This window comes from Mustela putorius, unplaced genomic scaffold, assembly GCF_011764305.1.
Source record: "Mustela putorius furo isolate JIRA1106 unplaced genomic scaffold, ASM1176430v1.1 tig00000743_pilon_pilon_pilon, whole genome shotgun sequence".
Taxonomy (NCBI): Eukaryota; Metazoa; Chordata; class Mammalia; order Carnivora; family Mustelidae; genus Mustela; species Mustela putorius.
In genome coordinates this window covers 8,916,507-8,988,595 of record NW_025421464.1, presented here as the reverse complement: position 1 = coordinate 8,988,595, position 72,089 = coordinate 8,916,507, and the positions used below count along the sequence as shown (strand labels likewise).

The window sequence follows — 72,089 nt, the reverse complement described above, 5'->3', positions numbered from 1 at the left end:
CCTTGTTCCCTCTCTCTTTTCATTCCTCCTTTTCTTTCTTCATCACTTAAGAAAGAATAGCTGCCATTTTAGTCCATAGCCACATAGCCAACCACACCAAAGTTAGTGGCTTACAACCATAGCAATCCTTTATTTTTCTCCTATATCAGCAGCTGGGACAAGGTTGGTGGGTCAGCTCCACTCTGCCCCACACTGTCAGCTGATCCATCTCGACTGGGGCTGGAGGGTTTAGTTTCCAAGATGCCTCACTCACAGGGCTTAAGTGTTGGTGTCAGAACTCGACCAGGCATTGTCAGCTGGAGGACTCCGTTGTCTTCAAGTGGGTCTTCCCAAAGGGATTCTCAGGCTTTTGCAGAACAGGGTGGTAGAGTTCCCAGAGTATTCTAAGAAGTCCTTAAGACTTAAGAAGCGCAGAATCTCATTCCTAAAGCATTCTCTCAATCAAGCAAATTTGTCGATTCCTTTAATCTACTCACCCCACTATGGGGTGAGTAACTTAACAATAACAGAACAATGATAGACATTCAGGACCCCACAGAATTAAAAATAAAGGGTTAAGTACATAAGGTTAGCAGCAGAATTCTGGTTGGACCAATGAACTGGAAAGTTTCCTGATATTAATCAAGGATGGTGAATTCATGTCAGACTGATTTGTGCTTGAATCTCAGCTCTCAACATTTATGTATGTTACTTGACAAGAAGCTACATATAAACATGGCTGGTTGTCTTCTGCCAGTCCCTCCTCATACCTCTTCTAGTCTTAGATCATCATCACCCAGAATCTCTTTCTATTTAGTTTAATTAAATAAAAGTGGAGTTAGAGTATTAAAAGACAGATTTAAAAATGTTTGCAGTTTGTAATATCATTAAAGGATACCTAATCTTTTTTTTAGGACAATTACTATTGATTATAATATTCATATGATAAAGTATATAAAGGATTAAATATACAGTTCAATAAATTTGGAGGGAAGAAAAATTTTTTACTTATGTAAATACCCATATATCTACCTCCCATTTCAAGTTAAATAACTTTTTCAGGAACCTAAAGTACTTGTTTGTAATTTTTTAGTACTTTACAAATTTAATTCAATTTTGCTAAAAATTTTCCACATGGTTGCATGTCATGTTATTATAAGGTTATTCATTTTGACTACTCTGTGATAGTCCATTGCAAAAATACACTATTTTTGCCATTGATCAATCCGAATGTCATGACTAATTCATCTCTCATTAGTGGGTATTTAAGTGGTTTCCAGGTTTTCACTATTGTGAACAACGTAGCTCCAAATTTTCTTGTTTGTGTGTCCTGGTATACATGGTTAATTACACCTATGAATGAAACTACTGAACCCATAGAATATATAAATACTATTAGAAGACCCTGCTCAGTTATTTTCCCAAGTAGTAATATCATGTTTCACTCTACAAGAGTAAGTAAGAAAGTCTATAGATCTAAACCCACTTCAAACTTAGTATTGTAAACTTTGGGTCTTTGCCAATTGAATGTGTATAAAATTATAGGTCCTAGTTACCTTGATTTGTATTTTTCTGATTATCAATTCTCTTTAACATCTTGCCAAAGGTTTATTGACTATGATTCTTCTGTGAAATGTCTGTTCATGTCTCTTGCCCATTTTTAATTGGTTTATTCTCTATCTTATTTTTGACTTGCAGGATAATCTTGTATTTTCCATAAAATAAATTCTATCAATATTTTCCTTTATGCTTTCTGCCTTTGCTTTCCAATTCAGTAAATAATGTTTCCAGTGCCACAATTATTTAAATATTCATCTGTATAATTTCTTTCAGGGGCCTCCTGGTTTTCTCTGCTGTTTCCATCACTAGCAGGTCCCACCCATGTTACATTCCTGAGCTGAATGTTTGCAGCTGGGGACGTGGGACTCTGCACTGCATGATCACCTTTGATCACTGCCTGATCCCGCAGGCCTTTCTGGGTCTCCACCCTGGCCCCTTTCAGGCTCCACCCAAGCTTGGCTGTGGCCCGGCCCAGGGAACTGCCTGGAGCTACCTGGTCTATTTCCAGCAGATATGAGTCATTTTCCTTTCCAAGAACCCAAGGAGAGTTATATTTACTGGATACTCTGGAAGATTCAGCTAAACTGCTTCTACAAATGTAGACACTTGGGTTCTGAGAGGTGATGTAATTTGTCCAAGATTACACAGCTACCAGTATGAGAGAGGCGTGGAGATACCAAATGTTTCCTTTGGGCAAACGGGTCCCCGTTGAAAACTTTCTGTTGGATTTAGTGAACATGCATTAAATTCTGCTGCCTAATTGGGATTAAGAGATGTCTTTTCAGTCTGATGAAAGGAAGTCCACACGGCACACCATCTGATCTCTCTGCTTTCATCCCTGTGTCCCTCATCTGCTCTGCATATAGCGCTCAGAGGAAAACTATTGCAGCTGGCTCATGTCTCTGAGTAGCTTCATATGCCTCAATTGCTCCATGTTGCATTTACATTAAAATCTCTCTGTATACTTTTTTTTTTTTTTTTTAACCATGCCTTGCATGCCTAGGGCCTATCTCTGCCTTCCCTCTTCATCTCCCACCTACAGTCATGCTCACTCTTGTAGCCGCACAGACCTCCTATATGTTCTTTGAATGTGCTGAATTCTGTTCCATCTGCAGGCTCTCTGCTTCTGTGGTCTCCTTTGCTGAGAATCCTTTCTCCTGGCCCTCCTGAATACATTGCTCTCTTTTGCGAGGTACCACCAGGGCTTCATTTCATTCCTTATTAGAGATTATTACAATCTGTATTAGGTTATTTGTTGTTGTTGTTGTTGTTGGTTTTTTGTTTGTTTGTTTGTTTTGTTTTTTTGCTTCTCTGGGGCCCCTTCCTCTGATGGATTGCACATGCCAAAAGTTTGTCTCATTCATCTGTATTCTAAGGGCCCGGATCTGTGCCTGGCATACTGTTTAATTGGTATTTGTTGAACCAATGAACAAATCCAGTGGCTACTCAATAATTAGTGGTTTTCCTTTCCTTCTGAAACAGCAGTGGCCATGCACACACGGTACACACAACCTGAAGGAACTTGAAGAAGAGGTTGGAAATCACAGCTTGGTTGAATGTGTCTAGTATGTGTCTGAATAACTGGCCAAACCAGTTGAGCTAGCTACTGTTTTCTCTTCTGTTTTGTTTAACTTCCACAAGTTTCTTGGCCTTGGAGCTTCTTCTGGCCTGGGTCTGCATATTCCTGGAGAAGGGAGTTTACACTAATAGTCATATTTTACGGTCTATTGACACAATAAGGACATTACTCATATTGATCACTCCCCAAAAGATACCTGATAGGCTTTGACTGCAGAATGATTCTTGAAGAGTTTCCAGGACATTTTGAAAGGGGGTAAGAGCCAAATAGATAAATGTCTCAAGTACTCTTGTGTTTGTGAGGTCTTTTCTCAATAGTTGGGCCTCGGTGAAATGGTAGAAGGTGAGTGGAAGGGAAGTTCTCAAGACTCCCAGGTGCTGAATAAGGAAACAAACTCAGAATTGTTACATATTGGGAAGTGTGCTAAACTGGGATTTGTCATCTTAAGTGGGATTAAGAGATATCTTTTCAATGATAGCCATATCCCACCTTCCTGACCCAGTCTGGCTAGAAGATCCAGAGGTTAATGGCTGCTTTTCAAAGCATTTTTTTCTTCCACAGAAATGAGGAATCCCAGGTCTTCTTGGTGATAGTTAGCTAGAGAACTTCATGCTCCAAGGAGTGGCTATGGTTGTTATTTTTGGGGCCAATTAGGGAATGCGATTACATTCGAAGAAAGAAGGCAATCATCCTTCCTTTTCTTCCCTCTCTCCTTTCGTGCCTTCCATGTTTCCTCCTTCCTTCCCTTCCTTATTCCTCTGCTCCCCCCTTCCACCAATGATGTGCAAAGTCCTGTGGCATGGGTGAGAGATTAATGATGAAATGTTTTACCTCTGCTTATAAGCTAGTGGTGGAGAAAAACAGGTGGAACATTACAGAACAAGATGACAAAAACTATACAGAGGATCACACACAGGTATCTGGGAATGCAAAGTGGTGTGTGATGGTTAATAACCAGCTATCTGTTGGGGAGAGACCTTGATTTGTGACATTTGTTGATTTTTATGGTGTAAATTACAGCCCTCCATCTTGGCAGGTTTCAAGCTACCAGCCTAGTGCTGGGAAGAGGTAGTATTGGTGTTACCAACACAGAGTCAGAAGAGATGCGCACACCATGCTGTTCAGCTGGAGCAGGCTTGGGACACCCCCGAGAAGGCACCAAATTTGGTCCAAAGAGCAGTGGGATTTGTGAAGTTCAGGGCAGACTTCCCAGAAGACGAGACATTTGAACTATGTTAGCTTCCTTGAGAATGGGGACAGTAATAAGGGAAGGAGTTGCAAACCCATTCCCTCTTTCTGTACATTAAAGGAAACAGACCAAGATGCCCTTCAATGGTTGAATGGATAAAGAAGATATGGTCCATATATACTATGGAGTATTATGCCTCCATCAGAAAGAATGAATACCCAACTTTTGTATCAACATGGACGGGACTGGAAGAGATTATGCTGAGTGAAATAAGTCAAGCAGAGAGAGTAACTTATCATGGTTTTGCTTATTTGTGGAGCATAAGGAATAGCACAGAGGACATGGGGAGATGGAGAGAAGTGAGTTGGGGGAAACTGGAGGGGGAGATGAACCATTAGAGACTGGACTCTGAGAAACAACTGAGGGTTTTGGAGGGAGGGGTAGGGGGTTGATGAGCCTGGTGGCGGGTATTAAGGATGGCACATATTGTATGGAGCACTGGGTGTGGTGCATGAACAATGAACTCTGGAACACTGAAAAGAAATAAAAAAAGAAAAAAAAATAAACTGACATGAGTAGCAAATAAGAAAAAAGGAAACAGAGAAACTGCAGATAAATCAAAATAACAAAAGAAAACTCACATGTAATTTAAAAACTAGGAGATGAATGCTGTTAATTTTTTGATGGTTATTCCTTGTGTCTTCTTTCTTTCTCTTTGTTGTGGAACTTATGTCATCAGAAAGCAGGTTTCTCTTTCCTAGTTAACCTTTTGTCCGGCAGGAACATTTTTAACTATTGTTTCCTTTTAAAATTTTATTTAAACCTAATAATCCATTAAAAAAAAAAACAAAACTCATGCTTCTTTGTTTAAATTTGGATTCTGATTAAATTAAAGGATCTTTGTTTTAATATATTTTATTTTATTTATTTTCTTTCACTGACTCTTAAGGAAATATTTTATGTTACTTTTTAATTTTTTAAAATTTTTAAATTTTTTAAAAAAGAATTTTTATTTATTTATTTGACAGAGAGATAGAGAGAGAGCACAATTAGGCAGAGCGGCAGGCAGATAGAGAGGGAGAAGCAGGCTCCTGGCTAAACAGAGAGTCTGATGCAGGGCTTGATCCCAGGACCCTGGGATCAGGATCTGAGCCAAAGGTGCCCCTAAATTTTTAATTTTAATTCTAGTATAGCAGACATACAGCATTATATTAGTTTCAAGTGTACAATATAGTGATTCCACAATTCCAGATATCACTGTTTTTACGCATTTTAAACTCACATTTATACATACAGTTATAATTGTTGAGCTCATTTTTCTATCTTCTTGATTTAGAGTTTATTTTTACATGTCCTTATTTTTGCCTTGGTCTCTTGCTTTTTGTTGAGTGTTTTAATGTCATTATACCCCTTATTTTTTTTTAAATGTATAGGTCCTGTTTTAAATTTAGGTCTTCCCATTTGAATGAGAATTTCTAGTGCCCTTTTACTTTCTCTACTAGCATCCTCCCATTTTTCTCTTCTACTCTGCAATTTTGTTCACGGGCTCTGGAACTGTAAGTATAAAGTATTGGTATAGAATTCTGATCATGGTTGTTATTTACATTAAGTATCAACTTTTCCGAAATTAATTTTGACTTTGGTATATGATCTCAGGTTCAAAATAAAGGTCTAGTTTTACCTGTACTTTAAATTGCTCTCAGGGCTCACTAACCACCTGTTGGCACCATTTTTGAGCTCTGGTTTGAGCTTTGTCTTTTCAGTCATGCAGAGCGTATAACCCACACCACTGTTCCAAGAAGCACACCCCAGTGACCTGGTATAGAATCCCTCGAATATTTGAGATGAAATGTGGTTCTGTTCACAGACCCCACATTTGGAAATGTCATTGGCTAAAAGTAAGAAATCCACTCTGGGGGGAGGGGGGTTGGGAGAAGGGGAGTGGGGTTATGGACATTGGGGAGGGTATGTACTATGGTGAGTGCTGTGAAGTGTGTAAACCTGGCGATTCACAGACCTGTACCCCAGGGGATAAAAATATATTATATGATTATAAAAAATAAAAAATTAAAAAAAAAAAGAAATCCACTTTTTTGGAAGGAGCATAAAAAAAATGACTGGCAAACAGGAGCTCTGACTCTTCACTTGGGGCGTTAAAACTCAGCCCTAGGTCTCAGCTTCTCTTTCTGCAGCCAGGTTCTTAGAACCCATGTGCATCTTTACAGCCCTCTTCGCTGAAGGGAAGCATATGCTGTTTGGCCTGCCACTGGGCTACAACTTGTCCTCCATCCCTCCGAGGCCTGAGCCCGTGCCCTGTGGACTCTGGTCACAGTGCTCACTGGGTAACATTATGGCCACCTGTGTTGGGAGCCTCCACAGTGACAGGGGTGCCCCTTGGAGGTCAACTGCTGCTGGCCTGTCTTATCACCACTGATGTCTGCCAATATCTTTGGGGGCTTCCTCTGGGCTCTTCGAGAAGACGGCAGGCCCACCACCAAGACATACCCACGGGGGACGATCTCTGTGACACTCTTATTAACCACATATGGCTTCATGCTCCAAATCCTTTGGATTCCATGTTCAACCCGCATTTTATGTAATGATTTGTCATCGTTTCTTCAGTGTTTAGTATATTCTCAACACAATGTTACTTGTGTGTGTTGATATCTCCTGCATGCACTGGAGAGCTCATTATCTTCATGACACAGGAGGAACCAGGCCAAGAGAGGTGGCATCATGGGCTCAGGGCCCCCTGCCGAGGGAGTAGCAGAATGTGCAACAGGACTCAGCATTCTGACTCATGGCCCACTGTCCTGTCCCCGATGCTCTAGCACCTTCTTGCTGCTAAAGGCTTCTGGCTGCTGAGCCTCCGAAGCCTCCTCCTGGCTCCCCATGCTGCCCCAGGCTCCCTGAAATTGCCCCTTATCTAGGTTTTTACATATCCATGGGGGCACTGAGGCTCTTAGACTCCTAGCACTTTTGGGCCCCGAGGCTCCCCCTTGCTAGGCCTCCCATGGAGGCTGAAACAGGGCGGAGGCTGCCATGGCTTCCTCTGGGTTTCAGCCTCGGACTGGGAGCAGAGCCACTCTAACCCACCCCACCAACACACCCCCCCGGGCCCAGGGCTTTTCTCCCTTCAGGTTTTATTGTCTTGGAAAGAGGGATCGAGGGCAACTGTTTATAGGCCCAGGAGGAGCCATAGACGTTTGCAAGCATTTCTGCCTCTTACTTAATAAACCTTAATGTGCCCTCATGCACCCATTTCCCTAAAAAGAAACACCTAGAAAAATTGGGGAGCGAGGGGGGGGGTTTCAGACCCCATCATCAAGCTAAGAGTGCCATGAATTCCATGTGACTCTTGACTGGCCTGCAGGGTTCTGGGCAAGGGAGCGGAATGTGTTGCTGGAGCCACTCCAGAGGAGGCTGGGTGGGGGCTGTTGTGTTCCTGAGGCCCAGGATTCTGCAGAAGGGATCTGGGGGCCTAGTTCCGGTGCCACTGTACTTCCAGCCCTCAGGGCCTGCTCCGAAAGTCCCTAGGCTCTCTGAAGTCTGGGCAGATGGGGTACTGGGCAGTCGGGGCAGGGAGAGCAAACAGCAGGTGAGTCAGCAGCAGGTGGGAGAATGCCTAGGGGGTCAGGTAGGAGAGAGAACACTGTAGGCTTGAGCGCCCTGGACAGAAAGAGACTTTGCTTCCGGCTGGAGGAGTTTAAATGTCAAGTAGAGGTTTATACACATGACATAATAGTTACACTAACTAAACAGTTTAAGCCCAGACATTATTCGAAACTCTAAACAAAATCCTTCCAAGGTAAGCACAGCTCTCCCCAACTTTCAGATGTGGAAACATATGTTCAGAGGGGTCATGTGACTTACCCAAGGTCACACAGCTACAAGGGATTGGGCTGGTATTCAAATGGAAACAGCTGGCTCTCAGAGGCTGTGATCTTGAGGGCTCTACCTCACAGAGCTTCAGAAACCAGCACAGGACGGCACACTTACCGATCTTGGCTCTTTGTTATCAAGCAACAGGGCCTCAGGAATTCAGGTTACACAGGAGGAGAACACAAAAAGGAAAAGGAAACTAGCATCTGCTGAGCCCCTCTGTGTGTCAGGTAATGTTTATGAATTAAGTCTTCCAGTATTGATGATGTGCTTCGAGATGGAGATTATAATCCTCTCTGCTCAGACGACGGGAAAAGTCCAGCAAGAGTAAAGTTGCTTGCTAACAACCTACCAAAACTTGGACTCACAGAGCTGCCTGGTCTCATGGTACACCTGCTGATCTCTAAGGAAGAGATTTGTGTTCCTCGAGGATCAGAACCAGCAGAATTCATTTATTCATCCATTCAGCCAATCAGTTAATCAATACTTCTTGAGAAACTTTTACACCATGTGTCCGGGGAAACGAAGATGTTCAAATTCCTAGAACTGCAGGGGTGAAGTTGGGTCTTTGCAGTTCCAATATGTGAAATTCAGTCTTTGGCGACACGCAAATTTGATTTCCCAACCCCGCAGAGCCCCAGCGCATGGCCCCTTGAGGACTCCTGAATACGCTGTTGTCCCCACACCTCTGAGGCCTCAACATGTCCTTCATGCTCCTTCTCACCTTTAGTTACAAAACTGTGCTCATCTCCTTCACAAACCATGAGGTCAGTCCTGTGCTTGTGTACAAGTGTAGGTGGGAGAATTGTCTTGTGTGTGAAAGATTTCATCTCAGTGACCTTCTTTAAGAGGTCAAATGTATTGAGGGTCTGAACAGGAACTCATACCATTTACTCAGAGAAGACAGGGGGCCATCTGTGAAGGATCAAGAGGCCTAGCGAGGGTTAGAGTTGTCAAGAGGGAAGGAGCGACATGTTTCTGTGGCAAGGTGGCTGGTGGGAAGTCCATCCCTGTTTCGTATTTCCTTGACTCCTTGAACTTGGCAGTTTTGCTACTGCTAAGTTGTCTGCTCCAGATTTTGGGGGGATATGCACTAACATCTGCTTCCAATAATCAAGGAGCTTTGGTAGAATTTAGGACAAAGAATCAGATTAAGTCGGAATTTTGGCTCTTCGTCAGTTACATGGCACTGGGCAAATGTGTTAAGCTTTCTGAGCCTGTTTTGTCACATGTAAAATGGAAGAATGCTAGAAACTGCATGGAACAATTTCCCAATGCAGAGTGGTAACCTAACCTGAGTAATTCATCATGGACAACACAAGAGTTGTCTGCTTCGTGGCAACTCTTGGTCAAGGTTCTGTTGCAGGTTAGAATCTGGACTCCAGAATCTCAGATTCAGAAGTGACTATGGGGTTACCAGGTTTTTCCCTTTTATTTTGAAGACAAAGTCTCAGGCCTAGTATGTGTTCTTGAAAACACTGAAGTCTGTTGCCTTCCACCTGGGAGGGGCAGACCCTGGACAATAAGAATGTGAAAAGAGGGAAGTTAAGAAAAAACCCTGTGGGGGGGGGCGCCTGGGTGGCTCAGTGGTTTAAGCCTCTGCCTTTGACTCGGGTCATGGTCTCAGGGTTCTGGGATCGAGCCCCACGTCGGACTTTCTGCTCAGCGGGGAGCCTGCTTCCCCCTCTCTCTTTGCCTGCCTTCTGCCTACTTGTGATCTCTATCAAATAAATAAATAAAAATCTTAAAAAAAAAAAAAAAAGAAAGAACCCTGTGAAACAATGAGAAGTGAGGTGTTACTAGGCTGGTTACTCCTTCATGTTGGGCAAGGCTACTCTGTAGGAAGGACTTCTGGGATTGGTTAGGAGAGAAATGGAGTCATTCCTGGGAGGCAGGGAGGAGGGAATTTATCCACTAGGATCCCTTCCATTTTCTTTTCTTTGGGGAAAAGAAAATGGAAGGGATCCTAGTGGATAAATTCATTCCATGGATAAATTCATTCAATGGATATTTAATTCACTGACTTCTGCATCATGTCCTCTGGCCTCTTTGGTGGTTGTTCAGTTTGCCAGATACCACCATGTGGGATGGTATTCCTTCTAACTTTAGAAGTGGAGGAGGAACCAGAAAGCCTGGGCCTGTGGCTGATTGACTGTGCAGGCAAAGCCAAGCCTGAGGATTCAGCATTCCAAGGACAATGACTGATCAGGGCATCAGAGGGAGTCCAGGAGACAGAAACCTCCATGAGGGACTGAGGAGGCATTTAAGATTTGTCATGGGTGTTCTCAGAGATGGGAAAGGACTTGTCTTAGTGCTAAGTGAGTCAGAACATAGAGTAGAATCCAGATTTCCAGGGCGCCTGGGTGGCTCAGTGGGTTAAAGCCTCTGCCTTCGGTTCAGGTCATGATCTCAGGGTCCTGGGATCGAGCCCCGCATCGGGCTCTCTGCTCAAGTGGGGAGCCTGCTTCCTCCTCTCTCTCTCTATGCCTGCCTCTCTGCCTACTTGTGATCTCTGTCTGTCAAATAAATAAATAAAAAATCTTAAAAAAAAAAAAAAGAATCCAGATTTCCCCATTCCAACAGTAGATTTCCCCTCTACCCCCAGCACCCATGCTCTTTTCAGGTATTGCTGCTTACTCTGATCCTATCAGTTGTCTACACTTCCAACAGAACCTGTATAAGAAGACAGGCTTGGTGTGAGTTGGGGACAGAGAAGTGGGGAGAGCAGAGGCTTGAGCCAAGGTTGGGGTAGTTCAACCAGAAAGGCATCAGAAACTTCCCTTAGCAATGGCTCCTTCTGAGATCTTCCATGTTACCACCTTACCTCTCGTCCTGACTTGGTTTCTCTTGACCATTCTGTGGGGCTGTTTGAATGCTCATCTCCAGTCCCTTTCCTGTTTTAATTCCTGGTTTTATTAGACTCTTAATGGCACACAAAGCCCTATGAGGAGATTGTTCTTATTCCTCCCACCACTTAGGGGCACTAGACTTCAGACTCATTCATCTTCTCGAGAGTGCCCAGTGTGCAAGGCTATGACAGGACCAATTGTTTGCTAAACATATGGTTCATCATACACTAATGAATTCTAGTCATATAATGACTACCTTTAATAAAGTTCCCTTTAAAAGCTGAATTTCTTTTTGTGGTAGGCTCCCAGTTATGTCTTAGGAAAATCACATGGCCATTGTGAACTTTGTAGATCCTTGCAATAATAGCTCAACTGAAAATCAATGCCTAGAATTTGTGACTTCTGATCCACAGATTTAGGGTTGATGTTTGAAGGCATTGTTTGTTTTCCTTTCCACAACACCTTAAATAAAACGCAGCATGTCTCCATTGGTTGTCAGTCCCTAGGACCACTCATTGGACCTCAGGTTCAGCTGGTCCTGAGCAGATCAGCAGATCTGATTGAGATGTTCATTATCCCTTGCTCCCTATGTAACAGAACCAATATTTTAAGTCAAACTATTCCAGACTTATCACCTACCTGTCAGATTTTATGAGATCAGATTAGCCACTATTATCTGAACCTATAACAAATAGGCAGAAGATTAATTTTATTAAAATAGATGACCGATTATTTTTTAATGGAAAAATAAAAAAATTCTTCTAACTCCACCCCGAGATGAACTTCTTCAACTTTTTAGTCACAATAATTCATAACTTTTTGATTGCAAATGTATGAACTAGTCCACATGGGGATATATATGGGCTGATGCCACTCTTAAAAAATGAAGTTGTATTATTACAATCTGTAAAAACACTAAGTAAAATTATTCATTTATTTAGACCATTTCTGCTTGTCGATGTCAGTGAGAGAGGCTCCTAAGAGTTGGCCAGGAGACCAGGTTCAGTGATTAGAAGATTCCTAGATCTCTAATCTTGGATAGATACAGTTTATCTTTAAAGAATCCTATTTCTTTGCCTAAAGAATGGTGCTCAAATCTTTAAGTAATATAAAAATTTAAATGTTTAGTTTATTATGATTCCTAAACTTCAGTTCTTTCTCTCTCTTCCTTCCCTCTTTCTCTCTCTCTTTCTCTCCCTCCCTCCCTTCTTCCTTCCTTCCTTCTTTTCTTTCTTTCTTTCTTTCTTTCTTTCTTTCTTTCTTTCTTTCTTTCTTTCTTTCTTTCCTTCTTTCTTCTTTCTCTTTCTTATTTTCTTCCTCTCTCCCTTTCTCTCTTCCTCCCTCCCTCTCTTTCATCCATCCTTCCTTCCTTTCTCTCTCTTTCTTCCCTTGAGGGTATGTTGCATTTTCTTTTCCTCTGTGTGGAGAAAAACAGCACTAATTAAATTATCAGGTTATAGCCTTAAACATACATTCCTGCCTTTTAATGTATTGTTGTGCATGTAACTTGTGTCCATCAGCATACATTCCAGGAAGATCCAAGTGGCTAATTAAGAGGTTTATTCACATATTTATGATAAAAACATATGGGAAGCAGTGTCTAAATTGTATATAATCCAGGATTACATGCTTAAAAGTTAATTCAATCTATATGTCTATAAACATGAGAAAAAAAAATTCTATAAAAAACGGAAAATTATTTCAGAATAGTAAGATGGGGAGTTATTTCTTTATTTAATTTCTTCTTTAAAAATATTTCTAAAGTTCATTTATATGACAAGTATTTATTGAGCAACTACTCTGAAACAAATTGGAAATAAAACAATGGAAAATAGGTCTGTTTTTCATGGACCTTATGGTTTAATTATTAATATGTTGGCTTTTGGCAAAGGAAGCAAGGGAGAATATAATTCAAAATGATAAAAGATTTTAGTAGGGATTACTCATCAATGAGTTTGACCTTTAATGAGGCTAAAATTCAGTATTTTAATCCCTCTCTGCAGAGAGGAAGATGCTGGAACCCAAGGTGGTGATTTTCTTGTCCTCCAGGCAGAGAAAAGCTGGATATGCTGAAAGCTCCTTGGCACCAGAAGCCAAGATAAGGAAGGTGACGAAATCATGGTGTGCTCAAGTCATCACCAACAGGGCAGAAGAGATTAGAGACATCCAATTATAGGGAGCCCCTGACTCATGCTGCCTCCTGGTTCCCTGTCTCAGAGCCAGCTGAGAGGTTGGTCTTGGAAGTACATCTATGAAGATGGTTGATGTCCAATTAGCAGAAAACCCAATAACATCTTCCTGAAAGTGCAAATTTTATCATATCATCTTCCAACCACTGACATCACTGCAGTGACTACTCATTGCTTTTGGGCAGAAGACCAAAATCCTTGAGAGGTCCTACAAAGTCTTACATAACACGGACATTGCCCGCTTGTCTCATGAGTCGCATCCTCATTTCCCAGGGGATTCAACTGGACACACCATATAACCTCTTGCCTCAGGCCTTCAAATATGTATTTATTTTATCTGGAATAAACTCTCACCTCCACCCTGGCCTTCACATCCTCTAGTTAACGTTCCTCATCATTCAGGTTGAAGCTAGGATCACTGTCTTAGACAAGCCTTCCTTGATGTCTTGGACCAAGTCAATTTCCCTTATTATTTCCTTTAATAGTACCGGATGATACTGCACAGCATGGACAATTGTAATGTTTATTTGACGAATGTTAAATGACTCTTAAATGTTAAATGATCCTTTCTTGTAGGGGTAGAGATGATATCTTTCATTTCTTTCTCATTGATTCCTTTAGAGCTTACTACTGTGCCTCAGTAAGGGTTGTTGAATCAATGCATAGATAAGAATGGAGACTTTAAGGCTCTCACTTAGGAGAGCATACCATATTATGACAGACTGTCCAGAGTTCCATCTGGGGAGGGAAACTGGAGGACTTTGACATGAGCAACTGATCTTCTAGACATAGGAATCAGGACTAAAGAACAGATAGGATAAAGACTACTTCTGTGTGAATATGTAGAGTACCCCCCATCCATTATAAAGCTTAGGACTGAGCTCCCTGGCTTCTGTTCCAAGTGGTGAGAAGGGACGTATTTAGTACATAGTTGCATCTCCTAAACATTTTCCAGTACTATCCTAGGTGATGAAATGGTGCACTCAAGTTGTCACCAACAGAGCTGGAGGTGTGAGAACTATAAGCTATTTGAGTGAATGAAGCCATGTTTTTAAAAACTAGTAAGAGAGAGGTAAGACCAGTGAGGAGAGAACATTTCCACTGCGGTGTTGCTAGAGTAATGGTCACGTGGGTCTCTTCCAGGCTGCCGTGGGCAGGGAAGCTGCGCTGACAGGTTGAGGTGTAAAAGCTTGGATTTCATGAAGTAGGTTGAGAGGAATGACCCTTATGGATCTTACATGGGGAGAGGAGAACCCCCAGGCATACATAATAATAGTGATAATAAATATCTCTTAATGAATATCTGTTATGTGATAGGAACTTTAAAATCTTACTTTTAATCTCCATAAAAGCTCCAGAAACTTAGCTTTATTATATCTATCTTATAAATAAGGAAACTGAGGTGGAGACAGGTTTGGTGACTTGCCCAGGATTCCACAGAGTCAATGCTGATTGATAGAGCTGGGCTCAAAGTGGCCTGTGATTGGAGCCATGCTTCTTCTGCACTACAGAACTGGCTCTGAGGGCTGTCCATAAAGGTAGATGAACTTTTCCATCAGGACCTTTTGTAGAAATAAGCTACATGGACATTACAACCTTCTCACCAGGTAGCAAAAGCCTGGGGTACGTTCCCAAGGCACTGTACTTTCTTCCTCCTAAATTCCCTTTGAAGTTAGCAGGAAGTCCACACCTGGGGCTGTAGAGAATCACAATGGGGTTTTGTGATCATCTGGGTTTCATAGCATCCACACTTTTCATTAAAAAATCTAGATTCATTCTTTCTTTCTTTCTTTCTGTCATTTATCTGTTATCTTCTATCTAACAAGGCGCCTTTAGATAATATTTTAATTCAATAATGGAATTTAAACTTCCTGTATGTAAAGTAGGTCAAAAATAGCTGCTTTAATTATTTAAGTAATATCCAAAGAGGGAAACATCAAAAGAAGCTCAAGTTGTAACACAAAGAGGAAAAAAAATCTTTAGGATCAGCAACTTTTCTCAGGCATGTGAGATGGTCTCAGACACATTCATGAGCTAAGCTTAAGGCTTTATTTTTTTTAAATTGCAATTTTATTGATGACAGGATCATTAATAATGCCACTGCATGTCCATGGCATACTCTTATCCACCTGGCATACGTGTCAAATTTATATACAAGCTACTTATTACTATGGGATTTCAATGATGAAAAATCAATTAATTGAAAGTCTGGAAATTAATAAGGGAAATTGAGAGATGGTGGTTCATCAGCTCACTCTCCAGTTATTTTTTTTACTCTGAGAGAGAGAGAGAGAGAGAAGGTAGGAGAGAGGAATTTTATCTAGCAGGTGCTTAATGGGAATACTACTCAATGAACACTTTTCTTTTTCTAATTGGTATGCAATAAGGTAAATACAGAAATTTAGAGTAAGAATTTAAACACTGCTTCAACATCCAACTGTTCAATGGACTTGTCTTCTTGAAGCAAATATAATCATTGCAGATATTGTCAAGCACATGTGGTGAATGGTACACAGTATAGGCTGCACTCTAGTCATGCAGAGTAAGACTGTGCAAATGGGAAATTAAAAACAAACCTTAACTTGTTCTATGTCACAAATGGTTAAAGAAGCCCTAGTCTACAAAACAGTAATTAAGTAAACTGGTAATCCTTCCAAAAAAAATCAGTTGGTTACTAATTTGGGGAAAAAATTGAATCCTCTGTCCCTATCTCACAGATTCATGTCTCACAGTGTATTCAGCTTATAAGAAATTCCCCATTAAAGAAGCTTCTTTGTTTCTGTTTAAGCTACTGTTTCTCCAATTGATTTTGGCACGAAATGCTTTTTTCCTCTGAATGCTTCATGCTGTGGGAAAGATAGAGAGAAAGAACTCGCTCGCAGTGGGGCGCCCTACCTGCACTCCACACCTCCAGGGGTAGAAGATCTGGTTTTCCCAGTTGAATTTTGATGTTGCACCATCCCCTTCAGGCTTCTTCTGCCAGCCACTCCCTTGACCTCCCAGAATCTGGGGCTGGAAAAGGCAGGCAGAGACAATACCTCATCACCATCAAAGTTTGCAGGATTAGAAAAGAGAAAGCACCAAGTTCAAGTCAAGAAGCCTCTGTGATGAGGCTGGTGGAACTGAAAAGAGGTTCAACAGGATGACATTCCTCTGGGTGTCTGTCTACCTTTTCCTTTCCCTTCTTCTTTTCCTTTCCCTCCGTGATAATTATTGAACCCCTAATGTGTGCCAGACACGATAGTGGATAAAGTTAAGGTTATAGAGGTTAAGGGTATCATTGAAAATAGACTCTATTCCTACTCTGGAAGCACCCATAATCTAGTGGGGGGCAGAGACAAGTCATCAAGCCATTTGGCTAACATGGATGAAGGTAGGAAAGAGGGTGATGAGTGTGGCAAGGGTCAAAAGGGGGAACCTATTCAGTCTGTGAAGTTGAGGGAAGAGACAACTTCCCTAAGAACAGATAAGTAAGGTGAGAACTGAGGGGTGAAGAGGAGTCAGCCAAGGGAAGAGAGGCAGTGATGAGGGGAATTTCTGGGAAGATGCTTGTTTCTTTACAGATTCCTGGAAAACTTGAGTTTTCCTAGGACAAGGACAATTTGAACCAGGGAGGCCACTCTGGCTCAGGTGGGATCTGATTTCCATTTCTTTCCCAGGTGCCTCAGAAAACCCAACGTCCTTGCCTTCAGTCCTAAGTTAAAGAGTGTTCCTAACCAATTTCCAGTTAGGTCCCTGCTGAGGGAGGCAATGACATTCTTAATGGGAACATCTTCAACAGCAGGGGTCAGAGGCACCCCAAATTTTTCTTGCAAAAACTTAGTTGACCTCCAAGGTCAGGACGTGATGAGTGGGGCTCATCAGAGCAAATGATTTCTGTTTGAGTAAAACGACCTTTGGGGTCCTCTCAAGGTCTGGTCTAAATTTAGTAATTATGTCTGCCTCAGGCTTTAAGTAAACAAAGCAGTGAAATAAGGGGGCTCGGAGATAGAGAAAGGGGTGAGAGAGTTTCAACGGAGCCTGGCTGCATTTTTGCTTCAGAAGGGTTAGGCTCAAGCTTCTCTGGTTGGATTTCTTGGAGACATGCTGTGAGCAGGGATGAATCCATTCCAGAGTTCATCAGCTTACTTAGTAAGGCCCCATTAAGAGAAGCACTCAGTGAATGTTTCTTGCCATCATCATAATCACCATAGAGGAAATTGTGTTTGTATCTCCAGTATTTATTTATATTTTTATATTTTTAAAGATTTTATTTATTTATTTGACAGAAAGAGACACAATGAGAGAGGGAACACAGGCAGGGGGAGTGGGAGAGGGAGAAGCAGGCTTCCCTCTGAGTGGGTAGTCTGATGCAGGGGCTCGATCCCAGGGCCCTGGGATCATGACCTGAGCTGAAGGCAGACACATAACGACAGAGCCACATGGGTGCCCCCAGTATTTATTTTTAGGAAAAAAAAAAATCCGGATATAAATACTCCTCCTAGTCAAATTCATGTGCTTTCTGGGAAGAAGACTGAACCCTCCTACATGGTTCAGGACTATTTTAATAAGTAAAAACCACATTTCCTGGCCATACTGATTGGTTCAGGACTGTGCTTATGGTCCCCCTGAGACCAAGGAGATGAGAATTGTTTTCTAGGAGTTTCTGGAATTGTACTTCCTCATTTTTTTCAGAGACCTTCTAGTAGTAATTCCCTCCCCACCTCTCTTGATATGATTCAAGAGAGCATGGTAGCTGTTGGCAGCCATCTTGTAGCCATGAAACCCAACCCATGTGAGGATAAAGCTGGTACCATGGCAAACAGAAGAGAGATGGACATGATGACATTGTCCAGCTGCCGAATCAGACCAATACTTCCCTACATCAAGAACCTCGTTATTCACCCACATATCTTCTTTATAATGAAAACCACTCTGAGTTAAATTTTTTATTATTCACAGCTCACAGCATCTCAAATTACAGAGACCTTGGTAGCAGAAAGTGGGGCATTGTTAATAACACTCTCAAGTATGGAGTTAGTTGAGATGGGATGGAGGGCACTGTAGAAGATTCCACTTGGTTAATCAGCTGCCTCTTATACCTTAGAAAAGAGACTATCAAGATGGTGGCATTAGTGGACTTGGTAGAAAAAAATAGAGCTGTTGGTGCAGATATATGGAAGTCCCTCAAAGATAAATGTTTAGGTTACAGACACTCTTTCTGAACACAGAAAAAGAGGGAAATACAACTTTGTTATAAAAGCATTTATGGGAAGTAATAACTATCCTATTTAAGCCATTTCCAGGTGGGTTTTATGTTCCTTGCAACAGGCACATACAAACCATAGCAATCATCTAAGTGCCTTGTGCATCCTGCTATTAGAGCACTTAGAAAAATAATATTTGCTCAGATTTTTTATTATTATTCATCTCTTGCAAGCAGGAACCATGAATACTAGCATCCCCAGGACCCAGTGTCATGTCTGGTAGGTAGTAGATGCATGTATCTATTTGCTGAATGAATGGCCTCATATGGGAGACCTTAGAGCACAGGTTAGTAGCTTAAATATGGAGATGGTTCATTCATTCTATCAGTTTAAGTGAGTATCTCTTATACGGAGAACTTTTTGGCAGATGATGATTCTCCACAGACCTATCCTTTTGGTGGATTGTCTTCCTTTCTTCCCTCCCTTCCTTCTCTCCCTTCCTCCCTTCCCTTCTCCCTTCTCCCCTTCCTTTCTCCCTTCCTTCTTTCCTCCCTTCCTTCCCACCTCCCTCTCTTTCTCCCGTTCTCCCTCCTTTCCTTACTTTTCTTCATTGGTGTCAGATCTGCATTACAGTCTGAAGATTGTTCCAATCTACTCCCATTCTCTCTTCCTTTTTTCTTCACAGGTGCTTTACCCAACCTATCTCTTGGTGTCTGATTCCATCTTGGTGCCTACTTCTCAGAGGTCATAAACCAATGCACACTGCTTTGGCTCTTGAGTGGCTGGTGTAAAAACAGTGGAATGTTAAGCGTGGTGTTCAGCATACCTTATCCTATGCTTGAAGGAGCCAGGAGCTGCTCTTCTTGTGTTTATATCCCCCAAAAGCATGTTCCGGAGCAAATTTGAAAGGAGGAAGAGGACAAAAACCAGTTATGGAGAGGAAATGAGAGCAAGCAAGGTAGTAGCAAGCAGACAAGGAAAGGGAATAACACGGGTTCTCTTCTTTTTAGATAAGTTAAACATTCACAGGGTTTACATGCTGTGTTTTTAAGAGAGAATGAATATGTTGTGAAAGCTTTGATGTAATGTAATCTTTCAGTTTTCTGGCATTGTCTTCTGAACATATCCCTTATTATTGAATCCTATCTTATTTTGCCTCCTTTATTCTACTACATACTGTCAAAGCCAGCTATGTACAGAGCAGAAGGGACATTAAATGTAGAATAATATTCTCAACTGGCTTTTGTTGTGTGACCTTAGGCAAATAACATCTCTGAGTCTGTTTTCTCATCCATGAAAGTAGGATGATAGTCTGTCTTCACAGTGGATAAGGAGGGTCTAGTACAATTCTGGACACAAGGTAGTGCTCAGTGATATTAAGTATTGTTCATCAACAGGGCAAGTTTCAGAGTATGAGGGCAACATGGAGCCATCTGAGTATTGGTGCTCAAGAAGAATGATGGGTCAAGGATGAAAGACTCTATATCCCTATGGGTTCGGCGACCACTGGCCATTGATCTCTAGGTTCTTTTGCCAAAAGTTAAAATAACTGCATCTAGTTTGAATTGTATTCTTTCTCCTTATTTTTGGAGAACTATTATGAATATTTTATCACGTATTTGGAACCTAATATAGTAAGGGCTCAGGTTTTGGAGCTAAAGATAGTCTACTTAGTTCACCCTACTCCATGGAGCACCTGCAGAGGAGGATACCCAGTCACAGACTTGGGGAATGGCTTACCTAAGGCTTCCGTAGAGCTGAGTGCACTCCCTTGTCTCCTTGTCCTGGGGCAGCTGGTGCTCCTGCCTCAAAAGCACCAAGCTCATTCAGAATTTGACTGTTTATTTTGAAATGAATTCAACCTGACTGGTTTGAATAGAAACCCTACTTTCTGGGATGCTGGTGTCCTCCTCTGGGGTCTTCTGTGATTTTTTAAAAAAGATTTTAATTATTTATTTGAGAGAGAGAGAGAGAGAGCGAGAGGGCTAGAAAGCACAAACAGAGAGAGATGCAGAGGGAGAGGGAGAAGCAGGCTCCCCACTGAGCAGGGATCCCAATGTGGGACTCAATCCCAGGACCCTGGGATCATGACCTGAGACGAAGGCAGACACCCAACTGACTAAGCCACCCAAATGCTCTTTTTGTGATTTTTCTTAACAACATGAGATGTTAAATCCTATTCCATACTCCTATGCCACCTTGTCTTTTTTTTGCTTTTGGTCTGTGATGCTTGTGTTTTCTCTTTTCAGCCATGCTAGAAGCCATGCTCTAACCCATGGTCTGGTACAGATTAAGGCACTACATATTTGTTTGCTAAATTTATTGAATTCATAGATTTGATAATGATGGATGGGTGTCTGAGGAAGTAGTGGGCAGTAGGGGTGAAGTTGGGGGGCAAAATACAAGCAGTTCACTTCACTTATATTGGGGGAAGACTTCATTGTTGTATACGTACTCCTATGAAAGAGTTCATCCAGGAGGAATAAGAGACAGAAGAGCATATCGGTTAAGAACATGGAGCTAACTCACTTGGGTTTAAACTCTAATTCTGCCATGTACTAGCTGTGTGACCTTGAGTGAGTAATCTAATCTCTCTGTGTTCCACCCAGAATGAGGATCCAGAACCAATACTCAGGAAGCCGTGTTATAGGTGGATGTTTAAGTACAATGCATATGTAATTTTAAGTGCAAATGTATACATAGACTTGCACCTGTGTGTGTGGACTTGCGCACGCGCACACACACACACACACACACACACACATTTTGGGCTGTACATTTATATGCAGGCTGGCACCTAGAGTTCTCATACAGAGTCACCTAAAGGTTTCTTGGTAAGATTGTTAACATCGATCATTCATTCAGTGAATAAACATGTATTAAGCAATTACAAGTTGGCAGACCCCATTAGGAGCCAAGGAGGGAGCCATGAATTAAAGATATTTCCTCACTTGAATGTAAGCAGTCCATCACCAGTGAATAACTGATACTGTGTCAAGGGCATGGACAGAGTCTTCTGGAAGCATGGAGGAAAGTGAGCAATTCTCACGGCAGAGTGGGGGGAGGGCGTGACAGGTGGGTAGGGTAATCCTTGAGTGTGTCATGAAGACAGAAATTGCGTGGGGAGAGAACTGGGAGGGGGATTCTTCGGGAAGCGAGGAATAACAGAACAAAGATGGGGTGACTGAGGGTGCAGACAGTGGAGGTGATTGGAAAGGTCCTTTCATTTATGTGCATTATTTATTTTTTTTCAAATGGCTCCTAAGCTGTTAGAACATAACTACTTAATAAAGGGTACAGGTTTTTCTTTTGGCCTAGGGTTGCCATGAAGATAAAATGTCATGAGCTGAGAAAATGTATGAAATTCCATCCTGGACACAAGCATGAATACAGTTCCCAGTTGTTGTTCTTTCCTGTACCAGTGGGTTGTTCTCAGCTGTCATCACACCTGTAGTATCAAGACTGTGACAATTATCTTGGACCGAGAAGGACAATCACAGATGACTGTAAATGGATATACATGCTTATCCCCATAAACCACAGGCCCACACACACCCATCACACACGTACACAGATGCAGGCAGAGCGCTTTGGCCTTGATGATAATTTTGGAGGGTAATTAACTTTGAGAAATGAAAATAATTAAAAATCAATTAAGATATCATTTCTAGGGAAATGGAGGGAATCAGGACCAGGAATTTTCAGGGAGCAATGGCTTCCTCGGCAATATGGCTTCCCCTTGAAGCAAATAGGACTGGAAGTCTCCGGGTCAGCAGGTGACTTGTACCTTTTGGGTGGGTGACAAGGACAAACAGGAATGCCATGGACCCTGATATTTTCCCATGGTTCTTCACCTTTGCCATCTTACCAGCTTCTCTGACAGGTTCACAGCATTTTTCCAGAAGGAGGCTTATCATCCCAGATCTGCGCCGAGTGATGTCCACTCTGATGGTGGCCAATATAGCCAACACTCTTCCATCTTCCAAACTGCCCTGCAGCTCTTGAGAACTCTGAGCAATTGTCTGTCTTGCTACTTGTGTTTTCTGTGAAATGCCTTTAAAGTTGCTGCCAAGATTGGTATCAGAGCCAGATCTGGATCCCTCCTTAACTGGCCTTCAAAAATTCCACCCAGGGAAACCATGGTTACAGACAACACTCACAAAATCACCTGTTGGAGTAGAGTTTTCCTTTGCTTTTGGAGTAATGCACACTCTATCTTGTTCACCTTGTCTACTCATGCTGGATTTGTGATCCTGGGGCTCAACTGTTTAGTGGAAGACTTGATAAAAAAAAGAAAAAATAATCTACCTCTTATTCTAGAGTGTTTCTGACCGCAATCTAGTTGCTGTTCTGACAACAGTTTCTCTTTGCTTCTGCCTTCATTTTTTGGAAGTAATTACCTATCTCTCCTCGAAACATCAATGTATTAGCCAGGGTTTTCTTGAGAAAGAGAACAGATAGGATATATATATATATATATATATATATATATATATATATAGAGAGAGAGAGAGAGAGAGAGAGAGAGATTTGTTTTGAGGAATTGGTTCACATGATTATGGAGGCTGAGACTTCCCATGATCTGTTATCAGCAAGTTGACGATCCAGGAAAGCCAGCGGTGTTATTCAGTCCAAGCTGACGGCCTGAAAATGGTTTCTGCTTGTCCAGACTGAACTACATTTCCCAGAAGCCCCTTCTCTTCTGTGTCCAGGTAACGTGGACACACGTGAGTCCTGGAGGGCAGAAGGGAAGTGGCTACCATTTTGTAGTGCAAACATCGCTAATGATCTGCTGGCTCACCCTGTTGGCATGAAGCAGCATCTGGGCCTGAATTCCTTTACCTTCTCCTGGATCCTCCTTCTTTCTCTACCTCCTAAGCCTGGCAGACAAGGGTTACTCTATGACAAAGATACCCAGCTTCTGCAGGATTCCCTTGTTTTGAAGGTCAGAAATAAGAATAGAAAACGGTTTTAGTCCATTCTTATAGGATTCCAACTCTTGCGTGGTGTTTTTTTTTTTAACACCTCTATTGAGATATAATTCAAATACATACATTTCACACATTTAAACCTACACTTAATTGGTTTTTAGTATATTCACAGAGGTGTACAACCATCACTACAATAGCTGTCTAATATTCATCATCCCAAAAAGAAACTCCATACCCAACACAGTCACCCCTTTGTTGCCATACCCCTGCCTTTCTCCTCTAGCCTTACTTTCAGTTTCTGGAGATTGGCTTATTCTGGACATTTCATATATATAGAAACATACACTCCGTGTCCTGCTTCTTTCCCTTTAGCATATGTTTCCAAGGTTCATCCATGTTGTAGCACGTTTTAGCACTTCATTCTTTTTTACTGGTGAATAATATTCCGGTGTATAGACGTACCACATTCTGTTATTTTTTTCCTTGACACTGGCACCACCTTTTGGTTATCATGAACAATGTTGCTATGAACATGTGTGTACACGTTTTTTTTTCGTAGACGTATGTTTTCATTTCTCTTTGGCATACACTTAAGAGTGTAATTGCTGGGTCATATGGTAACTCATTTGGAGGGAGGGACTTGAACTATCCAGTTTACAATCCCAGCAGCAATTCATGAGGATTCTAAATTCTCTACCTCATTGCCACCATTTATTATTATCTTTTTGATTGTAGTTATCATAGTGTTTGTGAAGGGGTCTCTCACTGTGGTCTTGATTTGTGTCTCCTAATGGCTACTGCTGTTGAACATCATTTCATGTACTTATTGACTATTTATATATATTACATTGAAAAAATATATATATATATTTTAGATAAAAATATCTTATTTGGAGAAATGTCTATGCAGATACTTTACCCATTTTTAAACTGGCCTAGCTATCTTGTATTATTGAGCTATGAAAGTTCCAACCTGCTCTTGACCTTCTCTTCCTGACTGTCTTGTGGATTTTAAGCACCAGTATCAGATGCAAAGACAACAACCTTAAGGAGACTATTTAACTGGCTTCCACAATTGTGTGAATTTTCCTGTAGTGAATCCATAAATATCCTATTGGCTCTGCTCTTCTGATTGAACCCTTGTTGACAGAGAGTCTCAGTCCCATGTTCAAATCTCATTTTCCTATGCTAGCTATATACAGCTATGCATCCGTCAAGCTATACCTCCAGGAGAATCCTCTTTTCTCATGTTAAACTTCATGCCTGTTTCTTCTCTTGCACAGTTTGCTCAACTGTTTTTTTAACTTAAAATTTTATTTGTTCTTCAAAACTATCCCACATTCTCTGTCATCTGTAGGAACTTTTCTAATCTTATCATCTTCCTCCTTTGTACCATATAACAGTGCTTATCTCCTTGAGAGTCAGTTTCCTTTTCTGTAATCTGATGGGATGACTGAAAGAAATAATAAGGAGTACACATAGAAACTATCCTCACAGAGAACCTGGCCCATGGCAGATGATGAGTGATGGCTAATTCTCTTTGTTTTCTACCCCTAGAACGTGTCAAGAGCTCAGCAAATAGTGCTCTACGTTTTCCAGTTTAGTAGATCTGGAAATGAGGCTAGGAGGCTGAGATGATTCATGTTACTCTGCATTTTTCTCTTTTTCTGTGGCTTAGGGATCCTTCGGGGACACTTTGGTCTTTGTGCTCTGGGTTTCAATGCTGGACACACCTTTTTGTAAAAGCATGTATTTGTGAGATGATGGTAGTAATGACTTCCAGCCATAAAAATGTTTCCTTTTATCTCGTCAAATAATCTGAGGGGGCTGTGGATTCAATAAATGGCAATGGATCTAATTAATAGCATTGAATCCCATTTATAGAAATGTCTCATGTTTGCGTCATGCTTCAGTTTCCAGAGTGGTTTTCTCTTTGGATCCTCCCAGCATCCTTTGCTGTGAAATAGGCAGGGCGGTTGAGGACATTCTGCTGGTGATGACACTGAGGCACAGGTGGCTTACGTGCTACATCTAAAGGTCACAGTGAGTAATTAGAACCCACAGGCCCTGACACCCAGGCTTGTGTCCCTCTCTTTGCCCTTGTCAACAAGTAAAGTGAAAGGGAAGCTTGAGCTTGTTCCAGTGCAAAACCCAGGGGATCAGCATCAGTTGGGTTAGTCCTCAATCTGTCCCTGCTCAGTGTCCTAGATGGTGGTTGCTGCTTTGCTTTATCCTCTCCCATGTATCTTCCTAGCTCTGCTGGGGCTATTACCCTCCAGAATCCAAGATTATTTTTTTTTTTTAAGATTTTATTTATTTATTTGAGAGAGAGAGACAGTGAGAGAGAGCATGAGCGCGGAGAAGGTTAGAGGGAGAAGCAGACTCCCCATGCAGCTGGGAGCCCGATACGGGACTCGATCCCGGACCTGATCATGACCTGAGCCGAAGGCAGTCGTCCAACCAACTGAGCCACCCAGGCGTCCCCAGAATCCAAGATTCTGATGGCACCAGTCCGGCAGGAGAAATAGACCATGTTGGCTATGTGTTTTATTTATCTATTCCTACCCAACAAAACACCTTAAAATTTAGTGACTTAAAACAAGAACAACTTATTTTTTCCTCATAGTTCTGTGTATGGGAAGTTCCTCTGCTGGCTTCAACTGGGCTCACACAAGTGACTGCCTTCAGTTGAGGGCTCAGTGGGGCTGGGGTCTACAAGAGGATCTCATTCTTTTTTTTTTTTTTTAAAGATTTTTAAATTTATTTATTTGACAGAGAGAAATCACAAGTAGATGGAGAGGCAGGCAGAGAGAGAGAGAGGGAAGCAGGCTCCCTGCTGAGCAGAGAGCCCGATGCGGGACTCGATCCCAGGACCCTGAGATCATGACCTGAGCCGAAGGCAGCGGCTTAACCCACTGAGCCACCCAGGCACCCCGAGGATCTCATTCTTAAGTCTGGAGTTTGGTGTTCACTATTTACTATGGTATGACCTGGTTTACCTGTATGTGGACTTTCACCTTTAGTAGGTTAGACTGATGGTCTACATGGTGGTTCCAGGAGCATAAAGACAGAAAGTGTGAGGTTTATTGAGGCTTGGGCTGGGCTCATGCACAGTTTCTGTCTCGCTGACATTCTATGTGTCAAGTTTATCTTAAGATCAGCCTGACTCAGGGGTAGGGGAAATGAACTCCACCTCTTGATGGGGGAAATACACATTCAGTTAGCAGAAGAGCAGGGGATATCTTTGGAAACAATGGTGTATGGAGTCATGGTGCATTAGATGAGTTCTAAGGAGGGGGCTTGGCTTTCTTACCCTTCCATGAAGCAGGAGCTTCCATTATGGCCCTATTGTCTGCTTTGTCACATGTGTTCTCACTGTGACAGCCTTCTCCTTCCCTGCCTCATACGTGACAGCCAGAGAGGGTCACTGCCTCTGTTGACCCTGGACTAATTCAGCACTGGGCACTGGGAACTGATGCACACTCTCTTGGGAATTTCCAAGTGTTTTGGTCACCTTTTGTTGTATCCCAGTGATGTGGTTAAATGTGAAACCAATCAGAACTAATTATCTCCTTAAAGTGTTCTCCACCTGACCCAGCACCGGTTAATGTGATTCTGGTTTGTGATTTAAGGCCGAGAAATGGGTTTCCCACCTACTCTTATGATCCTGGGTACATCTGTTCTGGAATATAAAGGAAGGGATGTTCTGATAGGTCAAGTATCCAAATACCTTAAGGGTCCCTTGCCATAATAATATCAAAGAGCTCCGCTATTTCACCAAAACTTCCAACATCCAACTTTGGCTTTTAAACTCATCATTTCTTACCTTTAAGTGAACATAACTACCTTTACAACTATCTCTACAACTGCACTCTCTTGCTTTCAAATTGCCAGGACTTCTTTTGATGAAAAGCCCTTGGTCTTGCCCATCAAAGATATATCGTCCGTTTAAAACCTGGTCTCTCTGTGTTTAGGTCAATGACTCAGTTGTGCTCTTAACCCCTTGCAGCCAGGGTTCTATTATCCACCTCCTTCCCCCAACCCCGCCCCAGCCTGTTGCCTCCTTCCTAAGATAGTATAAGGACATAGTGGAGACACTATGCATCCTTGTAGGGTTGGGAGAATGACATCAGACATTCTCATCTTTGTGTTTCAGCTCCTGACCACTGCGGTTTACCCCTCCTCCAGGGTGTGGGGAGGGAGGTGTTAGTCTTTCATTTTGTGCTCTTTACTTTCTTGTGCCCTCATCCAGCACACGGATGACTTAACCCTTCCTGTGTGGAGACATTTCCCTTCACCATTTTTATGCCTGTGTTTGCCCAAGATTTACCGCATGCTTATTCCTTCTAAGCTTTACTTCCTGATATGTAAACATCTAGTTTGGGGAAGTCTGAGAAAAATCCTTTTCTCTTTTTGGAAATCTACCTCTCAAGACTATCCAGTGTGGGCTTTAAAGTCTAGATTGAAACTCGGAACCGAGCTGTGAAACTGCCTTCCCTTTTCTTTTTTCCAGAAATTCGCTGCATTCCTCAGTGCTCATCATGGTAAGTGTCCTTTTTAATTGCTGTCACCTATTTCACCCATTCCCTCACCCACTTCCCTTCTGGTAACCATCAGTTTGTTTTCTATAGTTAAGAGTCAGTTTCTTGATTTGTTTCCCTCTCCCTCTTTCTTTTTTCCCCCTTTGCTCATTTGTTTTTTTCCTTAAATTCCACATATGAGTGAAACATAGTATTTGTCTTTCTCTGCCTTAGTTCACTTAGCATTATACTCTCTAGCTCCATCCGTGTTGTTGCAAATGGCAAAAGTTTATTATTTATATGGCTGCATAATATTCCATTGTATATACATACATATGCACTACGTCTTTTCAAATTTTTCATTTATTATTAGACACTTGGGCTGCTTCCGTAATTTGGCTATAATGCTGCAATAAACATAGGGGTGCATATATCCTTTCAAATGAACGTTTTTTATTTTTTGGGTAAATACCCAGTAAGGTGATTACCGGATCGCAGGGTAGTTCTGTTTTGAATTTTTTGAGGAAACTCCGTATCATTTCCCATAGTGGCTGTACCAGTTTACATTCCCACCAACTGTGCATGAGGATTCCCTTTTCTCCACATTGTCACCAACACCTGTGGTTTCTTGAGGTTTTGATTTTAGCTGTTCTGACAGTGTGAAGTGGTATCTCTTTGTAGTTTTGATTTGCATATCCCTGATGACAAGTGATGTTGAGCATCTTTTCATGTGTCTGTTGGCCATCTGGATGTCTTCTTTGGGGAAATGTCTGTTCATGTCTTCTGTCCATTTTTAATTGGGTTATTTGTTTTTTTAGGTGTCGAATTGTGTAAGTTCTTTATGTATTTTGGATACTAGCCCTTTATCAGATATACCATTTGCAAATATCTTCTCCTATTCAGGAGGTTGTCTTTTAGTTTTATTGACTGTTCTGCCTTCCTTTTCTTGGGGGTAATAAACCCGCCATGTGGATGAAAGACTGCAGAGAAGCAAAATCCCCCAATCAGCTGGTATTTTCCCACTTTTCATAATTGTTGAGAATTATCTCATTTAGCATCCCCCTATTTGTAAGTCATCATATTTACTCTGACAGAGCTATTTTTTCCTGTTCTTCTTGTACAATTTATTAGTGATACTTTAATTAATTAGTTGGTTATTTTAAAGATTTATTTACTTGAGAGAGAGAGAGAGAGCACAACCATGAGAGCCAGAGGGAGAAGAGACAGTCTCAAGCAGATTCTGCATTGAGCATGGAGCCCAAAGCAGAGCTTGATCTTCTAACCCTATAATCAAGACCTGAGCGGAAACCAACAGTCAGACCCTTAATTGACTGTTATTACCGAGGCACCCCAGTGACACTTCTGTCTAGTTGTAATTTTTATTTTACATGTGCACCCTTATGACATCTCAACACTGATAGGAGAAGCACACCCACCACTGCCTCAAACACACTGATGTCATTCTGTTAATGTTCAAAGAAACGACTGTGTGCTGCTCAAAACTATAGAGCAGTTACGTTTTCTCGTGTTCAGTGCATAACAGGTGCCCCACACTTAAAAGGTGCTATTCTGTTGGCATTTAGTGAGAAATGTATGCACAGTGTACAAGTCCCACTTGCGATCAGTGCAATACATCAGGGTGAGCTTGTTTTGTAGGAGCACGGACTTTTAAGGGAGTTGATCGGATAGCCTGATGGTGGTGTGATCAACTCTATCCTTATTCTATTTTGGGCTCTCTCTTCCAGGAGACAGCCTGCCTGCCTGCATATTTGCCTGATGGAGTTAGCCTGTCTCAGGGCTTCACTCGGGAGCCCGGGGGATTGCTTCCCACTACAGCAGGCTCTCCTTAGGAGGCTTCAATTGCTTTTGAATTAGTTATAGGCTCAAAAGTGAGCGACTCCCATTATTAGAATGCAGGTTTTAAAATTACTTCATTTCAAGTTGCTAGCTTGGCAGCATTAACCTGTCATCAGAGAATTCAGCATGGTCACGAAGAAGATAGACTTTTGAAAAAATAGAGCAGAAATGAGCCGATATGGTCAAGGAGTGAGGGAAATGGACTCTGAAATGCCTTTCACTTACGCCGTGTCTTCTTTACCATTTATAAAATGGTGGCAAACTTTGGATCCTCCTATTTAGAATAAGTTGAAGGGTAATCAATGACATGCTATGTAAAACAATTCAGTGAGTGCAATACCCCACTGGACTCTCCACGTTTGTGTAGCTGTGTTGAAATAGTTCTAGGAAAGCTTATGTTCTCATGCACACACAAAATAGCTTTAGGCCAGATATCCAAAGGATATATGTCTTGTATAGATGGCATGAGTTTCCAGCTTTATTGAGGCATGATTGACAAATAAAAATTGTGTATATTTAAGGTGTACAATGTGATGATTTGATATATGTAGACATTGTGAAATGATTACCATAATCAAGCCAATTAACACATCCATCACCTCACAAAGTCATTTGGGTGGTTTTTGTTTGTTTTGTGTTGCTTTTTGGTGCTGAGAACACTTAAGATTTACACTCTTTGCAAATTTGGAGCATACAATACATTATCATATTATCATTATTATTGTTAATGGTAGAGTCACCGTGTTGTATATTAAATCCCCAGAACTTATCCATCTTATCATTGAAAGTTTGTACCATTTCACTAACATCTCCCCATTTCTCCCTGCCTCTGGAAACCACCATTTTATTTTCTGTTTCTAAGAGTTTTCTAACTGTATTTAGGTTCCATGTATATGTGAGCTCATACATGCTTGTCTTTCCTATCTGGCTTATTTCACTTAGCATAATGTCCTCCAGGTTCATCCATGTTGTTGCAAGTGGCAGGATTTTCTTCTTTTATGTGCTTGAATAATATTCACTATGAAACTATAAATTCTAAGTGTATGATGACCCAATTATGAAAGCAAACCTGAAAAGATTTAGAAGCCATGTAGGAGAATACCTTTATGACTTTGAGGGAAGGAAAACTTTTTAACGGGATACCAAATGTACAATGTATAAAGAAAAATAGAGATGTATTTGACCTTAAAATTCTGTGTGTGTGTGTGTGTGTGTGTGGCCATAAGCAAACTTGAAAGATCATTTATAAAGTAGGAGAATTTTATGTCAATTCATTGTTTACAAAAGATAAACATCTAGAATACAAAGTAGCTTCCTATAAACCAATAAGATAAATGAAAACTTATCAATAGAAAAATAAGCAAAGAACATGAATAGGTCATCCCAAACCATCAATTAACATATGAAAAGCTTAGCCTCACTGTAATTAATGATATGGAACAAAAAGCAGTCATTTCACAAGATTACATTAGTAAGAATGACAGTCTGATCATACCAAGTGTTGGTGAAGATGTAGAGAATCAGGAACTCTCCTGTGCCAAAATTACACAACCAATTTTGAGAGCAAATTGACAATACATAATAATGTCAAAGATGTACATATATTTTGACCCAGCGATTTTATTCTGAGATACACTTTTCTAGAGAAGCTGTTGTGTGTGTACTGAGAAAGTATAAAGATATTCTCTATAGCACTTGTTTTTTTAATGTCTAAGAAGTGAAGATACATCTTTTTTTAATGGTGGAATGAGAAGTCATGGTTTTGTATATGTTAAAATTCTATAAAGCAGTACAATATATTAATATATATACAATATATATTGTATATACAATTATATACAGTATATACAATATAATATTATATATATATACTGTATATATCAATATATATATAGTACAATATATCAAATCTTAAAAACAATGTTGAGTGAAAAAAGATGAGTTGCAATATATTATGGTATTCATTCTACCACAAACTCAGGGCTTGAAGTAATACACAGTTTTTGTCACACAGGATCTGGAGGCCAGAAGTTGGCATGGCTTACCTGGGTTCAGTATGTCACCAAGGTACATTCCTAGTCTCAGTGAGTGCTGTGGTCTCATCAGAAGCTCTACCAGTGAAGGATTTACTTCCAAACTCCCTTAGCATTTTGTAGAATCCATTTCCTTGTGGCTGTAGAATGGAAGGTTTCAATTTTGTCAGGTCATCCTTAACTCTGAGAGGCCATCTAATATGGCTTGCCACATGGACTTCCAAATACAGCCACCTGCTCTGTGGCAGATTGCTTCTTTAAAGCAAGGGATAGGCCATCTGGGGGGCTCAGTTGGTTAAATATCAGATTCTTGGTTTCAGCTCAGGTCATGATCTCAGGGTCCTGGGATCAAACCCTGTGTGGGGCTCTGTGCTCAGCACGGATTCTGGTTCTCCTTCTCCCTCTGCCCTTCCCCCTGCTCATGATCTCTGTCTCTGTCTCTGTCTCTCTCTCTCATTCTCAAATAAATAAATAAAATCTTAAAAAAAAAAAGCAAGAGATAAAGAGACTCTAACAAGATGGTGTCACAATCTTACATAATCCCATAAACATGACCACAGATATTGCATCATTTTTCACCTCATTTCATGGGTTAGAAGCAAGGTGCAGGTCTCATGTACAAGAAAAATGACACGAATGTGTGAATGCCAGGCATTGATGATTATGGGAACCACAGGAAGGTGTGTTCACCAAAATTTTGTGTCATTTATGTAAATGTCTCAAAATGTAAAAACACAAAACTATTTGGTTGACTGTCCAGGAAATCATGTTGTGTGAAAAAACGAACCTCCGAAAGTTGTATAACACATTGTCTCATTTATATAACATTCTTATAATGATAGAATTATAGAAATGCAGAACAGATTAATGGCTGAAGGGTCAGGGACAAAGGGAAGCAAAGAGAGGGTGACCATGATAAGTATGAGTATAAGCAGCAAGAAGGGTACAGAACAGTTCTGTATCTTGACTGTATCAATGTCAGTATCCTGGTTGTAATACTGGACTATAGTTTTACAAGATGTTACCATTGAGGGAACCTGGAAATGGCATATGGGATCTCTGCGTTATTTCTTAAAACTACATATGAACTACAATGATCAAAAATTTTAAAAGTTCAATTAAGAAACAACAAGAATAAGTAAACTGGAGAAAATATCATAAAAAACTCCAAAGTTCTCATATAAATCCTGAATGATGAGCAGAAAACCATGAGAGAGAAATGGAAAAAAAAAAATAAAAACGTGAAATAGAAATGGAAAAAAAATGGTGATGAGCTGGTTTACATAGGAAGAGAATTTGCAAAAAGATAATTAAAATCATCATTGGAGAGAGTAGAGGGTAGAACTTCTCTGCAGAAAATCAAGTCAGTAACGTGGAGGTCAAAGTTGAGAACTTTAAAAATACAGATGAAAACAACAAACCTCAAAGGACTTGATTAGTTTATACTAATTATTAAGCTTACAATCTTATGTAGAAAACCTATGAATCTTGTCTTAAATGTATCACATATAAATATACATGATTTATATGTATATTCTTTTGTTACTTTCAAAGAACACATGTGAATATTATTCTATAAGGTAATATGCAAAGTTATTAATGATGATTCTCTTGAATGGCACCATTATTCATAATTTTAATTTTCTATTTTATGCATTTGGATACACAGTTTTCTACCATGAGTATGTATTAATTTTAGATGAAAAAACAAAATCAGGGCAATTTTGTGCATAGTGCACATCTGCAATTGTGTAAAAATATATACAACAAACTAGAAGGAGATGTTGTATACTAAATGTTAACAGTGGTTCTGCCTGGGGGATCAGATTTACTTGTTTTCATTTTCTCCAAGTAATGCTGTGTAGTCTTTAGATTTTATACAGTGATCAGATGTTCTTTAAATCATATAGATAAATTTTAAATTAGCATATAAAATTTTATAGGTACGATATGATAACAAACATGTAAAAAAATACATTGAAAATTGATGGAAAAGAAAACAATAGAAGGTCAGAGTATTAGAGATGACTTTTTTATTCTTCTAACTCTTATGTATTTTCAAAATTTGTATCATGAGCATGTATTGGTTTGGTAATGGAAATGTCCCCAAAGAAAATAGAAGTGATTAATTAACTGTTTCAGAGATGGGGAAATTTTTTCTAGACATAAAACAATAGAAAAGTCATAAAATAAAATAAAGGAGGGACTGTTCAAATAGTCAATTAAAACATGGGAAATCGGGGCACCTGGGTGACTCAGTGGGTTAAGCCGCTGCCTTCTGCTCAGGTCATGATCTCAGGGTCCTGGGATTGAGTCCCAGGACTCAAGATTTTAAAATCTTAAAAAAAAAAATGGGAAAATACGTCACTTCCCTAAATGCAATTTTAAAAATTAACATTTTTTGAACTTGTAAATTTATTTCATTTTTTCTGTTGTACTTAACTCAATTTTTAGATGATTAAACAATATTCCATTCTCACATAGAATAAATATGCATACCTGACAGATCCTATATGAGAAAATATGTAATGTGATAGGAAAATATATTACAACCTTCTGTGAAAAGAAGAAAAAACATTGTATTTACAATTTGTCTTAAACTTATGTATGTGTATATTTTTAGGAATGACAAAAGTGATCCAAATGTTCACAATAGTTACATCTTAGGGTTGGAATTTCAGAAGACTTATTTTTTCTTTTAATGCCTGTATGTCCCACATTTTCTAAAATCAAACCAGAGAAATGCAACATGCTATATATAGTAAATGTAATAAAACTATAGCAAGGTCCAACGAGTAAGCTTAAAAAACACTGTGCTTGGCTGTGGACTTCCAATCAACACAGAACTCTTCAGAAAATCTAATAAAATTCATTCACTCAACAGTTATTTACACAAGGCCTACTCTCCATCAAGGACTATGGCAGGTGTTTGGAATCTTCTAGTGAACAAGTCAATGATCTTGCCATCACCTAGCTTACATGCAAAGATGGAAGTTGGAAAACCATCTACCCTTAGCTTGTTCAAGCTTCCATAACAAAATATTCCAGACTAGGGGGCTTAGATAACTGAAATTTTTTTTCTCATCGCTCTGGAGCCTGGAAGTCCAAGATCAAGGTGCCAGCACAGTTGGTTTCCTCTGAGGCCCTTCTCCTTGGTGTGCAGGTGGCGGCCCTCTTACTTGTTCATTGGTCATCTGTCTGTGCATGTGGCCCTGGTGTCTCCCACTTTTCATGTAAGGATACCAGTCATATTGGACTAGAACCTCACACTAATGCCATCACTTAATGTAAGTACTTCCTTAAAGATTATTCCCGAATACTGTTCTGTTATGAGATATTGGGGGTTGGCAATTCAACAGGACACAGGAGTGGGGGACATAACTCAGCCCATAAAACCACTCTATCTTTTAACTGTCGTTAGTGATCCCTCCTATCTGGTCCAGTGTCAGTTTGAATACTTTCGGTGATGGGGAACACATTTTCCTACCTTATTTCAGTGGGTAGAGTTTGTGTCTGTTTCTAAGTAGAAGGTCACTGGACCCAGACTTCCTGACACAAAGGTTGGAATACCCAGCATCATAGGTCCTGGATTCCCGCAGCTTCCTGGCTGGGGAGACCCTGCAGTTGAAGAGTGAGGCTTTCAGCTATGATGTATCTCCCACATCCTAAAGCCAGGAGGTGACACAAAGTCACAGACATTTCCAACCGAACAGGACAGGACGGATCCCTCCTCTCTTCACTTTAAAGGGCATCTGTGACATTTTGCTTTGCTTTGTTTTGTTATTAAAAGGGATTCCTTATCCTCATCTCTCTCCCTCTTTCTTTTTTTGACTGATCACACAGAGAAGTCTCCGGACCTTTCACAGATCGAATTCCACAGGCAGTTTTTCTGAATCTGACGGACTCGAAAGCATCAGCTTGCTTCTTTCTCTGGAAGCCAGCTTTTTAATCCTGGGTCGCATGTCGCTTTTAATCCTGGGCATGATGTTCGAGTTCCCCTTGGGCCTAAATTTCACCGCAGTAAATGCTCTTCTTTAGCAGCTGCAGAAATGTGTCCTGAGAGCGGTGCTCAGGCCACCGCTTCTGCAGGAGGGAGCCGCCAAGGTCCGGTGAACCCTGGGAGTCTGGTGTCTCTGATCAACTCTTAATGAGGCTGACACCGGCTCCTTCAGCCAGACACTAAAGGGTTAAAAGTCAAAGACCCATGAGGAGGCTGGTGCAAGAGGAAAGGGAGAAAGTACTGGGGCTCTTCCTATTTTGAATTGAAAAGGCAGGGTTTTCAGGGGAGAAAGTGCAGGAATGGGCAAGGTGATGGAAGATAACAAGAGTATAATTCTCACCAGTTGTACCCAGTCCGGCTTGTCAGAGAGGGACCAGTCCCCCAGAATGCCTCGGAGGTAACTGCTCCCCCAAAGAAAGCTTCTCAACTATCCCAAGAACTTCAGAATTCTTTCTCGAGTGACACAGTTGGACCATGATGTGAATCAGAAGTTTCTTTTTATGTCAACATTTGATTGAGAAAAATTTCAGAACGATAGCAAAATTGACAGGATTTTCTGGGGAACACCTATAGGCTCACTGCTTGGATTCTGTCATTAATATTTTACTGTGCCTGCTTCGTCTTCCGTCTGGGTATTCCTCTATCCAGCCATCAATCCATTTGGCTTTTTGGATGCATTTCAAAGCAAATTGCAGCTATCACTACACTCGCCCTAAATACATTTGCACATAACCAGATTTTGATATGTTTACAGGTATTTCTTCTTATAAGGTAAAATTTACTTACAATGAAACATACAAATCTTGAATGCACATTGATTGAGTTTTGACAAAGACTTATGCCTGTAGGCGATCTAAGTAACTATCAAGGGGGCAGAACAGCCTCATCTCCCAGAAAGTTCTGGTGACCCTTTCCAATCAATCCCCGCTCCTTCCACCTCCCAAACTTTGTTCCTGTATTTTTCTGCCCTAAGTTAGTTTTGTCTGTTTGGATTGCCTCAAAAATGGAATCATACGTTATGTACTCTTTGTATGGTTTCTATCCCTTGCCATAATATTTTGGATTGTGTGCCTTAGTGGTTTATTACTTTTGATCGCGAAGCAGGATTCCATTGGGTTAATACACCAGTGTGTTTACCAATAATGAGGACACAGGGACTTTTTCAGTTTGGGGCTGATATGAATAAAGGGACTAGGTTTGTTCTTGTACAAGAAAAAGAGCTAATTTTTTCCTCTCCAGGAACTCAATGGAATATTTTCAATGGTATTGTCCTTCCATCGGACCTCTCTTCCATCCAGGCAAACACATATTATGTGTTCAATCCCTGGGAAGATAAAGTTAAAAAGATACATTCCCCATCCTTTATTGAACCTAGGGAGAGAAGCTTTTGGGGTTCTGGACCCGATTCTGTGTGTGTGTGTGTGTGTGTGTGTGTGTGTATTTGTGTGTGTGGTACAGGGAAGAGGCACCGGGCTTCTGTACCCTCCCCAGGAGCACCGCTCTCCCAACACCTCCATGTGTTCACCCAGCCCCGAAGCTCTCCCAACCTTGTCCTTTGGGTTTTTAGGGAAGCTTCATTATGTAGGCACAGTGGATTAAATCATTGGCCATTAGTGATCGGCTCAACCTGCAGCTCCCCTCCCCACCCAGGAGGTCTGGGGGTGGGACTGAAAGTTCCATTCCTCCAGTCACCTGGATGGTTCTCCTGGCCACCAGTCCTCATCCTTCCATGAGGTCCGAAAGTCACCTTATTAACATAAGACACCTTTATCGCTCTCATCACTTAGGAAATTCCAAGGGTCTTAGGAGCTCTGTGTCAGAAATGGGGGTGAAGACCAAATATGGATCTTTTATTATAAATCACCATATCGCGGAGAACAATACAGACCATTACAGAAACACAGAAATAGGGCTAAGATGAGAAGTTCCGGAGAAGGGAGAAGTGTAGGAGTGGTAGACCCAGAGGAGGGAAACAGAGGACTGAGGATTCTCAATATTCTGTAGCAGCTTTAGAAACGAGCTCATGACCCCTTTTCCCACAGCTCCCTTCAGTACAACCCAACTCCTTCACCACAGAGCTCAGTTCTGTGGAGGTGAATTTACCAGGGGCCTTAGGGAGTGAACTAACTTCTTAAAACCTACTTCCCTAGAACGTACTCTATTTGCAAACTTCCTGCAGGTGTGTCTCAAGCCTTGATCTCACTTGACCTGAGACTTTCAGAGGAAACTTATTATCCTAAGAAGTTATTTTGTCCTAAAGTTTACAGATTCCTTCTGAAAAGCTGGATCGAACTGACTTGTAGAATCAGCCAGGCTTTCTCAAGTGCAACCATTCCAGAATGTACTACCCCTGAGATGCATCACCAGGTTCCTTTTGAGTCATTGGTAGGGTTGCCAGATAAAACACAGGATACCCGATTCAATTTAAATTTCGAGTAAACAACTTTTTTTTCCTTTGTGTGTCCCAAATATTGCATGGGACATAATTATGTCCCCAATAATTGGATGCAGTATAAATTTATACCAAAAAGTGTTTCATTGTTTATCTGAAATTCAAATGTAACTGCACACCCTGTACTTTCATTTGCTAAATCTGGCAACTCTAGTCATTGAAGCAGCAGGCTTTCTGACCAAGTGAATTTTACCCATGATGGAAGCCAAACCCTTAAAATACCAAAACTTTAACAACTAACCATGAAGGAAATGTTAAGTGTATCAGATACCTCCCCATCTTTTGAGTTGGAATAGATGGATGGATCCCTAAACCTTCTTGATAACCTGAAGTCATTTGCATGAATATCAATTATTGCTCTGTATTGTGCATATAGGGCTACTCGTCCCTATATGGAATGTCACCAGAAACCTGCGATTTTAGAATTTTAAAACTGTATTGTTGTTGTTGTTTTTTCATTTTTTTTTCTTTTTTCCTCATTATCGAGCTATCAGTTAAACCTCCCTTGTGGCAATTACTATTTGTTTTCCTAGAGTCTAAACCCACTAAACTTTTCTTCTGCCTAACCTAATATTGGTTTAAAAAAATGAGACACTAAATCTCGCTATAATATGTATACACAAAGATTATAGGCTAGCATGGAGAAAGGCCTTGGGTTTGTGATAATTATTTTAACATTTCAGAGATTTTTAAAAGCCAATTTCCAGTCTTTTAATTTTATTTTCTCGAACATTCATTCACTCACTCATTGAAATAATAAATGTTATTATGTAATAGAGGTTTAAGCAGACCCCCATGGCTTCAGCGTTTTGTAAAATAATATTTATAATTAGTTTTTAGCAAACCGTATCTTTAAAGGGCTGGAGGGTGATTAAAAATTGAATGTTGCCATCTGAATATTATATATTTTCTAAATAGTGTATTCATTCAATTTACATAATTGCATGAATCCTGTGAGCAGATTCCCACCTGGTTGCCTGTCATTTGCTAGGTAGTGTCATTTAAATGTGGAAAGCACAGCTTCCTCTTCCTTAGATCTTTCTTCGCCTGGTCTCAGGGTCCCTATTGTGTAATAACCTCTCTCGCACCTAGAGTGTAGATCTGAAACTTTCAGCCAAATAGCAAAGGAGAAAGTTGCCTTTTTAGTTGCCTTTTTCAAGGGGGACACTCAGTTTTTAGCAGGAAGTTGACTCTCATCCTTAAGCATTCACTGTTTTGTCCTCTGGGAATCTTTGTCTAAAGATTCTAAGTCCTCATGACATTTGTCAGGGAACAAAGAAGTCATGGGTGGCAGATATTCATAGAAATTGGGGTTAACATTCCTGCATCAAAATTCTTGAAAATGTGTCCACCAGGTTATGCAAAGGACGTAACCTTCTTAAATATTTGCCAAAGTCCACTATCCTCAAAGAGGCTGCTTTCTGTGAGGAAAAAAAAAACCAACAAAAAACTCCTCATTTCAGTGGTAACTTAGATCTGCCCATAAGTTAAGTGAGACCCATAATCACACCATGGGTTTGTCCAAAATGTGTAGCTCCATCAGCCAGACCCATTGCCTTCTCTTGACCTGGATTACTGTCTTGGAGCCGTCATGTGTACGTCATGCCTTTTTTGGGCAATGCCCTACTAGCAGGGTGGTTTTAAACTGAGGTATACATCCAAATCATCGGGACAGCTGTTGAAAATGCAGGTTCCTGGATCTCACACTATGCCATGAAACCAGATGCCCTAAGATGTTGAACCCTACTCCGAGAAATACTCTTCTGCACCCGCATTCCATGAGGATGGGGATTGTGTTGGTCTTGCTCACTGCTTTTTCCCTACACTGGCCTAACGCCTGGCTCATGATAGGTCTTCAATAAATGTTTGGTCAATGAAGAAATTAAGAAAGGTTGAGGAGTGATGAATAGCATGGTGGCTTCAGTGGCTAAGGAGACTTCCTTAGGTGAAGGAATTCCTATCACCATGAGGGATGAGCTGTAAACAGTTTCTTTGAAGTTGTGTGTGTGTGTGTGTGTGTATGTGTTTTGAATTATCAATAAATATCATTGCTTTTTTTTAAAGTATAAAAATACTACACTGGGACATATAGTTCCATTATAATATGTTCTTTTAAAAAGCATTTTATTTGAGACAGAGAGAGAGAGAGCACAACTGGGGAGGAGGGTTAGAAGGAGAGGGAGATGCTTCTCCCTGCTGAGCAGGGAGCCTGACATGGGTCTCAATCCCAGGACTCCAAGATCATGACCTGAGCTGAAGGTAGACACTTAAGGTAGACACTTAACTGACTGAGCCACCAGATGCCCCCATTATAATATATTCTTATTCTCCCCCCCCCTTTTCCTTCCATCCATCCAACTATCCATTTACCTTTACGTATAAAGAGAAGTCTAGGAGGTGCCTGGGTGGCTCAATCAGTTAAGCATCCAACTCTTGGTTTCAGCTCAGGTCATGATCTCAGGATCATGAAATGGAGCCCTACATTGGGCTCCATGCTTGCTGTGGAGTTGGCTTGAGATTCTTCCCCCACATCCCATCTTCTCCTCCCTCTGCTCACACTCTCTGACTCTGGAACAAATAAAATCTTGGCTTAAGTGGGTACGAGAAGAATAAATGAAACAAGATGGGATTGGGAGGGAGACAAACCATAAGTGACTCTTAATCTCACAAAACAAACTGAGTGTTGCTGGGGGGAGGGGGTTTGGGAGAAGGGGGTGGGATTATGGACATTGGGGAGGGTATGTGCTTTGGTGAGTGCTGTGAAGTGTGTAAACCTGGTGATTCACAGACCTGTACCCCTGGGGATAAAAATATATGTTTATAAAAAATAAAAAAAATAAAAAAAAATAAAAATTTAAAAAAAAAGAGAGAGAGAGAGAGGTGTCTAGGAAAATGTTCATTTAATACTCAATTTTTAAGTGGCGAGATTTTAGGTAACTTCAAATTGTTTTGGATTACATGAAATTTGGCAACTCTGGTTGCCAAGGTCGTCGTCTTTTAGAATTCTCCTGTGCGGACCCCTGAACTATATCTCAAACCACACTTCCATTGTTTTTCAAAGTTCTCTTCTCTGAATCCAATATCTTGAACCCACCTGGTAACTATCTGTATCTTTGACTTATGGGCTGGATAATTTATCAAGACAAATTAAGGTCAAAAATCATTTAAATTTTAAAAAAATACATTCTCTTGGACTGATTGTTTGGAAATTAGAGTCCGTTAGCATATCTGATCTCAAAACCTGCCAAAGATAGGTGAGAAGACAGTAGGCATCAACTCTGGTTGCCAAGGTCGTCGTCTTTTAGAATTCTCCTGTGCGGACCCCTGAACTATATCTCAAACCACACTTCCATTGTTTTTCAAAGTTCTCTTCTCTGAATCCAATATCTTGAACCCACCTGGTAACTATCTGTATCTTTGACTTATGGGCTGGATACTTTAGTTCACAATAGTGCGGGAAGTTTGCCTGGGATTCAGGGCAGGACTGAAAGTCACTGCCCTGAGGGGTATGGGTCTACTTGAAGGTCTTTGGGTTTCTGGCATTGGGGTCTGTCTATACATATGAAAGGAAAAGGGAAAAGTTCATGTTTTTAAATAGCTCAAATCCTCCTTGTGGGAGCTTTCTGGGGACTTGTCCCTTTGTGCAGGGAATGGAGGACAAATGTGTATATTTTTTAGGGCAGAGCTGAGGCTGCCAGGATGGCTCAGTTGGTTTGGGCAGAGCTGACCCCTGTTGGATATTGTGTCCCATCTGATGGCAGACCAACTCTCATTTTACTCTTCACTTTTTTTTTTTATTAATATGTAATATATTATTAGCCCCAGGGGTACAGGTCTGTGAATCGCCATGTCATTTTACTCTTTCTCAACCCTATTGCTTAAAATCTCAAAGTTCTGCCTTTAATTTTCCTGAGTAGTTTCCAAATACACTTTTCTTAAAAAAAAAAAGTTCCATTTAGTGCTCCTATTGAGTGACCCACCTGATATTGCCAGAGCTAAATCCCCATTCCTTTCCCACGAAAGATCTCTCCCTTCTCCTATTCTGGCACTCTCAGTACTATGAATTAACCAGACTCATTTTTTCACTCCCCTGGGCATACAGGAGAACTACATTTCCCAGCTTCCTTTGCAGTTAAGTGGCACAATGACTTTCTGTCTATGTATAAAGTGGATAGCAGTGAGGTGAGGTAATTTTTGATTGGGCCCTAAAGCCTCTTGAGAGGTCTGTGTCTTCATTGTACATAGAGGCTTGAGAGGCAGAGCTTGAAAGACTGTGTCTTCATCATAAAGAGGGAGAGGATCCAGTGACAGTGCAGAAGAAGGGTTTTGAGGTCCTAGGGAACAGTAGAACCAATGAAATCATGTAGTTTGGGAAGCTAGGTTACTCTGTGGAGAAGTAAACTCTGCAGGGAATAAACTTTTATTGTGTTTTCCATTTATATTTAGAGGATTTTGTTCTTGTAGAAAAATATAGCCGTCTTACTAAAATCCTTACTTATACTTCAAACCCACTTAAAACATTCCCATCTCTGTCTAGATCTCCTGAGTATCACAGATGAAGTTAATCTAGATTGAAGTCTTCCTCGAAACATTCTTATCATAGTTATTATAAAACATCTTCCCATATCCCTTCATTTCCCACTAGACTGGAAACGGTTTGAGATCAGACCTTTGTCTTACTCATCTTTGTAAACATCACTGGCCACTGTATCTGGAACATTCTAGTGTCTCCTGGGAAACAGTGGAACCTGCATTGAACTAAGGTCTATTTGACCAAATTTTGTTTTCTTGTATATTCTGCTTCTCGGACAGAGATAGAGGGGAAAGAACCCAACATTTACAGAATCTGAAGTGGAGGACCAAGTCTCAATGGTCATCTTCTTGGTAGAAAGCATATCTGAGGTCCTCAGGGAAATACTTACATTTTCTTCCTCCTGCAACTTCACATGAACATGGCTACCAACAGTTGTCCAAAGATGGCCAAGGAGAGGGAAAACGATTAGAAGGCTAGGCTTGGCTCAGCTTTGGAGAGAAGGTGGTAAGATCCAGCTGGAAAAGATGAGGATGTCTCCAGAGACACCTATTTGGCAAAGTGATAGTGATCCCCAGTTCTGCCCCAAGACCAGATACTGAACAGTCATGGCAGAGGGTCCCTATCTAGACAATTTCTATTCAAGAATGAAATGTCTTTTTAAGCAGAGTAGAGAAGAAACTCATCCAACTGAATAGCTAAGAGACGGCACTCGGCTTTGGCCCAGGAAGACCCCTTTCTTATTGCTCTGTTTTCACTCTTCTGGGAAGTGCATTGCATGACTTTCTTGGGGTGGAGGGCTCCAAAGTACAAATGTGCACCCACAGCAGTTTCCAAGATGTGTTTTTCTCCCTTTTTACTGTAACTCGAGAAAGTCAATGCATTTAGAAACTTGAGTGGTTTTCTTCAGACGTCCAAGTTACATTTTTACTTCCTCAGTTCAGCTCTCAAACTCCTCATCCTAGTTGACCAAGAACTTGTGAAAAAAAAAATGGAGAAGGAATATCCTGAATCATTTACCTAGAACTTGGACAGGGTGTAAACAGGTCAAAGGCAAAGTAACTTCTAAGAAATCAGAAAGATGTGGGAGTACCGGAATGATGTCCTTCAAGGCTGTGATGTTGACAGATGCCAAGACTGGTTTGATGGTGCGTGGAGCCTGGGATCACCAATGAAAATTTCCATTAAATACTGTAAGGTCAGTCCCCAAACAACATTATGTAAACGCATGCAATGTCTTATTTTCTGTTCTAGGGAAAGGGTAGACATTTCTGTGTTAATACTATTCATTCATTTCACAGCTGTTTACTAAGTGCTTACCATAAGGGGGCCACAAAGATCTGGGTCCTACTCATAAGGAGCTCAAATTATCCAATTCAATTCAATTTTCTCTAGAAAGTTATTTGCTGAGTCTACTTCATGTTTTGAACGGGCTTTTAATACACAGAGATTATCAATCTAAATCACTGGAATGTGGACCAAACGTTTTTGCCCCAGAAGTAGCCAGAAAGGATGACTTGAAGGTAGACGGGAGAATGATGGGTGTTCTTGCCTAGAAAGGGGGTTTGCTAACAGGTTTAGGGTGGGGGCTGGGAATCCCAGGGCATTAAGAAGTAGATACAATTTGAGCAATTCTCCAGTTACTGTGTTTTCTGAGGAGTGTTCTACAGAACTCTAGGGAGCAATGTGCTTTGGATAAAAGTGTTCTGTGGTCAGATGTGTTTGGAAAATTTTGTGTATCATATCAAGATATTTGTAAACGTCCTCATGTGACATAATAAGGACTTGAGGAAGTTTACAGGAAAGAAAACAAATCACATTTCTTCCCCCAAAACCAGACATCCCAGACTTACTCTACAATATATTATTTTGCTATTTAATACCAATCCATATTCCATGAATCTGGCATTTTTCTCATCATATATTATAAAACATTAAAACAATTTAACCCAGAACATCATTCTATCCAAAAGGAGTTTTTTTTTAAAAGATTTTGTTTATTTATTTATTTGACAGAGATGACAAGTAGGCAGAGAGGCAGGCAGAGAGAAAGGAGGAAGCAGGCTCCCCGCTGAGTAGAGAGCTTGACGTGGGGCTCGATCCCAGGACCCTGGGACCATGACCTGAGCCAAAGGCAGAGGCTTTAACCCACTGAGCCACCCAGGTGCCCCCCAAAAGGAGTTTTTAATAGTCAAATACATGTTTCACAATTATTTTTTATTAATGTACATTGTTTCTTGGAGCTGTAAATCACTCATTGTGGATATAATATGGTTATGTATCCAAGATATTATGTTGTCTTACATTACATTATGAAGTATATCATATGTACCATATTGACTATATGATCATATATGTAATGGGTTGAAATATTTATTATTTTAACAGCTCACACCAGCTGTTAAAAGGAAAGAAGGGCATCTGGAAAAGATGAGACCCAAATTTGTATATCATCAGGCATAATAATCATCAAAGAAAGGAACAGATCAATAATTTGGTTTGGGAAAATAGAACAAGGAAAGAAATCTGTCAAGACAAGAAGTATGTCAAACAATAAGGAATAAGATAGGAGCCTGGTGTTTAGGTTTTAGAATTTTAGTAATTTTCAGGAACTTGACTTCAGGAACTTTCAAAATCAACTTGAAGCTGTTTGTGTTGCTATCATGCAAATCCCTGAATCTTCCTAGAATTATCAGCAAGGATTTATATACCCATACACTTTGCACTAATCTAATTATATGCAAATTTAAAATTGTTGCGTGGGTAGGAGCAGAATGAGTGGGGTATAACCCTAAAGAGTGGGGGTACCCCAAACTGGAGTTCAGTGGGAATGGTAGCCCAGAGGTCTCTAAGGAAGTTGTGGGATTTTCACAGAGCTCTGGGTGTACAATGGGTGTTTGATCATTTTTATCTATCTCTTATGGAGACAGAAATCCACTTCTGGGCTGTGTGTGTGTGTGTGTGTGTGTGTGTAAAGTGATAGAGAAAGAGGGGAATAAAGATAAAGATATGGGGCGCCTGGGTGGCTCAGTGGGTTAAGCCGCTGCCTTCGGCTCAGGTCATGATCTCAGGGTCCTGGGATTGAGTCCCGAATCGGGCTCTCTGCTCAGCAGGGAGCCTGCTTCCCTCTCTCTCTCTCTGCCTGCCTCTCAGTGTACTTGTGATTTCTCTCTGTCAAATAAATAAATAAAAGATAAAGATATGGAGATGGAGGTCTGTATGACACCTTCAGAATCTTAATTTCCAATTATAAATGTTTCATAGCTTAGGAATTTATAAAAAGTGTTTTTCTCAGATACCCATGCATACGCCAGCAATAGATGAGGAGCCAGTAGGCTTTGGGAATCAATCTGTAGAAGCCCCAGCAGCTGGCTGCATGTCTGTGGCCAGAGTGAAAGAGGAAGGAGAGCCATGCTGTCATCTCCAGACTTGGAATACCCTCAGGGCTCAGGTATGAGTGAAGTCCTATTCTGGGACCAGAAAAGAAAATATACGTTCACAGACAGGTTTGTGGAGAAGTGACTAAAGGATACATAGATAGAAGGAGACAAGGGTTGGGGTTCAGTGTGAAGGTATTGCAAAGAGTTAAGCAATGAGCTTAGGTTGCATAAAACAAGGTCTGCTGTCTAGAATGGAGGAGGAGAAAGTCCTTTTTTGCTCTGGACTGGCCAGTCTACCTCCTTTCTGGATTTGTGCTTCCTTATGGGGCTTGGCCACTAGTAGTTTCCAGAGTGACCATAGTGAAATGAAAAATCTGATCATGTCAGTCCCTCCTTTAAAACCATTCAATACACACCCCTATGTTTATTGCAGCAATATTTACAATAGCCAAGATATGGAAGTGATCTAAGTACCTATGGATAGATAAATGGATAAAGATGTGGTGCATGCATACGTATACACACACACACACACACACACACACACGAATATTACAGTCATAAAAAGGATGAATCTTGCCATGTGTGACAACATGGGTGGACAGAGAGAGTACTCCACTAAGTAAGTCAGACCAAGAGAGACAAATACCGCAGGATTTCACTCATATGTGGAATCTAAAACACAAAGCAAACGAGTAGACAAACAAAAAACAGAATCAGACCTATAAATACAGAGAATGAACTCACGGTTGCCAGAAGGGGGAAAGAGGCAGAGAGATGAACAAAATGAGGGCAGAGGAGTGGGAAATACAGGCCTCCAGTTACGGAATGAATGAGTCATGGGAATAAAAGGCAGAGCATGGGTGACCGTACTCAGTGGCATTGTATTAGCATTGTGTAGGGACTAATGGTGGCTACCTTTGTGGTGAACAGAACATATTACACACAGTTGTGGAATCACTACATTTTATGCCTTAAACTAATATAACACTGTGTGTCAACTATACTTAGATTTAAAAAAATTTAAAAAAAAAAACTATTTGATGGTTTTCCATTGCACTCAGAAGAAAATATGCCCTCTTCCCCCTAATTTACAAGACCCCTCATGATCTTTCCTTCCACGGTTCATTTCCATGCATGGATTTGCTTAAAATGTTCTCCCTCTCTCACTTCCTCTCATGGCCCAGTTGACTTCTGTTCATCTGTTACATCTCAGATCATGTGTCACTTTTTCAACTAAGCTTTCCTTGACCTCCAAGATCAAGTGATGCAATCCATTCTCATTCCACCTGACCTCATTTCACCGTTCCCTTCCTGGTATTCAATTCCCAGCAGAGGACCTCTTTCTGCACTGATGCATGGTTTGAAGAATCATGGTGGGAAATCCTTCAGCCTGAAGAAAGGCAGAAGAAGTTTGAGCAACACCCACCCAGAAGGCTTTTCTCCCCACCTTGGGATGTCAGCAGGTTGGAAGGAAACCAAGGATATTATTAGCCTCCAAAGTTAAGTGGAGGGTTATCTGATCCTCGAAGCCAGTGGTCTTTAACCTGAAGCATCTATACCTCTGAGGATTTATAAATATTTTCCCAAAAGATACATAAACTAATTTGGTTTTGGATCATCAATTACCATATGAATTCTTCTAATATTTTTTTAACTGAGAAGTCTCCTGGAATTTCTCCTTTTTATGTCATAGTCTCCTGTTTCCCATGAAAAGTGAAAAAAAAAAATCTTTTGCCCATTGAGAATCTTATTATGGTGTATTGCACTCACATGAAAAACTTCCAGGGCACCAAATAAAAGGATAATCAAAACATTAAAAATATTTTATTATGCTAGATGATTGTGTGATAATTCAGTTGTAATAATAACTTGAGTAACAATGGTTAAAAATGAAGCTTCCATTTCTATATACTTATTTCTGTGGACAAATTGTCTAAGCATTTAATATCTATAAAGATGGATAAACAAACAAAAGGAATAGAATTGATACCAAATCCTTTTTCTTTCATGTAATTAGTGATAATCATCCCCAGAAACATAAACAGCTTCATGGATATATCTCATTAAAAAATACATTTCCAATATAATTCTATTATTTCTGCTTAATAAATATTTATCAAAATTTGTAATGTATCCATCTTGTTTTAATGCATAGCTTAGTAATAATAAAAATGATATCTCCATATAGAAGAAATACTTTTTAATACTTAGAACCGTATAGCCCTAGGAATTACAAACAAAATTTAAAAGTCAATTTATGTACATATTTTTGTAGTGGATAAATATGATCAATAAATGATTTTCAAGTGTCAAAGTATATTACATGAGCTTAAAGTTCTGTGGGGGAAGTGAAATGAAACTATTAGTTCTCAGAGAAAAAGAAAAATGTTAACTATCTGTTACACAAGAGCTTGTTCATTTTTTTAAATAGATGAAGGTGGTTATGAAATTGCTATGATTTTTTTTTTAGAGTCTATAGGCTACCTTTTATAGTTTTGTCTAAAAAAGGTCAATATTCACAAGACACCAGAAATGGTACCTTTTGCAAGGAAGGACCAAACTTTGCAAACCACTTTTGGTGAGTAAGCAAGCAGCAAGCCTAAAGATCACTGCTTTAAGGCACTACTCCTGGCCGCTGGAAGGGCAGCCCAGCTCTGCCCATGGACACGGCCTCACTGATCATTCAAGCCCCTTGGAGTAGCTTCCTTTAGGCTTGAGTCTGAGGTCCCTTCTTATGGAACATTTTCCTGCCCCACCCTGCCACCCAGATATGGTGAGGTTCTCCCCATAAACACTCTCAGTGACCCCATGCTGCTTTCATGGATCATTTCTTATGATTTGCAATTATACATTCAAAAAGACCTGACCAAAATTCAGAGGTGCCACTGACTATAAGCTCTGTGAGGGCAGGGTCTTGTCTGCTTGTGTTCATCTCCTTTTCTCTAGCTTGGGGCTTAGTGCTTCATAGAAGCTTGGGAATTATTTGTTGAATGACTGGATGAGCTAAACAAAGGGAAAACCTTTAAAATGTGAGTCCTCCAGGAATAGCGATGCTTCTGGGTTATTTGTATGTACACATCCCTCACTTATTTTTTTTTTTTTGCCTTATTTGCAAGATTAACTGTGCAGTTCCTAAGTGTCTGTGTATTTGGCCGTGTAACTTGCACATGGACAGCAGGGAAGAGTTAAAGATTTTACTCAGTGGGTCTGGGACAGATCCCAGCTCCCTCACTTGAGAGAGAGAGAGAGAGAGAGAGCGCACAAGCAGGGGTAACTGGCAGACAGAGGGAGAGAAAGAAGCAGGCTTCCTGTTGAGTAAGGAGCCAGATGCAGGACTCAATCCCAGGCCCTTGGAATCATGACTTGGGCCAAAGGCTTGACCAACTGAACCACACAGGCGCCCTGGCAAGCAGACTTTTGATGTTACTTTAGCTACCCTGGAGAGGGATTGGGGTGCTGGGAGCGGGCTAGAACAAGACTTTTGGGACTGTTCCAGATTGTGCAAGCACAAAACATAGAAACTAAAAAGCAAATAATAAAATGGAATAAAAACTCATAGAGAGATAGAAGCTTCTTTGGTGGCAGTGAGCATGTCAGCCTTTTTGTGTGTCCCCCTCTGTCTCTGAGTTTAGGGACACCAGATGAACAAGAGGGCTCTAGCTGAGCAACAACTTGCACCAAGTTGGCCTGGGGCCGTCCAGAAAAAACAAAACAAAACAAAACAGAACTGTTTTATAACAAAAGTACTCAAAAGATGGGGAAGGGAGAGTGGCCAGAAGAAAGACGTCCAAGCATGATTTGGTGAAACCCATGCTTGAACCCTGACTTTGCAATAATCAGCCGTGTAACTTTGGCAAATGACTTAACTTCTCTGAGTTTCAGCTTCCTCATCAGTGAACTGGGGTGTCGCAATACTCCTTGAATAGGAGAATAGAGATGAAAGTGTTCTCTTCGGGAAAGGCTGTCCAGTAAGTGTCAGAACAGTTGAAAAATAGGAGTTTCTAGAATAAGACTGGTACCTGGACACTCACGAACAGATTTAGAGAGTTGGCTAAACAGGATAATCCTTAGGTCCAAAAGTGGCTTGGACACATAGATACTTATAAACATACATAAATCTCTGGGTCTAGGATGAGGTTCTCAACCGTGACACTTACTGACATTTGGAAAACTGTGTTGTGAGTGGTGGGGTAGGGGGTGTTGTAGGGATACTTAGGACCCTCTCCGTGTTCTATCCACTGGGTGCGGGGAGCTTCCCCAGACAATGTTGCAACAACCAAAAATGCTTCCAAATGTTGTCAAATATCTCCTGGGTTGGGGGGTTAAAATTGCCCCTGGTAGAGACCCACAAGTCTAAAAGATGAATTCACATGCAGGAAACTCTGTGTGTGCGTGCGTGTGTGTGTGTGGGGGGGGAATTAATGGGGGGGGGTAAATATTCAATGTGTCAATATCATAATAAGGCAACATCTGAGCTTTTTCTTTTTAGAGGCAACCCAAATAATTAGTGGTCAAAAACAAAATTTTAGGAGCAGGCTGTCAGTTAATATAAAACATATAGCTTATATTCACTTGGCAACATTTCTTCACACTATACTATCTTTGTCTATTTCTCAGGCCATTTCCCCATGGACTATTAGCTTCTTGGGGAGAGAAGCCACTTCTTTTTCCCTCTAACTTAGGACATGAAACGCCTAGCCCACAGTTGTTGAATAAAGGCAGTATTTATTGAATGAATGGAAGAAGTCGGAAAACTTTAATGAGCTTAGAAACCATGTAATGGCTCTTACAGATCTGTTGAGTAAGAACAATGGTATGTAATGTGTGACAAGATGCTTCTTTTCATGCTTAATAAGTACATTAATTCAACCTGAATAGTTATGGAATTTCTGAGATTCAACTTCAGCCTGAGAACTGAGGTCAAGTTCTTTTAGACTGGATGAAGGGATAGATGGATGGATGGATGGATGGATGGATGCATGGATGCATGGATGCATGGAGAAGGATATGAGATAAAGATGTATATAAATAATTCTTTTTTTTTTAGATTTTATTTATTTATTTGAGAGAGAGAGACAGTGAGAGAGAGCATGAGCGAGGAGAAGGTCAGAGGGAGAAGCAGACTCCCCATGGAGCTGGGAGCCCGATGCGGGACTCGATCCCAGGACTCCGGGATCATGACCTGAGCCGAAGGCAGTCGTCCAACCAACTGAACCACCCAGGCGTCCCTATAAATAATTCTTAAACACAGAGGAGTATGGATGTTGACAAGAACAGAAACTAGCATTTATTGAAGGCTTATTCAGGTTTAAACACTATATTGGTGTTTTACTTAGTATCCTAGTTAATCCTCATAATGATGAAGGTATTATTGTTCCCGTGTTAAAACCAAGGCTGAGTGAGCTTAAGCAACCCACTCCAGATGGAAGGATAGGCCCATGAACTCAACCCTGAGAGTCTCAAATATCCAAGACAATCTTCAGTTGCACTGCTTTATAGAAGGCTCCCCCATCCAAAATGGAGAGCAGAGAGGAACTGTGAGGAAATGTGTCTTGGCCTTCGAGTTCCCCATCTCCTCTCCCCAGAATGGTGGATGCAGCCTGACTCTATCTACTGGCCTGGTGCTTCTCCAATAGGTCTTTTTTAAAAATATATTTTATTTATTTATTTATTGGAGAAAGAGAGAGAGAGAGAGCGCATGAGCAAGAGAGCACATGAGTTGGGGGTGGGGTGGGGAAGGCCAGAGGGAGAGGGAGAAGCAAAATCATCAGAGTCCTCACTGAGCAGAGATCCTAAAGTGCAATTCAATTCCAGGACTCCAAGACCATGCCCTGAACCCAAAACTGATGCTTAACCAACAGAGCCAACCAGGTATCCCCGATCCCCCATCAGGTCTCTCTGCTGCCTAAGATGGGAGCTTGACTGCTGTGGAAAAAAAAAAAAAATATGGCTGACACAGAAGAAAATGGAGCTACTCTTCCTCTATTAGCAGATACTGAGTCAAATACTTGACATATATTGCTTTATTGAATTCTTCTTAAAAACAAATTAATAAATCCCCGTAATATACCATGATGTCTATCTCATAGATGGGGAAACCGAGGCTCAGGGAGTTTAAATACATTTTCCTCGGTCATCCTCCTTTGGCAGAATGGGTTCAGATCGTCACACGGAGCATTTCATGTCTCTAAAATGAGTGCCTTGTCCCCGATGAAGGGCTATGTCTTCTGAGAATGGGTGGCCAAGTATCTTGTCTGGGGTGGGGTCCAGGTTAGAGTTCCCAGGGAGAAGACGGGGGAGGACGGTATAGATGTGAACTATTCCTGGGGCTAAACATTTGGGGGAAAGGGAGAAGGGGTATGCAGAGAATAGCTTGCATGGGTAGGTTCCAGAACTCACATTTAGTTCATTGAGTATATTAACAACAAATATAGTTATTAGACAATTGAGTATGCGAGTAAATACTGAGTCGTAGGACCCACATCCATTCAGAATGTGCCAGCTGGGGTATCAACCACTGTCTCTTCCGTTAGATCTGTAGACCTGTCGTCCCCTAGACTGAAAGGCAAGGTCATTAGTTTTTTAAAGAGAGGTAACATGTGTCCCTGGCAACAAATTCAGACAGAAGTACGTCTCTTTCTTCTTGAGACACCACCAGAATCAGTTAGATCTTTCTAAACTAAGTGTGAATTTGAGGGCTTCCATTCCTACTATTTTAGAGGATATCCTGTACCTTCCTAAGCCCCATTTATTCCTTAATTAAACACCTAATTACTAAGTACCTATCAGGGCCAAGCCTTCATTTCTTTTTTGGTATGTTTTCTATTGTCCTGTAACGAATGCTCACAAACTCCATGACTTAAAATGACACAATTTATTATTTTACAGTTCTGGATGTCGGAAGCCCGAAATGAGTTGGTAGGGATGCATTCCTTCTGGAAGCTTTAGGGGAGCTCTAGCTTCCATGCCTTTTCTAACTTCCAGAAACCACCTGCACACCTGGGATCCTGGCCCCCTTCCTCCATTTTCAAATCCAGCAGAAAAACATCTTCAAATCTCTGTCTCTCATACTCTGATCCTCCTGCCTCTCTGTCTCCCTTGTAAGGATGTTTATAATTAGATTGGGAAAGCCTAGGTCATTTAACAATCTCCTCATCTCAAGATCCTTAAAGGTCTTCGAAGTCCCTTTTGCCTTATGAAATAACAAATTCCCAGGTTCTGGGTATTAAGATGTGGACATGATTGGGGGCCATCATTCAACCCTCTCTGCCATCAGAAATGGAAATTTGTAAAAAAAAAAAAAAAATCCTGTATCTCTGAAATGAGCTATAATTCATCCAGTTCTCTCCATTCATAGACCCCACATGGTTGGGCCCTCTGTTATCTTTGCAATTGGTCATTGCAAAGCCTGCTCACTAGGTTCCTGGTACTCGGATCCCTCGTCCTGTCACTTCTCCACTCTGCAGCCAGGTGGCCTTTCTTAGCATACCCCTGGCTCATCGCATTCTTCTAAAACATCTCAGTGAGTCCCCACTGAGTTCAATAGGACGTCAAACCTCTGTAGAGTTAGCAAGACTTCTCATAGTGCCACCCTGTGCCTAGATCCTCGCATGCTCCGCCAACCCCCAATCTTTGCATGGCTCTTTTCACCTTTCGGATCTCAGTGTAGGTATTCGCCCCCTCCAGGAAGCCCGCCTGAATCTAACACAGCTAGGCTAGATTAGATCCTGCCTCTGTGGTCCAAAGACAGTGTTGTATCATCTAACATACCCTCACCGTGCTGAAGGGATGTCCATTTTGTTCACCTGGCATGTTTCATAAATATTTATCGCTTTAGTGAATGCATGAATACATGAATACATGAATGAGTGAACTAGAGTCTCGCAGTAGAAACAGACTCTCTGTCTGGTTTCCACCCCACCCTGATATTTATCATCAACCTTGATTCTCAGAGTGCAAAGCCTATTTGGGAAGGCAGGACACGGTATGGAGGGTTGCAGGGAGCAGCTTGTTATCATAAAGGAAGTCATATGTATGTACCTGTGTGCATTTTCTTTTCTTGGCAGTGGAAGGGGGGCAGAAACTGACAGACTTTTAGCCAAGCTTTTAGGGATGGAGTGTTGCCTTCCTCCCTAGCTCTAGAGACACCAACTGTGCAGAGCAGGAAACTATCAACAGCTAGACATAGGTCAACAAGGAGCATTTCCTGGTGTAGAATTGTCTGTGGACATACTGTGTGCTCACTAGGTTTTAAGGGAAAGCACCTAGAAAGGGTTCCCTGCACCAACATGCACCTATATTCCTTAACCTTCCATCCCTTTCCACAGAATATTCCTGGCCTTCCTGAATGCCAGGTCCCAGGCCCAGCAAACTGGAATTCCCCAGAGAAGGGAGGAGAGGGAGCAGGCTGGGGACTCTGGCGGTGGAGGGGGGGGCACTTTCTTCCTGCTCCCGGATGTGCCAGGGAAAGCAGCGAGCCACACACCCAGATTGTTTTGCTGGAAACAGCAGCCCCAGCAAAAGGCACGACGTGGCAGCATCTCTCCGGGAGAGTGGCAGCTTACAACATTCCACTCTTCCCATGCCAACCTGGCAGCCAAGATGGCGAGGCGGGCTTCACTTCCAGGAGAAATCTCTGCTTCTCACAGGAGGTGGATTACAGGAAGGATGTGGATGCTCCCCAGTGCATAGCAGGGACTCTTCAGCAGGGGAGAGAGCAAAGGAGGCTGTTGAGCAGCAGAACTTGACAAAGAAATGGAGCACATTTGATATAGGAGGCAGCTCTCCTAAGCCCTAGGGGGAGCTGTTTCCTCCCTCTTCCCCACCTCCCTTTTCTGGGTCAGCGGGCTCTTTTGCTCCCCTCTCTCCCTCGTCATCACAGTTGAGTAGGAAGACTAACTTGCAGTTTCCTGGGGGAGGTCACAATCTGTGTCTCCCGGTCCTGATTGAGAGCATCTTCCAAGACACAGTCTTTCCACAGTAACTGTTCCATTCTCTCTCTTGTCTCCAAAACACCTGTCCTGGCCACACACGGACAGGGAAAGCAAAAGGCTATTATTTCCAGAGAAGAGCAAAGTAGACTTAACTCACTTCTTGGCTGGTGGTGGGTCTTCTTAAGCAGGTACTGACTCCGAGGCCAGAGGGTCTCATGGCTGATGAACATGGCCGTCACCTAGGGGCGTGAGGGAAGCTCCAGCATTCTGGGATTTTCCCAGACCTCGTGTATTGGAACCTCTGGGTGCAGGGGTTGGGAGCAAGGGTGTTTAGTTTTTAGAAAATTTGACAGCACACTAAGGATCCCAGCAGAGTGAATGGACGAGTTGGTTTTGGCTTCTGATAGCTCTAGATATGAACCTCAGCTACACTGCCAAGTGTGCGACCTTGGGAAAGGCACTGCTCTTTCGTCAGTCTCAGCTTCCTCGGCTGTAAAATGTAACAGTAACAGTAACAGTAACAGCGTTCCCCGTCAAGGCTCCTGGGAGCATGAAACAAGGCTGTGTAGGTACAGTGCCTGACACAGTGCCGGCTCCGCATATGGCGGCTTGCCCTGATGGTGTGGTTTGGGGTAATTATGTTTGGGTGTGGAAAGTCTCTCCCATCTGCTCTGGGCCAAATGCCCAGTTTTGCTCTAGGAAGGGGTGGGAGCCTGAAGTCTAGTGAAGAATACCAACTGAGATGTGACCAGGAAGTGGTAGGCAGATCTGGGTTTGAATCTCACCTCCAACAATGGAATGTTGGGCAAAATGTTCTATTTTTCTCAGTCTCCTTGATCTGAACCTTACAAATAATGTTTGTCTTAAAAATTGTGTAGGGATATCAAGTGAAACATTTACATATTTCAGTTTCTTCATTATATCTGACCCGTTCTGGTTCCAAACAATATATTTCTTTGCTCATGGATTACACATGACTAATAATAACATTTAGGGAAAGTGAGCAATTTGATAGCATTAAAATTTTATTTATTGAGAAAAATGTGCACTAACCTTGGAAATGCTGAGGAATCATGGCTGGTCTTTGGGGAGACAGAGCTCATTCATTCACAGAGCAGTGCATAGGCCATAAAATGGAGCACAAAAAGGTAGCTTTTAAACGATGTGATATCGTTAACATAGTAACATTTATATTAAAAAAAGAAGTCAGGTTGGGTTAGCACATAAAGAATGTGAGTTGCGGGGGAGTCATCTCTGGGTTCACATCCTAGCTGTTAGAAGCTGTGTGAGCGGCGTGCCTGAGTGGCTCAGTGGGTTGCGGCCTCTGCCTTCAGTTCAGGTCATGATTGTCCCAGGGTCCTGGGATTGAGCCCTGCATCAGGCTCTCTGCTCAGCGAGAGCCCGCTTCACTTCCTCTCTCTCTACCTGCCTCTCTGCCTACTTGTGATCTCTGTCAAATAAATAAATAAATAAATAAAATCTTTAAAAAAAAAAAAAAAAGCTGTGTAACCTTGACTAAGATACTAAACCTCTCTGGGACTTTGTTTTGACATCTATAAGAATAGAAGCTTATACCTGTATTGCCACTTTGCAGTAGGATTAAAATGAGACATTATGTTATGAAGGCACACAATTGGCTTCAAATATATTCGTATTCAGCCACATCTCTTTCTACTTCTTTTAAATATCGATCTTTTAGCCAAGTCTCTTGGATTTTCTGTATAGATAACTCCATCTGCAAATAGTGATAATTTTGCCCATACTTTATGAATAGTTAAGCCTCTGTTCTTGTTTTTGTTTTCTTCTCTTATGTTACAGTGGGGACTAGGGCGTCCAGAAGCATGCTTAATGATCTTGTGGCAACCTCTCTCATCATTGCGTCAGTGGGATGACTCTGGTATTTTGTCATTAGGTCTGATTTCATTGTAAACCTCATATTCAAATTTCCCCCATTCTTCCTTTAATAAGATTTGTTTGTTTGTTCCTATGGGGAATTGACTCTTATTAACTTTCTTTTCTTTTCTTTTTTAAGCAGTTTACAAAGTGATCCCATGGTCTTCTCTTTTACTTTGGCTTTAACATACTAATCTGCATGATTGACACTGATAACAGACAACCATCCTTGCATTCCTGGAATCAACCCTACCTGGTCCACTGGGTACCAATGAGACATTCGCCTCTTCCTCTCTCATCCCCTGGTCCTACGGTTGTCCATTATCTTCTCTCCCTGATGCCCACCTCCCCTGTGCCCTTAAACAGTCTTTAAGAAGGAGAGAGGGGACAAAGGGGGAGGGGACCTATTTCTGAGTGCACCTGAGAGGAGACTGTCACAAGATCAGCTGGACACATGGAGGGAGAAACCCATGAGTTCCTGGTTCCTGTCAGTTGAAAGTTTGGAGGCCTTGGGAACCTGTTCTCTTGTGCCAACCCATTCCTTGCAAACCGCCGCTACAGCAGCCTCTGACCAGCTGCCAGGCCCCTGACCTCATGTTCCTCTGACCACAGAGGACCAAGGCCATGTCTGCCCAAGGCTGTTTCCATAGAAATGCAAATACATAGCGAGAGTGCTTCCTCTTCAGGCCACCTTGCCCCTTTCTTCCCGTTTCTTCTAGATCTTTATGACAATAGCTCAGATTTCACAACAGGGAGATGTGTCATGCAGTCACGCGGTTCCCTATGAAGAAATACATTTTCTTCTCTCTATTCTTTTTTGAAAGCACAGAAAACATGACAGATAAACTTCTGGGTCTTTATAAGGAGGTCATGCTCATGTCTCCCACAAGGGACAAGGAGCAAGACAGGAACCAAACCTAGAGGGGTCTTTGGAAAGGACCCTCACTTTGGGTTTGCCTGACAGAAGGGAAGCTCTCCCAGAAGGAGGTGGGTGAGGCTGCATCAGCTCCCAGTGGTGGTTTAGACCCAGCTCTTCTGATCCCGAAGGTGGAAATTAGGATTTCTGCCTTCCTGGAAGAGGCCCATCTCCTCTACCCTCCAGCTTGTCTCCCTCTGTGACAAGGATTGTCAACACAAACAAACAAACAAACAAACAAACAAAACAAACTATGTTGTCCCCAGGGAGTATGGGAAGAGTCCACTTTTAAGCTTCAAGTTGTGTTGCTTTGGGGTTGAGTTTTTGAATATTCAACTTCCTGGAAGATCAAGCTCCGAGAAGACCAAGCTCTGAGAAGGGGCATGGGCTGGGCATGAGCAACGAAGAGCTGATGAAGGTAGGAAATGTGTCTTAGATCCAATGCCCAGAGGAGGCCTGGAGATGTGGATTCCTGTGTAGGTGACTTATGAAGGGAAATTGGTAAGGGAGGGGAAGTCAGACAGGAAAGGGCAGGGAACCATGCAAGGGTGTGTTCTCAGATGAAGTCTTGCAGAGTTGACTTCGGCTTGAGCCCACAACCACACTGGAGTGTAAGTTAAGCCTCAAAAGTGTCCTGACTGGAAGTAAGGGAGTTGGGGTTTCACACAACTTCCCATGACAGTGTCAAGTTTCCCAGAGGGATAATGTTTCCTAGGAACTTCCAGCTTTCTGTGTGTGTGGGAAGAGGGGGCTCATGCAACACAAGGGTGGTCCCCTGGAAAAAAGAACCACAGAAACTGAGGGGGGCACCCATAAATAGTAAGAGGGGATCAGACAAGGATCTGACTGCACCACCCAAATTGTTCTTCTGTTAAGGGAATAGTCATGTCACCGACCCAGGAAAAGCCTACAGATTCTTTGCTCTCAGACAGACAATGACACTGGTATTTCTGGGAGTGGAGCCCACACCTGTCCACTTTCCATGCACTTCTAAGGCCTTCGAATGGTGGCCAGCCACCCCTGTAAGTGGGCTGAGGGTGTTCTCACTGCCAGCAGCAAGTTGGGGGCCAGGGCAATAAGAAGCACGGCCCTTTAAAAAGGAAGAAAGGGCAGCACATGAGGTGGGACACGAGGCAAGCTTTGCAGGCAAACCCACTTGACTTCGTTTCCTGGTCACAGGGCTTTGTAACTTGGAGAAACCCACCACCCCTCAGTTTCTTTGCTCTATGAGTCATAGAACTTAATTCATGAGGCTCCAAGGAGTTGGTTCAATCCTTTATTCATTGGAGAAACATGTATCAAGGTTCTGCATTTCAGCAACCCCTCTTCTAGGTGTGGAGGCATCAGGATGGATGAGACGCTTAGGATTTCTGCCCTCGTGGAGCTCAGAGCTGGGCAGTCACATCCCGACCCTGGGAGATGGAAGACTTCTGGGATCCCCCTGAGTCTCCACTTGGGTCTCTTCCGTCTTCCTGATTTTCCACAGTTCTGCATAACGAAGGGCATGTGTGACGGGGGCAGAGGTGTTCCAGGAAGTCTGGGGGCAGATGCTGTGTAGAAAGCCCACCAGGATGGAAAGCAGAACAGGATGAGACAGAAAAAACTGCTTGTCCAGGTGAAGAGGCAGCCTGCAGGGCCTGGTTACCTGTGGGAAGTTTGTGTACTAGGAAGCCTGATATAGGGGGAAAAGATAATAGCTCCCTGAATTTTTCCGAAGACACCATATATTACAGTGGAAGGGGCTTTGAACAAATTGTCATTCTTTAATTTCTTCTGTTTTCATTTCTGTAACCTCGAGGTCAGCCAACCCCCCAGGAATTGGGATAAGGTAGGCTCAAATCCCACTTCCATGGCCCTCTCTTGGGCTTCCCCACGTTCTCATAATTGCTCTGCCTCATGGCCTCCTGCTCTGAAATCTGCAGTCTTCCATGCCAACCATATTGATCTTGACGTGAGACAAGGCTCTTCACTTCTTTTTACCAAACAAAATCCATGGACACACCAACCCAAACAACCACAACAAATATCCATGTGCTTAGGTCAAACTGAAGAGGAAGTGTTTCCATCTCAAGAACATGAACAAATTTAAAGAGACAAGAGAAGCTCCATTCCCCAAATGTGTTGGGATCCTTCGGGCTGCCCCTGCCCTCCCCCTCCCCCAACACTCTACCTTCTCCCATTACCCTCCTTCCCTCCTCTGCACTGTAAGAAAAGTCAATACATTCCTTCATCCCTTGCCTCATGCAGAACATCCCCACCTTGGGGTTGTCCAAGGCTACCAGTAACTTAGCAAGGATTTTCCCCACACAGGGATAGTTACCTCCCTCTCAGGAATTCTCACTCCCACTGGTTGGATAGCAATGGTTTCTACCTCATTACAACCTTTTCAATACAATAGACACTAATAGGTCCCCTTGGTTATGGTTTCTATTACCCTCCCCCATAACTAATTTGGAATTTACTTTATTTCTCGGGGCTACAATTTTGCTCAAGTGGAAATCTTGCCCACTTCTCAGGCTTCTTTGGAGCATTAAGTGAGGTCATGGGTGTGAGAGTTTCTGATATCCCCAAGCATAAACAGCTGTTTATCAGTTCATCCAACCTGGGCCCATTTATCATGATTCATTTCTGTAAGGACTACCTTCTGGCTCCTACAAGACTTCTCTCTAAGTTTATACCTTCTGGCTCCTACAAGACTTCTCTCTAAGTTTACTTGACTCCTCACTCATTTCATGGCAAGGTTTACCACTCCTCTCTTGAGGCTTCAAGACTAAGAATATGTATTTCAGAGTATTTTCCCCCCTCTGGATTATTATTATTAGCATGGCTGTAAAGTTTCTTGGGATACCCAACTCTGTTTAATTAGGAAATCAGAAAGAATGGCAAGGTAATCATCACCTCTTTTCCCTCACAACCAAACCTGTGAATCTCAAAGATGCGAGTTCTCCTTGATCCCAGGGAGAATTAGGACCTTTGGCTCAGAATTGAGCTTTATGGATGCTGACTTGGCTGAGAGTAACTCCCTTTGGGGGCAAGTTCCTATGGAACATGGAAGATGGTATGACCTCTGTGGGGGCTAAGAAGTGTTTAGTGGATGGCTGTTCCTTTTCCTTTAGCCCATTCAGCATCCATTCCCCCTGTTTCTGGTAATAGGACCACAACATTCCTTAGGGAAACACTCTTCCTTTATACTCAGTCAATGAGCTTCCCAGGGGTTGACTTTGTTGTCATTTCCAAGGATGGACATGGGACCATGTGGCCAGTCAGAATGTCTCCCATACTTCTGGCCTCAGGTTCAAGGATGGCTTGGGGACTAAAGCCAGATAAGGCTGAGTTTCTCACACTGGGTAAGTCCTACTCTTCTCTCAAGACCAGGAACTAGGAGTTGCTCGCCACTCTCTACGCCCACAGAGTGCTGTGCTGCCCCATCCTAGAACCCAGCACACAGTTCTCCTTTCTTGTCTGCCTTCCTCAAGGTTGTGAAGGCAGGGACAAAGATAATTTTTAACTTAACACCTGCACATGGTAGGTAAATGGGCCCAGAGTAGCTACTCAGTCAATTTTCATGCAGTCATGGTTGGGGAGAGGATTGAGGGAGGTAGGTTCAATCTTGGTAACGGGGAGGGTGAGGCTGAGCAGAGACAGTGCCAGTGACTCTGGATCGTGTACAGATCACGCTTCAGAACTGATCTCCAAAGAGCCTTATTAAGAAAGCAGCAAAACTGAGAATTGCAGTGATGTCTCCGGCAGACCTCCCGGTTCCCATTAATGACTCCTATAATAGCTTTTCATTGCCTTCTCTTTCCTTAAGAAAGTCTCACATTGTCATCCAGGCCTGTTAAACGTTCTGTGGGCCCATTATCAAAATAGCATTTTCAGCTTCACTGAACACATGTAGGAAATGTTGTCGTATTTAAAAAAAAAAAAAAAAAACAACTATGAGAATAAGCACAGATTGTATTGGGGTAATTATTTCCTTTCCAACATCCTTTTGGAAAAAGAGGATATTTCTAATTTTTGGAAAGCCACACATCTCAGAGGGTAAGTCTCCCTCATGAGATTAGCAGCGCAGCAGTGGAAACCTGACCTCGAGTTACGTTCTCCTCTCTGTCTGCCCTCTGCCTCTCTCTGGCGAAACCCTCCGTCCCTGTAAGAAAGTGGCAAGTCACCCAGGTTTCTGGCAAATGCCGGCTGCGAGGGTCATTTCTGGCCACGTTTCTGTGGGAGTATGAAGCCAGTCTCTCACTCTGAGTGTGGGTGGATCCCACACTTGGGATGACGATGCTGGGGTTCGACCAGGGTCCCCCTGCGTTAAGGCCTGGCTCTGAGCCACGGATGTGCCACAGATGGAAGGTGGGTCCTGGGGGGCTGTACATGTACAGCCGAAGACTCAAGGTCTTTAGCCTGCTGTCATCCGTTTTATGACACCATCTCCAGCTCCACCAAGTGATGTCCTCGCTGTCCCTGCAGGTCGCTCTGCCCCTCAGCAGCCATGCAGGCTCTACATTCTGCTTTTGCAAGCCCCAGGGTCCTCATCTGTGAACTCCGAGGGAGAGCGCCTACCTCGGCTTCAGAAAGCAGGATCGAAGCCGTCAGAAAATGCAAATACGCATAATGGTGGCTCAGAAAAAGCCACCTCCATTCAGGTCACCCTCTTGACAATCTTCCTGTGCTCCTGTCCGATCTGAAGGGGACCCCGCCTGGGTGGCTCCAGATCTCCAGGCCCAGTGAGGAATGAAGGTACGTCATGCAATGATAGGCCAACTGTTAAATACACAGGGGAAGGTGCATGCTTGGTTCTGTGGAGCCAAAGAATAGTCCTGGGGGTGGGGATTGGCAAGGGAGCGGCCCCTGGGAGGAAGGGCAGGCATTCTCCAGATGACAGGGGGACGGGCCCCTGGGCAGAGGGCTCAAGAGGTGCCTCGTGGGTATGTGGGGCAGATGAGGGTGGGGACAACATTGGACCCAGCTGCCATGTGCATTGGGCTGCAGCCCATGACAGGGGCTTGTGGGTTAGCAGTCTCAAGTTCCATAGGCTTGCAGATTGCCTGGTGAGTCTGTTAAAAAATGCTGGGGTGGGCTCAGGAATCTTCCTTTTCAGCCAGCTCCTGGAGGACATGATGGTAGTCAGAGGCAGCCCTGGAGAACAGAGCTACGAGAGAGGGAGAGTGAATGCAGGGCTTGGGCTCGGGCGATGCCCTCCCTCAGGCGCAGGAGTGGGGTTTGGGGTCTCAGGACCCTGGGCATGCAGTATGCTAGCAAGAGAGTGCTTGAGGGGATCATTTGAGAAAGAGCAAATTGGGGGAGTCCCGGAATAAGAACCCCAGACAGGTGATCACAGCTCTGTTAGGAATCACCAGGTGCTGGGCAGAGAGATTCCATTATGGGGGGTTTCAGTGGTGAGACAAGAGCTGGAGCTGAGGGGAAGGTTGGAAGGAGCAATCATCAGGAGCAATTTCTGCTGTGATGGGAGTATCGCAGCAGCCCCGAGGCTTTAAGAGGGGAGAGGAAAAAATAGCATATACTAAGTACCTGACATTATTCTAAGGACTTATTAACCCATTTAATTCCCATAACCGCTCTAATTAAAAAAAAAAATTGAAAGAGAGTTATTCTCAATTAATACACAAAGAAACTGAGTCCCAGAAAGTAATTTGCTCAATGAGTAAGTGGTGGACCAGAGACCCAAGTCATCCAGACCCTGGGAGTCCAGTGTGGGGGGCGACATCCTCCTCCATGGGCACCAGCAGGGCCTCGGACCCAGCATGCCATCCCAGTTCTTCACGGAGGGGGCCTTAGCTGGCCTGGATGGGGCCAGGCTGGACGCCTGGAGGCCAGGGAGGGCTGGGATCCCAGCCCAGCTCAAAGACACCTCAGACTGGATAGGGCCCCCGGGCAAAGTCATGGGCAGAGTTTAACTGAGAACACCTTGAAGATGGAGTGGACAGTAGCTTTGGGGGACCTCTGAGGGACTGACCCTGCAAATGGTTTCTCTTTTTCAGTGAATCATTCAGACCCCAGTGTCCCCTGAGAGGTCTCTAGTGAGAAAGCCAGGACCCTACTACGCTCGAAACTTGGGACACAGAGGATGGAGTTGAGAACTGTGTGAGACGACCCAGAGTTGCTAGGAGAAAAGGCTGAGCCCACTCCTTCTTATTTAGCAAGGGCTGGGAGGCGGCCCCTGCAGCTTGCAGGGGGCTAGGGCTCAGGCAGGCAGGCTCACTCCCCGAGCACAGCGTCTCCAGCCAGAACCTTCAAAGCGCAACCCACCTTACCTTCCAAGGCCCACCCATGTTCAAAGACAGGTTGCCATGCTGCTTGACCGTATGAGTGGTTTGCTTCCACCTCTCTGAACTTTGGTTTCCTTATCTGCGAAGTGGGCCTAATAATGGACTGTGGATCGGCGTGGCTGCCTTGCGAAGCTGGCGGAGGGGAAGGTGAAAGCCTTTTCCAGGTGAGAGGGGCTGCAGGAAGGGCAAGTTGCCTCCGGTGCCTGGGCAGCAAACATCCTTTTCATTCTGTGGGGAGGCGATGGGGGGGCTGGGCATAGCTCTTTTATTACCATCAAGGCAGTGATGCCTGTAGAGGGGAACTATACTAATTGGGAGAACCCACTGGGAATTTCTGGCGAGTTACAGGATGAGCAACGTTGAGGAAGCTGAAAAGCTGTGTGTTCGTATGTGTGTCTGTGCTGGTGTTTGGTGGTGTGAACTCACAGTGAATAATAATTGGCTGCTTCGTGTTTTCCACCCTAGGTGGCAAGCAAGGAAGTGGGGACAGCCAGGCAATATGAGAGATGGCCCCCACACTTCTGCTGTGGTCGGTCTCCGAGCGAGCAGAACCCCACCCCCAGCCCTGCCAAGGCCCCCGGCAGCCGCAAGGGTGGTTGTTGGAGTGTAGGGAGGAGGGGAGAGTGGGCTGGTCTGGGGTGCAGGCCAGTCTCAGAGGCTGGGCTGAGGATCTGGGTCTCTATCTTAAGTACTCTGGGAATTCACAGAAGTGCTATCCGCTAAGGGGCTGTGTGATCAGTTTCGTGTTTCAAAGAGCTCCTTCAGGCTGTCACAGAGGGGAAGGATTAAGTATGGCAATCCATGTCATGGGCTTTGCTCAGGACCAAGACTATAGTAAGTGCTCAGGAAACATGATCCAGTTGCTGTTGTTAATCTGTTGGCTGCCGTTCCTGGTGGACACGGATGGCATCTCAGCAAATGAGGCTGAAGGGCTTCCTCGAACAAAGGGATGGGCTGCTTCCAGGCTCCTTGGCCAGGCCGGGCTTAGCCTGGCAAGCTTCCACCTCTAGCTGTAGATGCTCAAGAAAAAGGGGCAGACAGGCCTGAGATAGGAGGGAGGAAAAACTTCCACTATGGCGGGAGGACGGACATTGCTCCTGAGCCCTGCCAGGAAGTTCCAACAGTGAGGGTGTGGGGGGGAAGTTGGGAGAGGAAGGAACTCTTGCCTTGCTAGCTTGGACCCAGGATTCTGGGCCCTCACAGCCCTCCTGTTGGTCTGGACTACCTGACTGTCCATATAGCTAGATTCCCTCTGTGCGTGTGTGTGTGTCTGTGTCTTTTGGGGGTTAGGTATTGCAGAGGAGGGCTCTGGCTTCCCAGATCGGAAGAAGGAAAGGCCCACAGGGAAAAAACCATACCCTCCCAGGGAAGGAACTCAGTTGGGATGACAGACCTCTTGGGCTGATCTAGAAATTCCAGTGAGGAAATGGGCGGTCCTATAACCCGCTATCGTGGGGGGATCTTTCTGACACTCCACCAGGAATATAAATAGCAGGGAGCCTGCAGCAGAAGGCCACCCCCTACCAGGCTTTACCCAAGACCCCCAGTAGCAGGGTCCCTGAGGCAAGAACTCCCAGGGAAGGTGCTGTAGACTCCTTGCTAATTCTCCATTTGATCCTAAACACTGACCGATCCTCTGTCTAATTTACTAACAGACTCTCTGTTCCACATGGCAGCCACGAGGCACATGGGCTTTTTGAGCCCTTGATAAGTGGCTCATTTCACTGGAGTTGTGCCACGAATATAAAGTATACCCTGAATTTCAAAAACAGTACAAATAAGTAATGTTAATGATCCCACTAATAATGGCCCGTATTGGTTCCTGTTGGGCTGACAATATTCTGGTTACGTTAGATCAAATAAAATATATTATTCAAATGGACTTCACCTGTTTGCTGTTTGATGTCTTTTTAATGGAAACCCTAAAGAATTTCAACTTGCCTATCTTGTTGGCATTGTATTTCTATTGGATAGAACTGATTTTGGGTTTAAGCAGGTGAAAAATAGTCCAAAAAACAAAGACCAACAAAGGTCCTTCGAGCTCTCTCTAGGGCATAAGTAGATGAGGAGGACGAAATGAATCCCCCTGATTGGTGACCTGTTCCTAGGAGTCTCCAGTGCCTTGAGGTGGTGGATGGGGAAAGTACCAGCATGGGAGGGAGCGCATCAGAAATTCATAGCTGCTTCTCAGAAGCAGATGAGGCTCCCTTGAGTGCAACGAATGTGGGAACGTTTGCCTAGTAACGTCGCTAGGAGAAGATTAGTGAGGGAGTGTATGGAAGTCTCCTAGTGGTCTGCTAGGCACTCAGAGACACCCACACTCTTCTCTTCCCCTCAACAGGGAAATTTCAGAACAGGGAGGATCTTTCTAAAACCAGGACTGAACCTCCCTCTGGTTCTTTGGATTCATTCATTCATTTAACTACCATCCTTTGAGCTGGTTAGAATGGTAAACCAGGTGGACAGGCTCCCTGCCATCATGGAGAAGAGCCGCCCTTATGACCTACCATGGTGCGTGTATGTGTGGAGGTAGAGCACGTGGACACTGAGGCTGGGGGCTGGAACAGTGTGCTTTTCTGTCAAATGGCGGGAGCTCTCTCTGCCTTCCTGGCACATCTCTCAGCCCACTTCCATCTCATCAGGTCAGCCATGGCCCCTGGAAGCACCTGAAACCCTCCCAAACCCATGCACTTATAACCAGCCCTCATGTCAATACCTGTGAGCCTCAGCACTGCGATTTCCATAAAGCCAGGCTGAAGGTAGTTAGTGGGTGCTGGGTCCCATCATACCTCATCCTGTCTCCAGCTCCCGAGGCCCACTGAATGCCATCCTGGTTCTCTTCTGGGATTTCTCTCAGTTCGTGCCAATCCCCAAGTGATAAGGGCCTCTTGTCTGGCTGTTCACCCTGCCTGGCAAGTTTGAGCTTCCAGGGAAAACAAAGACAAGAGAAAGCACATGACTGGGATCTGCAAATTAATAAATGCATCTCCGTGTGGGGATTCTCTGAGCCCAGGAAGAAGTCAGGTGGGAATGTTAGCGTGAGGGGCCACAAAGCCCACCATCATTCTTGGGATGGCATATGTTGAAACCCTGGAGTGTGCTGGGTACTTTGCCTATATTATTGACTTGAATCCTCTTCAAATCCTTTGGGGTAAATTAAATCCAATGTCAAACAGATTTCACCAGACTTACTCACAGTCTCACAGATAAGCAGTGACAGAGGCTGGTTTTAAATCCCTGTCTCTCTTCCTAAGAACCCTACACCAGATAGCCCACACACCACATGCATGATTGGGCAGGCCACTCCCAGGAATCTTCTTCACCATTATCTATTTCATTTGTCAAAGATGCAGGAATCTGGGCTGAAAAGAACATGCAGGGGACAAGGTCTGAGTCCTTTTATGCCTGCCCAGCCCACATCGCTATGCCTTCCCTTCTGTGCTCTTTGGCCATCCTGGGTGGATCCGGATGGTCATCTCTGGGACACAAGAGTATTCATGCTGCTTTCCAGTGTCCAACGTTCTAGGAGGAAGGGATGACTTAGAGAGTTCACGCTTGTTCCATGCAGTTGTCCAGATGGTTGTCGAGGGAATTAAATGTGAATGATATTTGAACCTGGCTCAATGCAGGGCACAAATTAAGGGCATGATCACTACTATTAAAGAGATGATGAAAGTAGATGCTCCTCAGAGAAGGCCCAGCTTACAGAAGGTGCTCAATAGATTCCCTTTTGGAGAGAGAAGCTGTTATGGATTAGCGTCACCTGAGAAAGGATGGAGTCCAAGGTTCTTAATCTTGGATGTGCAGTGGAGCCATGGGGAGATCTTGTGAAAATGTAGACTTCTGTGGGCTCCTCCCTGCTTCTTTGATTCAGCCAGTCATGGCTGGGGTCCAGGACACTGCATTTCTCATAAGCTCTTCAGGAGATTCTGATGTGGGTGTTCATTTGGTCACCCTTTCACCAGACTGGGCTGGTGGACTGTATGGCAGTTAGACCACAGACCACATGGACATAGTAACTCATGGTTGCAGAGGTGTGAGCCTGGGTGGAGGCATAGAGGGAATTCTAGGAAATGGGGTGGGCCTTGAGGGGTAGGATGGTCTTCAGAGAGAGGAGAAAGCATTCCGAGGGGGATGCAAGAACTTCTGGAGATCTACCCTTTTATGTTTGGGAGTCCCCACACCTTCAATGTACTCTCCCTGCTCTGCTGAAATAAATTTAAGATCTCATTCAATGGTGACCTCCTCCAGGAATCCTGCCTTCATCCCCTAAGATAACTTAGTTACTTGGCTTGTCTATTACAAGATGATCTCTTTCATTTCTCTATCCCCAAAGACCAAAGCAGGGCTGGCATATAGGGTCTTAATTAACCAATGATTGAATGGCTCATCTGTTTCCCAGAATAGCTAGCAGCAACATTGAGGGGTTAAGCTTTACCAACGCTACTCATTTTGTATAAGGCTGTTGAGGGCATGCTATCGGTAATGGGAGAAGATTCCCCCATCTTGTAGGTTTAGAACTGGGGGTCAGCAAGTGCTCTGGGGGAAGGGCTGAAATATTCCTTCTCAAGTGTAAATTGTATGGGGATGGGTCATCAGGGAAAGGATGGGGGAACTAGTCAGTGTTAAGAAAGTATGAATAGAAAAAGAAAGAAGGAGGGAGGGAGGGGGAAGACTGTCATTCTGTGTCTAAAATGACATTAGGTGCATCAGCATCATAAAACATTCAGAGAAGCCCCTGTTCATAAAAATTAAGAATCAAGACCTGGAATGTCAGCTAAGTTGTCTAAAGCCACACCAGCTGTGAAGAGGCTAAGTCAGGATTTGAATTAACAACTTTGATTCCAAGCCTGGTAACCCTGTCTTCTGCAACACATGGAAAGCAAAATGAGTAGCACGTTTGCTCTGTTGCTAATTTCTCATTTTTTTTTTTTTAGCCATATTGGTCATCATCAATGAATTATTTTAATTTTAATATTGTCTTTTTTTTTTTTTGCCATTCATCCCAAGTAAGACCCTAGACTCTTTCTCAACACCATGTTCCTAGAACATATCCTTCCTACAAGAGTAAGAATTTAAGAACAGATTTGCTTGTTATTTTGTTCAAGATTAACCTATTCCAGAACTCAAAGGAACTTATTTCCACTGGCCATTCCATTTGAAAATTCTGGATATATATATATCTGTATATCTCTATCTATCTATCTATCCATTTATAAAATCATTATGTTGTATATCTTAAATTACACAATGATGTATATCAATTATATCTCAATAAAGCTGGAAAAATAGTATTTGTCTTGGAGCACCTGGGTAGCTCAGTGGGTTAAAGCCTCTGCCTTCGGCTCAGGTCATGATCTCAGGGTCCTGGGATCGAGCCCCGCATCGGGCTCTCTGCTCAAGCGGGGAGCCTGCTTCCTCTCTCTCTCTGCCTGCCTCTCTGCCTACTTGTGATCTCTGCCTATCAAATAAATAAAATAAAATCTTTTAAAAAATCATTAAAAATGTTTGTCTTTTGTCACATTAGAATAAATACAAAATATTTTTAAAAAAGAAAAAAAAAAGAAGAAAAAGAAAACGCTGTGCTCTGACGATATTTACCAGAGGAAAGAAGGGTAGAAGAAAACTACAGTTTCAAGAAGAGTTTGATTCTCTAAGCCCAGACCATGAAAAAGACAGGATTTGTGGGGAAAAGGTAACAACGGTGTCAGCAGGGAAGGCTGCCAGTGACAGTGAAGAAGCAAAAATGACATCAGTTGCTATTACTGCTGAATGCTCACCTGAGCCAGGATTTAAGTAAGTGTGGTGCGTGGGTTATGTCACGGGCCCTTTACAGCAACTTCATGGAGTCTATAGGTGACAAAACTGAGCGCAGAAAGCCTGATTCCTTTGCCCCAAGCCATGCATCTGCACAGTGAGAGCCGAGATTCCACAACGGGTTGCAGAGCCCAGGTCTTCACCAGTAAACCAAGCACGTGCAAGTTGAGAAGGAATGGGCATGTTCAGATAGCCCAGACATAGGGTGGTTTGTCCCCAGCCCCACTCGGAAAAGGTCAGGGAGTTATGGGATGGGGGTGGAGATCCTCATCCTGGCATCCCCATAGTTTATTCAAAAGTTAGTCATGATTTTGCTTCAGCCCTGGCCACTCCTGGCTCTGTGTCACGGGCGAGGCACCTCGTAGCTGGGTGCTGTGGAGAGGAAGTTAGCACACGCAGGAAATGACTGTGCAGTGGATTTCTGGGACCCCAGGAACAGTGATGTGGGCTCCTGCTGCCATGGTGGCATTGGGGGCGGAGAATAGGCATTCAGTTGTGTGGGGTCCACGCAAGGCAATGGATTGATTGATTGATTGATTTTTACTTTGCAGAGAAACAGCAGGTGTGCATGCCAGCAGCGGGGAGAGACAGAGGAACAGGGAGAGAGAGAATCCCAAGCAGACTCTGAACTGAGCATGGAGCCTGACCTGGGGCTCCAACTCCTTACCCTGAGATCATGACCTGAGCCGAAATCAAGTATCAGATGCTTGACTGTCTGAGCCGCTCAAGTGCCCCCAGATATCTCCAGTTTTAACATGCGCAAGCTAAGGTTTGGGAAGAGTGGGGAGGAAAACTTGCTTCTGTCTGACTCTACACTGGATCCACACAAGAAGGAACCAGACCTGAGCACCAGTGAGGGGAAACCAACAAAGACCCAATCCTCAGAGACCATGAGGGACAACACATTCCAGGGCAATAATTTTTGTCATTTAGAGCCAGTTTGGGATTTAACTTCCCTGGGCCCCCATTTCTTCACCTCTCCTGGCTGGTTTTGGTGATGATTAAATGCCACGGCACGTCCAGAAACCTCAATATGAAACCTTTCCTCTACTTCCTGCCACAATCAGGGTGTAATTACAAAACCTTTATTTCTCCTAGAACAGCAGGATTTTATAAAGACATCTCTGGATAGATACACATATTTATAGATAACGTGGCAGAAACTTGGTTGGCATTGATTTCAGTTTAGAACATAAACATATTGACAAACCCTACCTGATATTCAAAATGAAAATAGCTTTAGAGAACGCCGGGGAGAGCATTTTCATTTTTCTTGGAGAATTTCCTGGGTTGACTAAGGGGGATCAGCATGACAACTGGACTCCTCCCGACTTGAACACACATGCTTTGGGGTGAGCAATTATAAAAAGGCTCATCTCTTTCCCAGGGGCTTATACAGATCCTTAAGTCTAAGGTGTGGTCAGGGAGAGAGTTCATCTTCCTCTGGGACCTTGTTAGGAACAGAGACTCTCGGGCCGCAGCCCAGACTTACTAAATCAGAACCTGCATTTTAACAAGACCTCCAGGTGATCTGCACGCACATTACAGACGGAGACAGGCTGATGCAGATGGCTTTTTCTTTTTCCAACCCAGTAGCCTTGAGTGGACGTTTCCACTTAAAATTAGGTTACAGGCCTTTCAGAGAACCACCTGCCTCTCTAACATTTCCGAGGTGAGGTGCCTAGCACGCTGCTTGCCAAAGGTTTGCAGGGACAAGGAACTTCCAACCTGCACTGCTGTGATTCTCAATCTGTTTCTCTTTGCTGCCTTAGAAATTGTGGATCCTACACATCTTGGGTAGAAAGATGTCTTTCTGAAGATGGAAAAAATATGTATTCACTCCAGGAAGACAGATCAGTCCGTAGGGATGGTTATTTTTATTGCTAGGACTTAAAAAAAAATGCTGGAGGCCTTCTTAACTTTTGATGAAGGGGAACCAGTTTGAGCTCATGTTTCGAGTGTCTTCTGGTGTCCCCAGAGGCCACCAAAGGCCACAGAAAGAAAAGAAGAGGATTGGTCTTTGGCGGAGGTAAGAGACAGATAGGGTGGGGGAGGATTCGAGAGTAGAGGGCAGAGTCTGAATGCCAGAGATCCAGAGTTGGCAAGAGGTAGAGAGTGAG

The 72,089-nt window shown here is 42.7% G+C and overlaps 1 long non-coding RNA gene across 1 annotated transcript; it reads left to right on the top strand.

The window, feature by feature from the left end:
• Positions 1 to 27,536: 27,536 nt before the first annotated feature.
• LOC123393129 lies at positions 27,537 to 48,253 on the top strand. Its single transcript, XR_006607873.1, has 2 exons — positions 27,537 to 27,888; positions 47,305 to 48,253. It is a non-coding gene; the product is annotated as an uncharacterized LOC123393129 (long non-coding RNA).
• Positions 48,254 to 72,089: the final 23,836 nt, after the last annotated feature.